This window comes from Pleurodeles waltl, chromosome 12, assembly GCF_031143425.1.
Source record: "Pleurodeles waltl isolate 20211129_DDA chromosome 12, aPleWal1.hap1.20221129, whole genome shotgun sequence".
NCBI classification, from domain to species: domain Eukaryota; kingdom Metazoa; phylum Chordata; class Amphibia; order Caudata; family Salamandridae; genus Pleurodeles; species Pleurodeles waltl.
Window position 1 is genome coordinate 695,780,192 of NC_090451.1, and position 72,089 is coordinate 695,852,280.

The 72,089-nt window shown below is 43.5% G+C and overlaps 1 protein-coding gene across 1 annotated transcript; it reads left to right on the forward strand.

The window, feature by feature from the left end:
• Window positions 1–5,098: 5,098 nt before the first annotated feature.
• On the forward strand, window positions 5,099–52,134 carry CD68 (CD68 molecule). Its single transcript, XM_069215581.1, has 6 exons — window positions 5,099–5,424; window positions 21,411–22,021; window positions 28,369–28,491; window positions 37,110–37,182; window positions 43,218–43,385; window positions 50,728–52,134. Exons 1-6 carry the CDS (start codon window positions 5,376–5,378, stop codon window positions 50,865–50,867), a joined length of 1,164 nt encoding a protein of 387 aa, XP_069071682.1. The 5' UTR covers window positions 5,099–5,375; the 3' UTR covers window positions 50,868–52,134.
• Window positions 52,135–72,089: the final 19,955 nt, after the last annotated feature.

Here is a 72,089-nt window from a genome sequence, read left to right on the forward strand (position 1 = left end):
AAACAGAAACTTCAGATAGACACAGTTGAGCAGATACCAGGCTCTTCTAATGGAAAGAATGTGACACGACCTCGAGAATGAAATACAACAAGATAAGGTGAAAATGCTGATTTCACTAAATCTGCAGTTCTCTCTTTGCTGTGCTGTCAATTTCGGAACGAGGCTGTGCTTAACAGTTATGTTAAATGTGCATTGTACAACATGGGACAAAAAGAGGGCAGTGCACCTAGATATGTGCAATAATGCAAAAGCAGGAGTACAAACAGCTGGGCGTATAAAATGTACATCCTCACTGTACTCGCCTCAGTGTTTCTGTTTGTGGTATACTGGTATATAATGACAACTTTAATACTCTGGGCCTGTTTTAGAGTTTGGCAGAAGGGTTACTCTGTCCCAAACAGCTGTAATGGATGTGTAATACGGCGAACAGGATATCCGTCACGTTTATGACGAAGGTAACCCCTTCCACCAAACTCTAAATCACAACCTATGTGGAGTCTGACATGTAGGATACAAAGAGAGATCTTCATCAAATTGATGGCATTTTTGTTTCTTTAAAACAGCTAGACATTTTTAAAGATCTCTGGACTCAGAAAGTAATTCACAAATTGTAACACAGATTCTGCTGTTCAACCAATGCCAGAAATAATAGGCCTGACCAGGGGTGGAGTACGAAGTTTGTGAATTTTGTGGAGGATATAAAAATGTTACGTTTTCATGTTTTCTGACATTGAGTACTCCCCTTCTCTCTTGGATACCCAGCCCCCATACCTTCCAGGACCAGCCTTTGTGTTTGCTCTTTAAATACTGTTTGGTCTTTGAGAACCTTGATAACTCTTTTTTGAACCTTTAACAGTCTTTTGCTTTCATCAGTATGATTTTGTACAAAAATCACGCTTCCTTTAGCAGCAGTTGTGGATTTTAATCATATTAGTGTTTGTTCTCCTACTATGAGAATATAAAAAGGTTCCTGTCTTTATTTTTATTTTCCACTTCTTACAATTCTTTCGCTGGTGTTCCATTGAATGTAAAAACCTCTTGTGGGATAGCGAGGCTGGGGGTGGACATAGATTTGTTAGTGAAGGCTACTGTCCTCTGGCAATCTTGGAGGGTTTGTGTCATAAAAAAACAGCCTAGTTTAATTTTTCTAAAGAGTTGATATAGTTATTCTCTTGTAGTAAAGTGCTCATTCTTGGTTGTGGGCTCAAGACCCGTTCCCTTATTCAGTAACTTGAGTTCAGTATGGAGACAAAATAGTATTCAAAATATCAACTACTAAACTCCCCTCCAGTTCTCTTCAGAAGCACTGGGTTCAAGGGCTGAAAGCAGGAGGGGGACTGATCCAAGGCGGGTGTGAACTTTGCAAAAATCTCAAAAACTCAGCACCCAAATGTGAACTGGAATGCCAGAGCCGTAAGGAATTGTGATTTTTGAGGTGCATTGAAAGACGCTCCAAGCTCAAATCTTGTAGATATCACTGGCAATCGGAAAAGGAGATTCTAGGGCTGAAGTTGTCAATACCGGCTGGTATTTCCTCCCAACCATTACCAGTCATAAGTGAAAGGGCCCAGAATTGGTGAAAACATGTGGGCCCTGGAATTAACTGGGTCTATTTCCCACAATGAGGTTCTATGATTCCAGACCCTTCACTGCACATATTGATGATAGAGGTAGGCAGAATTCACAGAGTTTCACTCTGGAATTCCACAGAGTTACATAAAAACTCCACGAGATTAAGCAGAATTCGACCAATGGGCTGAAAACATGCTGTTCGCGCTGCTTGAGCTGCAGTTTAGAACTGGTCGCACGAACAGCGCTGAAAAGTCAGTGAGAACGGCACCATGCGTTAAGCAAAAGCATGCAGCGATTCAGGCTGATTTTCCTGACGCTCGAGTAGAAAGTCTACTCGAGCAGCAGCAAATGTACTCAGGAGCCATTCATGACCGCCTCCGACTGCCCACATTACAATATCGCACTCTCCAGCTCGCATTATCTTGAACGTCGCAGGATACAAATTCCACCAAGAGGCGATTGGTGGAATTTGGCTTGAACTCAGCATTAAAGACTAATGAGGAGTGACCAAAATTTGGCCAATTTGGAGGGCAGAATGAAAATTCTGCCCAGCCCTAATTGATGAGTGCAGTAAAGTACTGGGTTTCACTTGGTTCGTCCCTGCACCCCGTAAAATGAGGAATAATGTAGAGTGGTATCTTCTGTGCTCTTAGCAGCCGTGAAAGAGATTCTTGGGTCTCAAAAGTGAAACTCTGTGTGCTGAGTTCCAGTGAGAAGAACTGCAGTATCTGTCCACACTTGACTGTCAAATAAAGTATGGTTTTTAGACAACACAGTTCTCCCATGAAGATCCCAAGCTAGTCAACATCAGCTGCTAGATCCAGAATCAGAATGAGATCTATCTCTGCATGTTTTCAGCTCAGCATCAATGAGCACCCAGAAAAGTCAACACTAATAACCAGTTGTGATTATATTAAACCTTGTAATCTGAGTGTGTGTAGCAGAGACTCAAGCCCACTCTGATGGATTCCACCTGTGCTATGCTAAGTTGTGAGCTAGATTTACAGGTCTCCTAAGATAGAGTCATTAGTGCTATGTCAGTTATGAGAGAGATTTGCAGGTATCCTAAGATGATTCCTCAGTGCTGTCTCAATTTTGAGATAGATTTGCAGGTTTGCTTAGACAGATTCTCCTAGTGTAATGGTCAGTTGTGTCATAGACCCTCAAGCCTCCTAAAATGCCCTCTGTGCCCTGGGCTGCTGCACAAAAATTATGTAGCCCTCCTAGATAGATTCCCTTGTGCCATAGCCATCTGTGAGACAAAGCCTCAGTCCTCCTTACATAGATTCTCCTGTGGCATGGGCAGTTGTCAGAGAGATTCCCTAAAATAATGTCCCCCTGTGATGTTGTCAGCTGCGCGTAGGAGTCTCAGCACTCATAAGATAGATTCCTGCCCTTTTACTGAACGTCTATGAGAGGGATTCTCGAGTCTCCTTTGATAGATTCACCATTTACTGTGGTCAGTTGTGATAAATTCTCACATCTCCTTAGAGACATTCCATTTGAAGGTCTCCAGCCAGGTGGAGCATGCGTATTGAAAGCAGATGATAAAAAGTAGGCAAAGACATTACCTAGCCTTCTTTGGGAGAACTCATTCTTTGCCTTGAAGTATGTAAGATATTTTGATACCTCCTTACAGAAATCTGCCCTGTGCAGCGAGTGGCCTAAGAGAGAATATCACGTCTCCTTAGATATCCTTGCTCTGGACTGTTGTGAAGCATTCTCATATCTCCTTAAATAGACAGGCTCTGAGCTCTCGATGGCAGTGATGGTTGCTCGGGTCTTCTTAAGTAGATGGCTGTGTGCTCTGGACAGCTGTGAGGGATTCTTATGTCTCCTTTGGTAGACAGGCTCTGTACGGCTGTGAGAGGCTCTCATGCTTCCTTAGTTGGGCAGGCTCTGTGCTCTTTACCACTGTGAGAGATTCTCAGATCTCCTTAGATAGACAGGCTCTGTACTCTGGGCGGCTGTGAGAGATTCTCAGATCTCCTTAGATAGACTGACTGTGCTCTGGACGGCTGTGAGAGATTCTCAGATCTCTCCTTAGATAGACTGACTGTGTGTTCTGGATGGCTGTGAGAGATTCTCAGGTCTCCTTAGATAGACTGACTGTGCTCTGGATGGCTGTGAGAGATTCTCAGGTCTCCTTAGATAGACTGACTGTGCTCTGGATGGCTGTGAGAGATTCTCAGGTCTCCTTTGATAGACTGACTGTGTGCTCTGGATGGCTGTGAGAGATTCTCAGATCTCTCCTTAGATAGACTGACTGTGCTCTGGACTGCTGTGGGAGATTCTCAGATCTCTTTAGATAGACTGACTGTACTCTGGACGGCTGTGAGAGATTCTCAGGTCTCCTTTGATAGGCTGACTGTGTGCTCTGGACGGCTGTGAAGGATTCTCAGGTCTCCTTTGATAGACTGAGTGTGTGCTCTGGACGGCTGTGAAGGATTCTCAGATCTTCTTAGATAGACTGGCTGTGCTCTGGGCGGCTCTGAGAGATTCTCAGATCTCTCCTTAGATAGACTGACTGTGTGTTCTGGATGGCTGTGAGAGATTCTCAGGTCTCCTTAGATAGACTGACTGTGCTCTGGATGGCTGTGAGAGATTCTCAGGTCTCATTTGATAGACTGACTGTGCTCTGGACGGCTGTGAGAGATTCTCAGGTCTCCTTAGATAGACTGACTGTGCTCTGGATGGCTGTGAGAGATTCTCAGGTCTCCTTTGATAGACTGACTGTGTGCTCTGGATGGCTGTGAGAGATTCTCAGATCTCTCCTTAGATAGACTGACTGTGCTCTGGACTGCTGTGGGAGATTCTCAGATCTCTTTAGATAGACTGACTGTACTCTGGACGGCTGTGAGAGATTCTCAGGTCTCCTTTGATAGGCTGACTGTGTGCTCTGGACGGCTGTGAAGGATTCTCAGGTCTCCTTTGATATACTGACTGTGCTCTGGACGGCTGTGAAGGATTCTCAGATCTTCTTAGATAGACTGGCTGTGCTCTGGACGGCTGTGTGAGATTCTCAGATCTCCTTAGACTGACTGTGCTCTGGGCGGCTCTGAGAGATTCTCAGATCTCCTTAGACTGACTGTGCTCTGGACGGCTGTGAGAGATTCTCAGGTCTCGATAGAGATTCCTCCTGCATAAGGGAGATTCTCACGTCTCCTTAGAGGCATTCACAGTGTGCTTTTGGATGCTGTTGAGGCAATCTTGGTTCTTAGATACTCTTTCCTGGATGGGCAGAAATTCTCAGGTCTGCTCCAACGCGCACAGGTGCACAACAGAAAGGACACAGGTTCTCTGGCATTTTAGGGGCGCCCCTCCTTGCAGTGCATGGGAGCGGGAGTCATCTGAGCCCCCATGACTTTTCGTCAGACCCTGGAGCTTGTGCAACTTCCTGGCACCTTCCTGTGGGCCAGGCCCGGGGAGGAGGCGGGAGAGCGGGGCCTGCAGTGCTGAGTGGATGCTTTCAGGTTGCATTTCCTCCTTTTATCGGAGTAGAGGAGGGACGGTGTCAGCTGCTCCAGGGCTTTTTGTCTCTGTTTGCAGGAGAGCCAGGGCCCCGGAGCGCCCTCTCTGTGGTCACACCTCAGTAATTTATATAGAGTTTGATACCAGTGCTGGGCTTGTCTCCGAGGGCTCACGGGTTTGGCAGATAAGGGGACTGAATCCCAGTGCGACAAAACGATTGTCCTAGGAGCACACGCCTGATCAAGTGGGGAGCCAGAATTGGACCCAAGTGGATTGGTTTCACAGCCAACAAGCAGTTCAGCCTTCCTGGGTCCCTGCTTCCCATCGCCGCCATGAAAGGCTCCCCGACCCTCTTCCTGGCACTCATCTTCCTTCTTGCAGGTATGTTTTCATCTCTAAATACAATCTGGCACTCGTTGCCTACAGGGACGTTTAATCATTGTCCTCGTTACCTCCCGCTTCTTCTCTGTTCTCCTCTCTTGTCCTTTCTTCCTTCTTCTGTCTCCCCTTCTCTCCCCTAAATGTCTCCAATATCTACTCAACTCCCCCCATCCCACTTCAGTTTTCTTCCCACTTCTCCTCCCTTCCCTTCTCGCCCCTTCTGCGCTGCTACCCTTGCCCTCTCCCTCTCTCCTTCTCACCCCCTCACCCCTCTGCCCAGTGCTTCACATGGAAATATTAAAGTGCAGGTGCTCACTCTTTAGAGTACCCGTTTGCTCCTGAGAAGCGATGGTACTCTCCCATTGAATGTATTGCAGCAGTGCTGAGGAGTGCAGGTACTCTCCCATTGAATGTATCGCAGCAGTGCTGAGAAGTGCAAGTACTCTCCCATTAAAGGTATTGTAGCACTGCTGAGAAGTGCAGGTACTCTCCCATTGAATGTATCTCAGCAGTGCTGAGAAGTGCAGGTACTCTCCCATTAAATGTATCTCAGCAGTGCTGAGGAGTGCAGGTACTCTCCCATTGAATGTATTGCAGCAGTGCTGAGAAGTGCAGGTACTCTCCCATTGAATGTATTGCAGCAGTGCTGAGAAGTGCAGGTACTCTCCCATTAAAGGTATTATAGCAATGCTGAGAAGTGCAGGTACTCTCCCATTAAATGTATTGCAGCAGTGCTGAGGAGTGCAGGTACTCTCCCATTGAATGTATTGCAGCAGTGCTGAGGAGTGCCAGTACTCTCCCATTGAATGCATTGCAGCAATGCTGAGAAGTGCAAGTACTCTCCCATTGAATGTATTGCAGCAGTGCTGAAAAGTGCTGGTACTCTCCCATTGAATGTATTGCAGCAGTGCTGAGAAGTGCTGGTACTCTCCCATTGAATGTATTGCAGCACTGCAGATAAGTGCCAGTAATCTCCCATTCGATTTGAAAAAAGTGCAGGTACTCAGTACCGGGCAGCACCTGCCCATTTAAAGCACTGCTTCTGCCTTTCGTTCCCTTCCCACCTTTTCCTTTGAAGTGCTGCAAGTGCAGTGGAAATCATGGGGTGCCCTCTAATTCACCAAAATGCCTGGGGTAGAGGAAGTCACATCATGCGCTGTTGACCTTCAGTTTCACTCACACACATGCTTACACATACATCCATATTCACACACTCTCTCTCAGTCATGTAAATACACATTCACCCGTAAGCACCCACACAACATACATTTAAAATCATCTTTTTTTACTTACCCCATCTGCCAGGGAAGGTCATATTCCAGCTATTCGTTTTCCAATTTTTATTACACTAATATTGAATAGTGAACCATTATTCACTGTTAGTGTACTAGAAATTGTGAGAACAGTAAGAGGCGGGAGCTCCAAACGACAAACGTAAGAACGAGCTGCCACTGTGTTGTGGCACTGAGTTTGCCATCTCTAAAGCCAGAGGTCACAAAAGCTTTGTGAGAGGTCACAAGGGGCAAGCCAGGGGTCGCAGCTGCGGCCCTGGTAACCACTAAATGACATCCATGTAAGAACTGCAGACTCAGACTTTCCACCCTCTAAGTACCTCCTGGTCCTGGATTTTTAAATCCAAGTATGGGAACCCCTTGGCATGTCTGACAAGTTTCTGTCTCCATGTTGACTGGTTGAATGTGCACAGGGAACAGTGTTGGCAAGCAGCCACAAACAACATATGAACAGGGACACCGGAATTATGCTGCAGGGTTGACTACATTATGCAGCAAGAGAAGGCAAATTATGTGGCATATTGTGCATATATTTCTGATATTATTGCCTCGTTTTTGTCATATTTAAACTCCAAGAATATCTAGGCAAAGGTTTCACCTCATTAGTCCCAGTTTAACACCCAGATACAGCATTAAGCAACAGAACCCGTCAGCCTTTTCGAAGGCTTTCCGGTGTTCCGCCATGTTTTTATTAACTTTTGATCCTTTTGAACTAGAAACAATTTTTTATTTAATTCTGCTGATCATGCAGCAAATGATGGCTCATGTAGTAAATGAGGCAAATCCATTAAAATGCGGAAAAGGCTGCAGCCACAAAATTGCGTTTGGCCCTCCATATGAGGAATGACTGAGGCAGTATTTACATCGGCTCTTCTATTACAAAGAGCATTTCAGGCTAGATAAAATTGTACTTTCGCCTGTTGCGCCACAGCCCAATTTTTAGTGCACTTACTGTCACTTTCATGGTGTGTAAAACTTTTAACAAGCAGAAAGAAACCCTGCTTCATAAAACAGATAATAAACAAGAATTGTTGTTTCTTCTGTTGTTGATGCTTGTTGTTTCTCTCTTTCTTTTTCTGCCTTTCTCTGTGTATTTCTCCCTCACTTTAAATTTGCTGGGACTCACTTAAAGCTGTGCTCCTCCTATTCTTTATCTCAGCAACTCTCATCTCTACTCTTTCTCTCCCATTTCTTCCTCCATTCTTCTTTAATCATTGACCTTTACCTTTGTCACTCCATCCCTTATGCTGCATCACCCCTTATTTCTCTCACTCCGTTGCTCCCTCTTTTGTCATCTGGCCTTCTCTTACCTACCCTTTCTCCTTTTTGTCCTCATACTTAGATTTATTTTCTCTCTCTTTCTTTCCAAAACTCTCTTTCTCTCCTTCCCATTTCTTCCAGATCATCTTCCTCCTCTCCCTTCTTGTTGTTCTTTTTGTACCTTTCTCCATAAGGTTCACTGCTTCTACCATCCTTTTTTGGTTTGCTAAAGACATCTTGGCAACTTTAAGAAAGTTGACATAGGAATGCATTCTGCCCATTGCATGCCATTTGCTCTGTGCTCTGTTCACATTGTCTTGCTTTCCATTTGCTAGCGCTGGCCAGCTTGAGTTAGGTCCTTCCCTTGCCAGACCTTATTCTCAGAAACCTTTTGAATGCTCCCTTTCTATAAACACGACTGAAAATCTTGTTCTTATCTTGTCACATTTGCTGTGCTTTTAAAGCCCCAGGTCAAATGTAGAGTGGTGTCTTCCAAGGGCGGCTTATTTACTTTTCTTTCTCAGACTTCTGAGAGGATTCATGTGACAATCTTTCTGGATAGTAGGGGTACAAAAGAGTTTTCTTCCAGCACACAACATTTAAATGAAATCTGTAAGTATTTGAGAATATGTTAGAATTCTGAACACACAACTGATGCACATTGTTTGTTATTTCTGAAGCGTGTTGGAAACAAATACTTTAATATAATCAAAATGAATCATTAAGCCAAGTGATGCAATTTCCACACATTTTTGTCTGTGAACTGTAGTTTTTTTAGTAAAACTGTATGTCTGCAAATGTAATAGTCATTTCAATTGAATCTACTCCACTCTGTACCACTCCACTTAATGCCACTGCTCTCTGCGCCTCTGTACTCTACACAACGGCACTGTCACTGCCCACAGCCGTCTGCATCACTCCACTCTGTGCCACTCTACTTTACGCCTCTAGACTCTACGCCACTATTCACTGCTGAATTTAATGCTACTGCGCTCTTTGCCACTATACTCTGGAACATTCTACGCAAATGCACTCTACATCAGTCCACTTTACCTACTGCAGTGTATGCCACTCTGTGACTCTACACAATGCCACTCTATGCCACTCCACTCTCCAACCCTCTACTCCACTCTGCACCATACCACTCTGCGACACTCGACACCACTCTTCTCCATGTCACTAACTTTTAGCCATGCTGAACAGCAGCCATGCGGGTGTACAACATGGCTAAAACACATTGTCAAAGCCAATAGCTCTTGCGTAGGCCACCTATTAGCTTTGCCAGTGCTTATTATCTACATAGCGTCTTGGCCTCCACCTTTCCAACGCATTTCTTTCTCTCCTTCCCACTTTGTGATTTATGACCTAAATAAAATACGGAGAGAGAACCGTCTGAAACGCTGCATACCATACCCCTAGTCAGGTGATGCATCACTGGCTTCTTCCTGTCCTATGGATAGAAGAGACTTCTCCTCCTAGCAGGCAGTGATAGACCAGGTAATTCTTCCCACACTTGGATGACCACTTTAGTCACCTTTCTGTGCCATCCCCTGAATCCTCAATGGCCGCAGAAACATTTTAATGTGTTTTGTAGAGTCATGTCCTTTGAATGCGTCTACTTCAGTGCGCTAGCTGGACGATGAAAGGGTGGGACAGACGACTTGGGTAGATGAATGAGTGTGGACCCTCAGCAGAGGAGGCGCTGTCACAGGCTATTCAGCTTTGCTGTATGCCCACCTCCCACAGTTAATAAAATAAAAAGCAATTAGAGGCCAGAAATCCCAAATCCTCATTTATCGTCCGATTGCATTAGATGGGCCTGTTGCTGACCAGCAAGAGTGCCTCTCACCATAGAACTAGAAACACTGAGGGCAAGATTGGCACCTCCCACTAGCCGTAGAGACATACACACTGATAGCAAGAGAAGTGTGTCTCACTCACAATAGAAACATCCGCTGATAGAGAGGGGCTCACAGATTCCATATAGGGCATATAGACAGCCAGCCAGAGAATGGCATCCCGGGCACCATAGAAATGTATACACTGGCAGAAAGAGAGGTGCTTGCACTGACCATAGAAATAGATACACACCAAAAGAGAGGTGCTCGCACTGACTGTAGAGATTTACACAGATGGAAAGTGAGGTGCTTGCACTGACCATAGATATATATACACTGATAGAGAGGTGCTCACACTGACTATAGCGATATATACACTGATAGAGAGATGCTTGCACTGACTATAGCGATATATACACTGATAGAGAGGTGCTTGCCCTGACTATAGAGATATATAAATACTAATAGAGAGGTGCTCACACTCACTATAGAGATATATACACACTAATGGGTGCTCGCACTGACTATAGAGGTTTATGCATATAGAAATTGAGTAGCTCGCACTGACTATAGAGATATATACAATGGTAGAAAGAGAGGTACCCGCACTGACCATAGAGATATATACACTGATAGAGAGGTGCTCGCACTGACTATTGCGAGATACACACACTAATAGAGAGGTGTTCGCACTGACTATAGAGATTTAAACAGATAAAAAGTGAGGCGCTCGCACTGACCATGGTGATATATATACTGATAGCGAGGTGCTCGCACTGACCATAGTGATATATACAATGTAAGAAAGAGAGGTACTCGCACTGACTATAGAGATATATACGTTGATAGAGAGGTGGTCGCACTGACTATAGAGATAAAGCCAATGATGGGGAGGTACTCGCACTGTCCATAGGGATATATACACTGATAGAAAAAGAGCTGCTCGCACTGACCTTAGAGATATATACACTGATAGTGGTGGTCGCACTGACCATAAAGATATATACACTGATAAAAAGAGAGGCCCTTGCACATACGTTAGAGATATATACACTGATTAAATGAGAGGTGCTCTCACTGACCATAGAGATATATATACACTGATAGAGAAGTGCTCGCACTGACCATAGAGATATATACATTGATGGAAAGATAGGAGCCTCTTACTGACCGTAGAGACATATCATCTACAGTACGAGCAGGGGAAAGACTTCTTATGGACCACAGAAACACATAAGCTAAATTAGAAAATCTAGAGAGGTCTCTTACTCTGACCATAGATAGTTATACAATGTTTGCAAGATTAGGAAAGGAATGGAGGGTCTATAAGGGAGAGGGAAGGCAGTCCTTATCCGCCTTTCATTTCTGTGTTACTATGGAAATAGAGCAACCAAGTCAAAGACTAACATTAAACGACTAAACAAAATGAATTTTCATGATCCATCCTCTTCAGCTAATTATTAAACACAGTCACTGAGGCAGTGAGTGGTACATCTTTCCCCACATATATCCGGCTCTCCATCCCATCATTCAATTTTGTAATACCGCAATCTCTCCAGAGCATTGGGAGACACTGTTCATGTTGTAACTGCATCAAATGTACACTACAGCAGGGTCCGAGTGGGACAGTAAATAGGCCTGGGCACCAAATCAAAAGTGGCCCCAATTAGTGAATCAGAGAGCTAAAAAAGTGGCCCACATTTCCAAATGAGGGCACTTTCGAACTTGAAAAGACACATTGTGCAGGTGATTCACAAGGTTGGGGGAACTGCAGGGATTTGAGCTTGCTGTGGGCAATGCTTATATTAATATCATGGAAATCAACAATAAAAACTGGCCACACCGACCTTAAAAGAGTCCCACGCATTGACCTGTCAGGTTAGCCCACCGGGCACTACCTGATGGCCCTAAAGGCCAGTCGACTCTGCCCTACCGAGTTGGTAACAATCACTATGTAGTTAAGTTGTACTTTCTATTCTAAAAAAGTTTTTATATCTTTTATATTTTGGGTAGTCTATTAGCCCATTTAGCTTAATTTTGCTTTTGTTCAAGAATGGTGGTAATAATTATAGTTGAGCGAATGGGGTTGAACGGGATGGATGAAGGGTAAAAACTTAAATTGAAAATGAAAAGTAAAACAGTTGACATAAGCGAGCCGGTTCAAAGTGCCACGACCGCCATGAGCGCAAAGGAGAGACACAAAAGGAAAAAGAAGTTCGCTTGCAGTCAAACGTATCAGCAAATGTGCGGTTATCCATGTAACTGGGTCGGTGTCAAAGGCGGTAACCAAACTTCCCCAAGGAGGGACAAACGTAAAGCATTTACCAATGATAATAAAAGATTTTTGAAAGGCAAGCCCACAAACAAATGATAGTGATGGGTGTGCGGTGGGTGAGGTTAAAAGCTTACAGATAGATTACAACAGGTCAGCGTGCTTGCACGCGCGACCTAAAAATAAACCTTTTTAAAGCCCATAGGAATTCCTTAAAGCAGATAGGAATTCTTGCTCTCTGCATCAAACACTACTGAATGGAGTTTCACCAAACTTGGCAGGAATATGGAACTTTATTCACAATGGATCTTTTTTATGGTATTGTGCAAGTGTGTTCAGATTTGCACAATATATATATAAAATGCCACAGCCGAAATGCGTTGCCAGACTCGCGCTGCTGCACCTAGAATAATGGAAAGATAAAATAAATGCTTGCACTGATTAACCTGGCTGTGCCTCTGATCCTTTGAGCCACCTGAACACACGGGAAGTCCATTGAGCAGAAGGGGAGCGCACAAAGTGAATACAAGAAAAAAAAAAATATATATATATATATATATATATAATAATTATCTGAGTCTTTTAGAAGCGTAAAATTTGCGAAGTATAGTCAAAATGCATTGGACAAGGGCGCTCTTTAATCCTGTCGGCCTTTGCAAGATCTGCAGATCCTCCAGGGATCCAAGGGCAAAACAACCTGATTGGCTGTTGCCACAGAAACACTCGGAAACAACAGGTATTTCTTGCTGCGAGTGTTTACCGACTATGCGTGAATCATTGAGTCAGAATTAAAAATGACTCCCATTCACGCAACGCAGCAACTTGCCGTGCTGCACTGCATTGCATGAATTCTTAATAAATTTGCCCCTGAGTGTAATGGTTTATAAGTTTGTAGGCAAATTTGAATACATAATATTTGTTTATTAACAAATGCCAATAAAAGATCTATGCGAAAAGTACAAACTCTACTAAAAATGCCCAGTTATGGTTACCACCATAAAACGCAGATGCGATTCAACTACCATACAAACATGTGTGTATTTTTGGAGAAAGGTGATAACCATAACTGGGCATATAATGCGTGAGGACTTACGGCTCCTTTGTAGTTGTGACTAAGTTAAACTTTAAATAGTTAATGCAATGTTTTGTTTCAGTGAGCTGTTTATTGAATTGACTGAAAACTTTACAAATGCATGCCCCATTGATCGCGGGGCCTTAGTCCCAGATTCTGTGCGGATTGATCGAGTGCAAAAATAATTTCAGCTGAACCTTTTGGATGAATCCATACAAAGTCACTATGTTAATTTTTTGCTTTCATTTATAGCCCAAACCAAGGCACATTTTTATACCTACTTTGCCATCAACGCAGAGGATTTACTGGAATTGGCCATTCATCCTGACTTACATATATCTGTAGCTTTAGGCTCTGAAACTATGTCCTTGGGCTCGATTTTTAGCAATTTCCAGCCAACTAACTTTAGTATACTATGCCATGATGTGTTGTTGTGGCATTGCTACTATTTCTGCCGTCGTCATGTGTCCGATGTGGCATCCTCTTCTGGCATCACAGAGGTATCCTGGTAAAATGTCAGTAGAGCCCTGGAAGCCAGCATAGGCAGTTGCCGTGACACAGGAAAATGCAGGGGGTAGTTCCGTTGCAGCGGTTGAACCTCCGCTCACACATTGTGGGAGGAGCTATCAACAGCGCGGCAGTCATGTAATCCAGAGCTGCAACGGAGCAGTGCACGATCCCACTTCTGCTAAGTATCCAGTTCATGGGTAGATTGCTCTTGCTGGGGATCTCATGTCTGTTGCTGCTCCAGAATGGTCTGGTGCACACTGTACAGCGGACTTTGAGTTCAAAAGCAGTCACTCCACTAAGATCAGTCTGCTACATTTCTCTCCTCCACCTGTACCAGTGTGAAGAGTTGCATAAGTTCATGGCCGGTAAGTTAGGGTAACGTTTAGGTCTGGTGCTAGCCAAAACATTTTGATTTTATTAAAATTGTACAACATGCATAAGTATAGTGAGATTTAAACCATACCTCTTCATCCATTGGTCAGTTGTTGTGCCACTCACATTTTTCTTACACCCATCACAGCATACAAGTGGTGCAATGGGTCAGCCCACTTCAGCCATTGGCTAACTTCACTGTGATTGACTGCATTCGGATGCTAGACCACCGACTTTGCCAATGCTTGTTAGAAATACACAGGAATCTACAGATAGGCCAAAGCTAGCTGTACCTTTCAGAAATACTTCAGGGCTGCTCAGGGCAATGAGGGGAGAGGGTCATCAGTTGGACAGAAGATCTGATACAACTTGGCGGCCTTCCATTCCTTGTTCTTCTGAAAGCCATGGAACCACCGGACAGGACTGGCGTCATCAGCGTCCCAGGTCCAAACCCTACTTAGGAGGTTCCAGCTGGAACTACAGTGTCAACAGGATTCTTGATACCCTGCCTAAGCCCCCACTCATCCTCCTGCACTGACCATGCGTGGGGTACAACGCTGCGATCTTCTCGCTTCCATGCTCTGCTCCAAAAAGTGGACCATCCACTCACCGATTCTGCCATTTACTCTGCAGAGGAAAGACCAAAAACGTAAACGATAACAGAGCAAAAAAATGAATGAACAAGGAGAAAAGTGAATAGGAAACAGTGACAGGAAAAAAGAAATGGGTGATGTGTATAAATGAAAATGTAGGAAAACGGATGTGGTAAAAAGGGAAGAAAGGCTGTTATGACAAAACGTAAAACACACACCTGTCCTCAACACCCCACTTGATACTTGGGTAGGTTATAAAGCTGACCAAAGCAAATACAACTTTGCTTTGAGTTTTTTGGTAAGCTTATTCAAAACTACTTAAACAAACTATGGAGACCTGCCCTCACAGCGATGGTGTTTGTTTGGGTTTTATGGGGTTATCAACACTGGTCAGGTCCCACTACAAATGTATTAGTTCCCATGAGAAGTGCTGGCACAGTCGATTTATTGATTAGCATCTATGTTGACAAGTGATGGTGCAGCCCATTACCAGAACTGCATCCCTTATTACAAGTGATGGTGCAGCCCATTACCAGAACAGCATCCCTGATTACAAGTGATGGTGTAGCCCATTACCAGAACAGCATCCCTGATTACAAGTGATGGTGTAGCCCATTACCAGAACTGCATCCCTTATTACAAGTGATGGTGCAGTCGACCACTAGCATAGCCTCTCTGTTTGCAAGTGATGGTGCAGCAGCCCTTCTAACAAGTGATGATACAGTCCATTACCAGAATAGCAGTCCTGATTACAAGTGATGGTATAGTCCATAAATAGAATAGCATCCTTGTTTATAAGTGCTGATTCAGCCCATTACCAGAACATCAGCCTTGATTACAATTGATTATACAGTCCACAACTAGAATAGCAGTCCTGATTACACATGATGGTGCAGCCCATACCTAGAATAGCAGCCTTGATTACAAGTGATGGTGCAGTAGCCCTTCTGAAAAGCGATGGTACTGCCCATTACCATAATATCAGCCCTGATTACAAGTGATGGTACAGTCCATAACTAGAATAGCAGCCCTGATTACATGTGATGGTGCTGCAGCCCTTCTGACAAGTGATGGTACAGTCCATAACTAGGACAGCAGCCCTGATTACAAGTGATAGTAGTCAGTAACCAGAACATCAGCCATGATTAGAAGTGATGGTACAGTCTATTAGCAGAGCAGAAGCATACTTACAGGTAGTGTTGCAGCCCCTGGCTGGAAGGTACAGCCCATTACCAGAATAGTAGCAACGTTGACAAGTTGTGCCACAGTCCATACCTAGAACAGCAGCCATGTTGATAAGTGCAAGTAAAGTTTAAGTAATGAACCATTAAATGTTTAACAGCTGTGTTTGGACGTACCATCAGTACTATAGAGGTCTCATGATGCTTTCCTGCCACCATTAAATATCAGCCCCCCACTACCCGTCTCCTTTGTTGATACCTGCTCCCACATCTCATCTGCCCCTCCCCCACCTCTCTGCTACAGGATGGTGAGACCCCATTGCACTTTCTTCTCACTTCCAGCACTGACATGTTGTCATGTGCTCGTCACGAGTGCGCACAGATTGCACCATCCATGCACACAAACCACAGCTTCTCTGCAGCTCAGTAACTCCCTCAGATTTTTCCAGTCCAGATAATCTTCAATGTCCTGCAAGTTTCACTTCCCTTGAAGGACCTTTTGGGTGTGTTCTTTCAGTTGCTTATCCTGTCAAAGAAATCTGCTCACAGCACATCAGTCTAAATTGTTTGCTGACAAAACAAAAACAAGTATTTGCAATGCAATAGGTCTCGCATTTGTGAGAGAGCTATTGGCGTTATAAATAACAATGTCTTTTACCTATGTGTTTTGGTTTGGAGTGTAGTGGATGTATGCCAGGTGCCACAGCAACCCTCCCAGGCCTGATGCTGCAGGAGGGAGGACACAAGGCTTCCATCTTGGGAGTGTTTTTGCCTCATTCCTACAGACTAGCTGTGATAACCGAGAGATGCATTCCTTTCTAGTATGTTTACCTAAACTTTTAAAGCACCAAACAAGCCACAAATAGGCACAGTCGTGGCATTTAACACAGAAAATGAGGGGATCAAAAGAGCAGCAAAGAAAAAGTGGCAGCTATATATTTCTTTGTTTTAAAACTTTTAAAGGAATTATTCCTCTACGTTGCCAATACCAGCCTAACTTTGAAATACATTGACTGTAAACAAAGAGACTAACAGAAGAGGCAGCTTAACTGAACAGGAGGCTTCAAATGTGTGCAGATTGGTGAAACAGCTTCAGTGGTAGATGGACTGACAGGATAGGTACCAGAGGTGCGACATCTGTGACCTTGAGTCAGTGTTTTAAATGGAAATACAGAAGGGCTGGTACTCTGTATTCATTTACAACACTGCCTTGGGTTAATAGTTTTATAACAGCCCTCGGCTGAGTACTGGACTCTGTAGAACAGATACGTGTACCTGAATCACCTGTGCCTTGACAGTGCCTTTTTGGTGCATACATTTGTGCACTGGCTGATAGTTTTGAATTCAGAATTATCTCTATTGGGGTGGCTACTCAAAATTTCATGTCTTGGCCTTGCCATCTGGACCACTCAGGGTAGAGCGGGAAACTCTGGTTTGGACAATATTTTTTCACCTAGACCAGGCTATGAAAGGGGTTCAAATGTATGTTTTTTGGGAAATCCAAGTTAGGTCCAGAACCTTGTCAGAGTTTCTTGATACTCACAAAAGATAAATTACATAAAAATAATGGAACCTATTACAACATTGTTAGCCTGCAAGCCTAGCATGGATCCTGCCCGTTTGTTGTCTTATACAAAAAAAGACTTTAGTCATAATGACACATATGGGTTACATAAGTGCAAGCAGTGGCTGGTCCTGGTGGCCACACTTTGTGAAACAACATCTCCTGTTTAAAACTTCTCCTGCCCGTGGAATCTTTACTGTTACTCTCCAGGATTGACTTTGAGATGTAGTCCTTTGGGTGTGTACCCATATAAACAAACACAAGTATATTCCTATAGACACGGGGAGGCGTGGTGAAGCACTGAGAGGAACACCAGTAGAAGCAGGAGTGCGAAATGGGCTACTTGATAGGGGCAGAAAGACATTTTCTTGACATTGATTTTCCATGTACTTGGTAACGATGGCAATCAGAAATAATGCATAGAGGTTACATCAAATGATACATGGGAACTTAGTGGAGTGGTAAAATGAAGCCTGGGGCTGGAAGGGAGGAGAACGGGTTAAACATTACTGGACTGTAAAACAATGCGTGGATCCTTATACGCAGGAGTCCAGAGGGTGATGGAGAAGTGCTCTGCATCTGTGACAGCGACTGTTGGGGTATTTGAGGTGATGCCTCTTCAAACAGGAATCAGTTCTATTCGAGCGTTGTTTTAGACAGCACTTCTAGAAGTGGCATCTGCAAGGTCGTAGTAGCTGTGAGGGGACTGTCATCAAAGCCATGACACCATTGAATTCTGAGTGGAGGAAGTGATGGAATTTGCTCCTCTTTTGTGCCCTATGAGACGCTGCTCCTTTCACTGTGGTACCCTTGTGTTAGCTTCTTTGCGTTACAGGATTAGGAAAATGGCTGCTTCTACTAACTGAACTCTATTTGAAGAGGCCCAATTTACATTCATAGGCTAGACTTTTTTTTTGCTCTCAAGACTGAGGCCATGAAGTGCTTGGTTCTGGAGTCACAACTCCTTTTCCACCATTTTGGAGACAACACCTTTCACCAGCTTCTTGCCTAGAACTAACCTATGTGGTTGGTTGGTGAACTTCCGGAGGTTATCAACAGCACGTGCTATCGCCTAGTGTTAAGCTCTACTCAAGTTAGTTGGTTAACGCACTAATTGCAGAGGTCTTGACAGAATGAGAATGTCACAGGTTACAATCCTGACATGGCTTTTTCACCGCTTCATCTCTGCAAGGTCAATGCAAATGAATTTTTGCCATTTTGGTAAGAAAGGCACCTGCTTTACAGCGCCATACAGCGGCAGCACCTGTGTTACCAAGCGCTATATAAACAAAACAGTTATCTCAGACTGCCCCAACACTCACCAGATAATGAACACTAGGGGAGAGGATGTGGCTTAAGGGCCAAAGCTGCTGACTTTGGAGCTTGCGAACACGGTTTGAGTCTCGGCATCGGCCTTGGGAGACAGGACAAGCAAGAATACGGCATGGGAGAGTGCGATGTAGGGTGCGTGTACAGTGCCGCAGAGCTCAGCATTGTAAGCACATTGACTCACAGGAGCAGGAAACCAAGAAAAAATGCACCCAAAGAACAGATAAACACAACAAAGCGTAAGTATACAGTAGTTAGTCCCTGCTCCCAAAGAGAAAAAGAAGGGACAAAGAGGCATGACTGGCCACTAGCAAACACGATTTTTAAATGACACTGAAATGAACAGATGAAATGGCTTTAAGACTACAGAAGTAAGTATACTAAAGGTATACAAGAGGCCCAAGGCTTACGCTCAATCTAATGAATATTCTGTAGCTCACAGAGCCAGTCAGCCAAGGGTTGCACCAGAAATGGTTAGTGGATGCTAGCTCATAGACAGAGGCCAGACTCAAATTTACACTTTATTGTTCATGCTTTAGGTAGTAGCCAGGACAAATTATTACAGGAAAGGATGGCCGTCAGATAGCTCTTCCCTTTTCTTCATATCTTGAGATCCAAGATGCAAATACGACCGATGTCAGAGACAGACACTTCCTGTGGTCAGTGTTAGCCTGAGCATGCAAACATGGCTGAAACAGTTAGATTAGCCTAATGGTAAATGTATTTCACAGTCCAAGTGCCAAAAAGATGCAACATTGCCTTTGTGAAGACAAACCATGAAACACTGAGCCTGAATGAACTAAGTCTTGGCAGCATAACCACAAATTTTGTTTTGGCTACGATGGAAGGAGGAGGGTGGGAACATTTCAGTGGTAGAATGAAAAGAAGGAAATGGTGAAATGATATATAGGAAAATAAGGGACTTTGCAATCTATCATTAAAGGAAGACAGACAAGCATTGGCATAGCCAATAGGTCTCGTCTTTGGGACAATATAAATGTTTAACCATGCAGCACATAATCCTGGGTGCTGTGCTGCCAGGGATTGAAGAGCTATACAATTGCTACACACAATCCTAAAAAAATGCCGATTGATTTGAAGAAAGGATGTGACATAATATTTAGAGCTACCAACTTTGGAACTGGGAAGCTTAAGTTTCAATCCAAGGAGCAGTTAATTGAAAAAGACCAATGATATGAAACATTAAGCATGGCGCCAAGCCGTGTGGGCTCTAAAAGCGTGTCAGGAATTAAAGTTTGTTTACACACGCATACAAAGCTACATTCTGAATGTGAAATGGCGACAGCTGAGCGTGTTTTGTGGACACGAGCCAAGTGCCCCAAAATGAACCATTGCGGATACGGAGCAAAGCACGAGCAGGAAACTAACAAACAAGCCAAAGCAAAGAAAAAAAAGTAGTGCGCCCACAGAAACATATATGGCCGATCTTGCAATAATCCATGCAACAGGGTCAGTCTCCAGGGCTGGAACAAAACAGCCAAAAGGCGGGACAAAAGTAAAGCATTTACCAAAGAAACCAAATACATTTTGAAAGTCAGGCCATGGAATGAATGAAAGTGATGGGCATAGTGGAAGCCCACAGCCTCGATCTAAAAAGGAGGGAAACTTAGAACTCACTCAACAGTTTGACGTTCGAAGTATAACAAATGATGAAGAGTGCATGTATTTTATGATAATTGCATTTAAGTTCTGCTTTGTACCCCTGATGAGACACTGACGTCTGTTAGTAGATAGATGCTATGCTTGGTTGTAAGATGCGGAGCTGCAAGTCGAGTTGTAGTGTGGCCTATAGATATAGGGGGTCATTCTGACCCCGGCCGGCGGCGGAAGCCGCCGGCCTGGCTGGGACCGCCAGAATACAGCTGCGCGGTCAAAAGACCGCCACGGGTATTCTGGGTTTCCCGCTGGGCTGGCGGGCGACCGCCAGAAGGCCGCCCGCCAGCCCAGCGGGAAACACCCTTCCATGAGGATGCCGGCTCCGAATGGAGCTGGCGGAGTGGAAGGGGTGCGACGGGTGCAGTTGCACCCATCGCGATTTTCAGTGTCTGCTTGGCAGACACTGAAAATCTTGGTGGGGCCCTGTTACGGGGGCCCCTGCAGTGCCCATGCCATTGGCATGGGCACTGCAGGGGCCCCCAGGGGCCCCACGACACCCCATACCGCCATCCTGTGCCTGGCGGCCAAAACCGCCAGGAACAGGACTGCGGTATGGGGGTCGGAATCCCCATGGCGGCGCAGCAAGCTGCGCCGCCATGGAGGATTCCCCAGGGCAGCGGAAAACCGGCGGTACACCGCCGGTTTTCCGTTTCTGACCGCGGCTGTACTGCCACGGTCAGAATGCCCAAGGGAGCACCGCCAGCCTGTTGGCGGTGCTCCCGCGGTCGTTGGCCCTGGCGGATTTTACCGCCAGGGTCAGAATGACCCCCATAATGTTTTTGCGTTGTGTTGTGTGTGATTAACCAGAGTTGTGCTGTACTCCTTACAATGGTCACTGTGTTTAGGAAAACATTTATTTTATATTTTTCTACAGCCCACCCTACCTAAGGGTGTCAGTACTCTTCAGAGTGTAACACAGTAACAAAACATTGATGCTTTTTCTTTTGAAATTAACTGACAAAACATCGTTAACTGTTTTAGTCTGGGTTTTTTTTGGTAATTTTTACATTTATCTCCATTTCTCAGCTTCCAGTTCTGCGCAGGAAAATGAATGCTGTCCGCCACACAAAAAAACTACAACCACCACACATCACACAACTACCCCTCAAACAACCACAAGGCAAACCACACATCCACTCACGACTCACACAAGTCACACAACAACCAATCATACCTCTGCACCGCATACAACAGCCAATCACACAACAGTGCACACTACAGCAAATTACACAACGGCACACACTACTGCCCATCACACAACAGCCAATCATACAACTGCACCACACACAACAGCCAATCATACCTCTCCACTGCACACAACAGCCAATCATACCTCTGCACCACACACAACAGCCAATCATACCTCTCCACTGCACACAACAGCCAATCATACCTCTGCACCACACACAACTAAACACACAACAGAAAATACAACAGGCACTCACACGACAGCCAATCACACCTCTGCACCACACACAACCAATCACACAGCAGCTCCGACTACCACAATGATCCCCACTAAGACTCCGGATATTCCGGTAGGAGACTACACTGTGAAGAATGGATCTGAGGTCTGTCTGCGCGCCAAGCTGGGCTTGAAGCTCTTGATTCAGTACAACATCACCAGTGGCCAGCAGGTAAGAGCTAGTAGATGAGTAGAATATGGCTGTGTGTGTGTGTGCACGCGTGTATGCATGCATTTGTGTTTGTGTATGTGTGTGCATAAACACAGCTCTTTTGAAAGAATGGTAAGAATATGTGAAGATATTTTATGTGGAACTACAAAAAAATGAAGAACGCTGTAATGAAGAAATAAAGCAGAGTGAAAAAGTCAGGATGACGAATATTTCATTATACATTGGTTGAAGATAATGATAAATGCATATAAAAAAGTAATAATGGCAAAAATATGGTATCAGCCATCGCTAACTCTAAACCATAACCCTTCCCCTTACTTTAACCTTGTGTGGTACCATCCAGTGATGTCCGATGTTCCATGGAACTATCTAGTCCCATCCAGTTATACTGGCTGTCCCATGCTCCCTGTGTGGCACTATCTATTGTTGTCCTATATCCATTACACTAGCTACTAAACCATCCAATAATATCCATTGCATCTAGTTTGCTACTATCCAGTAATATCGGATGTCCAATATAGATTGCTTGTTACCACCCAGTGATATAAGATGTCCAACGCACCTTGTTTGTTGCAATAAAATGATATTGGATATACATTGCACCTTATCTGGTATCATCCAATTATACTTGCTGTCCCATGCACCCTGTCTGGTACCATGCAGCAAAGGCTGAAGTCCCTTCCACCTTGTCAAGTATCATCCAATGATAATGGATGTTCAATGCACCCTGCCTAGTACCATCCAATAATGTTGGATGTCCAATGCATCTTGTCTGGTGCTATCCAGTAATACCGGGGTTTCACTGCACCTTGTCTTGTACTATCCAATAATGTATTTTCAACCTTGTCTGCCACCATCCAATGATATCGGACAGCCACTGCACCTTGTCTTGTGCCATCCAATGATATTTTGTATCTGATAGAGACTTCTAGTTGCAGATTCCTTACCTTAGAATTAAGAATTTCCCTCAGGAGTCAGACTGGATCCAGAGACTTTTCTTCGAGCAGTACCCTTGTGTAGTGTCAGGTGGTGTCGGTCGACTCCACGCCATTGGCATCGTAATGACGTTGCGGTCATACATAAACACCACCCGGCACGCTCTGTTCTTTTCTTTCCGCACCAGCCTACTCGCAGATCCGGGGAATAGCTACACTCAGTCATTTTTTAACTGACTTTTCAATCTGCTTGTCAAAGTTTTTGACCCACTTGGTGCATCAAGATGTCTTCTCGCAAGACAGGATTCAAACATGTGACTCATGTCATCGTATGATGTTGGTGACTTATCAGCACCTGCTGCCTCCAAACCTTCCTAGTCCGTCGTTCTATCAGAGACCGGTTGGAGGCAGGACTTTCCATCAAAAACCAACAAAGGAGGGGCAAAAGAAAGGGATATTCGGAGAAAAGACTCCTGGAGCCGGGTTTAGACACGTCGCGCTCAGATATTCTTTACTGGGTGTTTACAAACGCGCTGCTATGCACCACCCAGTGTTGACTTGTACCTAGCTGTTCTTTTGGATTTACGAGCACCTTTTTGGCTCGATTAATGTGGGGTTGTGATGGTGGTCACATCCATATACTTTGTTGTTATAAATCACTTTTATAGGCCCACGTGGCTATATTTTGTGAACCTTCATGTTTTGCAGTTTAAGATTAATTGTTCTGACTCAACCTTCTGGTCATAATCTCTGAATTTGTGTCTGATAAATGTCTTGATTACTAGATTATGATGTCCTCTTTATAATTTGTCTGTCTTCTCACTATGTGTCCATTTTCGATGTATATCTAGGGATAGCTTCAAGTTATTACTTTCCCTGATGAGGCCCTACATATAAATTATGAGGGTAAGCAGTGTGATATACGTTCTTGATTTATCCGTACTATTACACATCTGTTTGTTAAGCACATGGCACTTCTGGTATTTTTCACGAGTGGTTGTGGTGTTCCAACAAACAATGAGCACGAGTTATGTTTAATATTAATGATGTGCTTCGATCTCTTTTTTTCTTCTATTTCCTATAGGCTCTGTTCTCCCTAAATAAGGGTTTTCCAAATATCTAAAGGATTAGGTACGTTTATTAAGGTCCTGACGAATCGCACTAAGATCATTTTTGACTACCATTTAGCGAGAAACATGTTGACCTGTGATGTAGAGTAGCACAGGGGACCCTGTGTCTACTTGCTTCATTTATACTACTCCCCAATGTGAGAGTCAGTAATTGCTATTAATAATAATTTCTCTTTTTATGGGGAGCGTAGACATTATTTTACCATTTCCCTATTTATTGTTTTTAACCTTGTCAGAGGTATCTACACCAAATTAAAGACGTATTTATTTTCTACCTCTAGACAATTTTAACCACTACTATACCAATCCTCCACACTTCTTTTTGACCGGTTGTGCATTTCTCCTTAAACAAGATCTCCGGCAAAGAGCCCCCTCGTGGGGCCCGTCAGGCATTGCAGCGCCAGCCTGACGAGGAGCACAGCCCTATGATGAAGCATGTCACCGTAAGGTGAGTGAGGGCTTGTGCTTTAAAAGAAATAACTTTTTCTTTTCTGTGGTATGTAGAACCTATTGGTCTATGAAGAACCTTTCTTTTTGGAATCATGTGTGCAATTTTGATGTGCAGGACTTTCCATCACCTGCCCCACTGGGAATCCATCACAACAGACTGGTGGGTTTTGCAAATCATCCGAAGGGGCTACTCCCTCCCCTTCAAGACTACTTCTCTGGCCATGCCACCATCCTACGATCGGATGATGGAGGATCACTTGTCACTCCTCCACAAGGAAGTTACAGCTGTCATGGCCAAGGGAGCCATAGAGAAGGGTCCCTGTGCCAGAAAGTAGGTCGATGTTGTTATTCCCGCTACTTTCTGGTGCCCAAGAAGGGCAAGGGCCTCTGCCCTTTCCTAGACAACCAGTCCATCAATCTCGTCCTCAGAAAGGAGAAGTTCAGAATGCTCACTCTGGCTCAGGTCCTATTTGCCCTGGTCCCTGGAGACTGGATAGTAGAGTTGGACTTGCAGGATGCCTACTTTCACATTCCCGTCCTACCTGCCTACAGACATTAATTGCGGTTCATGGTAGGTCACAATCACTTTCAGTTTACCCTGATCCCCTTTGTCCTTACCAACGCCCCTTGGGTGTTCACGAAAGTGATGGAGATGGTCACAGCTCATCTGTGCAGGCTAGAGGTTTACGTCTTGCCTTACATCGTCGACTGGCTGTTGAAGGCAGGCTCGCCCCAGGTTGTTGTCTCCTACCGCCAAACTACAGCTGACCTCCTGCATTCGCTGGGATTCACTATAAACGTGCTGAAGTCACACCTGATTTTGTCTTGAGTGGAACTCAGGCCTCCTAAATGACTTTCCGCTAATACCACTTCTATCCAGAGTTCTCAAGAAGATCATGAACGAACGGGCCCAAGTAATCCTTGTGACTCCGGTATGGGCACGAAGAGTATGGTATCCCGAGCTTCTAAGCATTGCCACAGATCCGCCACTCTGACTGCCTCTTCGGGAGGATCTTCTGTTGCAGCAGCAGGGGATGGTTCTCCACCCGAGTCTGGCCAGTCTCCGCCTTCTTGTGTGGAGGTTGAGCGGTGGCAGTTGACAGCTTTCGACCTTCCGCCCGAAGTTTGTAATGTTATCTTGGCAGCCAGGCGTCCCTCCAGCAAAACGATATACCCCTGTCAAATTTGTGCCTTGGTGTACCAGCAAGTCTGTTGATCTTCTTTCTGCACCTCTGTCTGAGGTTCTTTTGTTTGTGCTCTCTCTTGCCCAGCAGGGCTCTGTTTAGGCACCTTTAAAGTTTATCTGTCTGCCATCTCTGCTTTCCTCAGACTACCAGATCAACCCTCCTTGTTTACATCTTCCATTATTGGGCGATCCCTCAAGGATCTTACCTACATGTTTTGTCCTACCCCGTTCATAATGCCCCAGTGGGATTTGAACTTGGTACTCACTTACCCCATGTGTGCTCCCTTTGAACCCCTTCATAATTGTCCTCTTCGGCTTGTCACTGTAGCCATCACCTCTGCTTGTAGATTGAGTGGGTTGCAAGCTCTTTCTTCGAAGCTATGCTTTATTTCTGTCCATCCTGACAAAGTGGTTTGTTGTACCAGGGCCTCTTTCCTCCCTAAAGTGGTCAGACCCTTTCATGTAGGCCAATCCATCTCCTTGTCTACTTTTTACGCACCCCATATCCTTCTTGTGAAAGGGAGAGACTCCACAGTCTCTGTCCAAAAAGAGCGTTGAAGTTCTACCTCAAATGCACAAAAGACTTCTGGGTGGACGATCCACTTTTTGTTGCTTATGTGGGTGCAAAGAAAGGTCGGGTGGTGCAGGAAAGAACCATCTCTAGATTGGTTGTTCACTGCGTCAAAACGTGCTACGCTTTGACTAAAAAGCAACCCCCTGAGGGTTTGCGTACTCAGTCTACCAGAGGAACTGCCGCGCACGTGGAGTTCCAGGCCAGGCAGCAGCATGGGCATCCCTGCACGTGTTCACTAAACATTACTGCCTGGACTGTCAGGTCTGTAGGGACGGCTACTTTGGCCGTTCGGTCCTGCAAGACTACTTAGTATGATCTTAGTTCGCAGACCCACCTCCAAGGACGGTATTGCTTGAGCATCTATTTTAAGGTAAGGAATCTGCAAATAGAAGCCTCTATCAGATGGACATGTTACTTACTAAATAAACTAATGATATTATATGCCATGTAGGAGGCTGGCCTGGTGTGTGGTGGACACCTATGGTGTTGGCACCTTATACAAGGTCCAGGCAACCCTTATTAGTAAGTGTTACAGTGTTCAGAAAGCCAGGGCTCTCTAGTGGTAGCTGTGGTGAGCAGCAAAGACTTATCTAGGAGGAATGTGACGCGCTGGCGATACCACAGCAGTCACACAGTAACTTGTCACGCCTAAAAGGAACCACACAGTATTGCAAAAATAAAAGTACTTTATTATAGGAACACTGAACTAGAATACTATAGACAATTCCCCCCTTGCTGGAGGTAAGTGCACACAAAATATACACAGGTAAGTACTGCGAATTAGCATAAAAACATTACAAATATCATTAAATAGCAAAGGCCCTGTAAGGGGGGGTAAACCATATACTAAAATAGTGGAATGCGAGAATGGGTCCCCCACCAGAGGTTATGGAGTTGTTAGCCAAGAGCTGGAAGAGTATAGAACTCCAAGAGGTAAGTATCTAGAAGATCCCCCAGCAGGAGAGCAGAGGTAAGTTACCTTGTCTTCCTGTAGGCTAACATGGGGGCTTGGAATTGGAATAATGCAGGAACAGGACCAGGCCAGTGGAACCCAAAGGTGGATTCTGGATGAAGAGGACCTGTAAAAGAAGGGGGCAGAGTCCAGTACACACAGGAGTGCCCAGGTGGTGCAGGGGGCAATGCCCACCCTTCTGTGGGTGAAGATCTTGGTCGACGGTGGTGGATGAAGGCCAGTTGCAGAGTCCAGCAGCTGCCGAGGAGTCAGTGGAGTCACCTAGAAGCTGTCTCTCCAAGGTCGACGGATTGCAGAGGGGTCAATGGTCAGGAGGACCAACAACAAGCACAAGCAAATGCAACTGGAGCTGTTGGAGATTTGCAGATCTGAAGAGGACCAGCATGGATCTTGGGACTTGACCCCTAGAGGGGAGTCTGGGCTGACCTTAAGAAGACAGGAAAGCCAGCAGAAGCGGTCTGAGCTGCCACGAGCAACCCACTGGTAGCAGGCACAGTACGTCGCAGTGAGGCTCAGAAAGCACACTTGAAAAGGAGTCCCACTTTGCTAGAGCAGCAGAGAGGAGACTGTCCTTGCAGAGGTAGAGTGCTGGGGGCTGGGGCTACTTGGAGCCTGATGATCCCTTGGAGGAGAGACCAACAAGCCTTGGTAGCTGCAAGAGACACAGTGCACGGTGGTACTGGCAAGGATTGTGATTGTTACTTGAGGGCGGCTCTCACCCCATTCAGCTAATCTCTTTTCCTTCTGAAGCCATCTCTGCTCCTTGAATGGTGCCTTCTTGCCACACAGGCCACAATAACCACCTTGTGGTGCCATGTTTCATTATTGGCTTTCAGTAATATTTATGATTGTTGGTTCCCGATGTCATTCCACTGTGTTGACTCTGTGTGATCTCTCCTTGCATTGATCTCATATCACCACATTGACTCCTTGTGCGATCTCTCCTTGGTGTCTTGATTTCATCTTTCGTCATTAACTCATGGTGCCAGGTCTCATTTTTCTGTGGCACCATACGACTTGTCATGATTTCACCACCTCATTGCATCCTGCAGGTATCTCTTTGTTGTTCACCAGTCCTTTGTCTCTTTCTTTGCGCCAGGAATGGGGGTCAGTCACAGTGCCAGGTCCTGCGTACACCACAGCATCCGGGCACTGCATCAATGAAACAGCCCTACTGAGGCTCACCTTCCCAGACGGCTTCATCCAGTTCACATTCCAGAAGGTAGGCTGTGGAATGCTCTGGTACGAGCTCACCTGAGACCTGTGTAATGTGTGCACCAGTGTATGTGCCCTTCTGTGTAACTGTATGCTGCCACTCTACGATAGAGTACAATATGCATCCTTCCACTTTGCTCCTCTGTGTTTTCTTGTTCTGTGCTTGCTGCTTATTCTATGCATTGCACCAATATACTATGCTATATTGTGCTCAATGACACTTTGTAGTTTCAAGCTAAGCCATTGATTAGTGTATGCTGAGATTCATAAAGCGCACTGTTACCAAAAACGAGTGTCTTAGCGCTATCTAAACATTGTTCAGAAGACAACAGAACAAGGTCTCCAGTTGCTGTCTGTAGGTTTATGAAGCTTCTGGTCTGAAGCCCCAAAGTGGGACGAACCTCAATCCAGAATGTGGGTGTGTCATGGACAGGAAAAGGGGCGTCCACCCACGTGGTCCACTTGCATGCTAAGAACTGGGAGCAGAGCCAGTGGAGAGCAACCCTGAGGGGTGCACTCCAGAAGTCATGGGAGTAGAGGCAGGTCTGGTGCCATACATGTTGGAGGACAGATGCACTGCGCTTTAAAAGTAACGTGCTTAATGACAAGGAGCTGGTGCAGTTTAGAAAGAAATGGGGGTCATGCTGTGTTATTATTATTGAATGCTGTTCTTTACTAGTCTATGCTAAGCTATATTGTTCTATGAAATGAAATGTGAGTCTATCCAATACTCTGCTGTGTTGTGCAACACTGTGCTATCCTGTCCTGGGTATGCTATGCTGTTCAGTGCTGTGCTATATTATGCCAAGCTAAGCTTTGTTATGCTAAGCTACATTGTTTATGCTATTGAATGCTGTGTTGTCATATTTAATGCGATATTGTGTTATGCTTAACTATGCTGACTTGTTCCCGGGTAAGCAGTGCAGTGCTCTGGTAGGTTTTGCCAAGCTTAGCTTTGTCCTCCTCTTCTAACTTGCATTGTTTTATGCTATGGAGTGCTGCGCTGTAGTATAATGTGCTGTGTTATTCAGTGTGATGTTGAACCATGCAGTCTTGTTCAGGCTTCGCTGTTATTCAGTGATATGCTATGGAAGTCTGCGCTGTAGAATATCATACTGCGTCGTTCCAAGGGATGCAATTATTTTTATGTTGTGCTATGTTAGACCATGCAGGTGGGGGTTTTTATTCTTCCCGGTTGTAAGATACTGTATACATTGATCAGGAAAATCCACAGCCAAAGGTCAGGCCTTGGTTGGCAATAATTATATAGCTCTCATTGGGGGTAGCTGAGCCGAGCACAAGGACAGAACCTTGACTCCTGGGAATCACGCCACCTACGTGAAATTCACCCTACCTGTTTTGGTGTCACGCATCCTGTGTGGGAGTCACTGTACCGGAAGCCGCTCAACCTACCTGCCTAAAGAAACGACCTACCTGCGAGTGAATCAACCCATCCCTATCTTGATGAATGTCCCATTTGCCTGCACAGAGCTCATTGGCTACTTGCTTAAGAGTCAAACCAACTGCATGGAAGTCTCTCTACCTGCTTGGGAGTCACTCTATCTGTGTGACAGTCACTCTACCTGTGTGACAGTCACTCTACCTGCAAGGATGTCAATCTGCCTGCATGAAAATCAACCCTACCTGGGTGGGAGTCAATTTATCTGCAGGAAAGTCAATCCTGCCTGCATGGGAATTCACCTTCTGGCTTAAAAGTCAGTACATCTCAGTGGGAGTCATTTTTTCTGCGTGCAATACACATGGATACACAGGTGGGGTCATTTGAACCCAATGACTAAAATTTGGCCTAATATGTAATTTGCTCAAAGTGTTTTAGCCCCAGATTACAGGTAAAGTATAATAAAGGGGATATTTGCACTTCAGTTTCTCTTGAGAATAATCCTCAGTCAGACTAAGCAATAACATAACACAACAGTATGTCAGTGTTGACGTAATACAACTAGTCCAAAATGTCTGTACATTCTTTTGTACATTCTTACCTCAAAAGGCCTTGCAAAAGCCCCTGGCGAACCAAGAGTGGGGCAAAACACATGTCGGCTGTGATCCTCTGGTCAAATCTAAAATTGCACTATGATTTCTTTCTGTTGTACATATTAATGTGTTACGTTATTACTTAATCTGAGTATTATTCTGGAAAGAAACTGTTTGAAGTGCACACATTCCCTTTACTGTACTTGCCATGTTAACTCTAATTGTGGGGAGTGGGCGGTACCCACGGGTGATGCATCCGCACACCTATATTGTATCTGCTGGTATCTGAAGCAGTTACCAGATCCGCTGCAGCCCGAGGCCCCACGCCACATCCATACGGTAAACCAGGCCACAAATCAATGGAAATAATGGAGAATAACATTAAATTACTGAACATCTTTCAATAATCGGATAGGGGAATCAGCACAGCCAGGTAAGCGCCATCTACAAAATCCACATTTGGTGAAGTAGAAATGTTGAGAACTGTAACCTGGTGCAAACGGATACATATGTGAGGATTCACCTAAGTTTGTCAAGGCGGAAGAAACAACTTTTAGAGAACTCTGTAGACCGACTAGCCGTGTATTCTGGGCTCTCCTGGTACCAAGGTCCACCCAGTCTTCCATTATATAAACTCCAGAGAAAGACTAGCCTTGTATCCTGGGATCTCCTGGTACCAAGGCCCACCCATATATAAAATCCAGAGACAGGCAACCCCTGTATCCTTGGATCTCCTGGGACCGAGGGCCACTCAGCCCTCCATGATGTGAACTCCAAAGACAGAATACCCTTGTATCCTGGGATCCCCTGGTACCCAGGGCCACCCAGTCTCCATGATATAAGCTCCAGAGACAAACTAGCCTTGTGTCCTGGGATCTCCTGGTACCAAGGTCCACCCAGTTTTCCATGTTATGAACTGTAAAGACAGACTGGCTTTGTGTCCTGAGATCTCCTGTTACCAAGGTCAACCCAGCCGTCCATTTTATGAATTCTAAGGACAGACTAGCCTTGTATCCTGGAATCTCCTGGTACCAAGGTCCACCCAGACTTGATTGTTACGAATCATGGAGACACTGGGCTAAATCTGAGTCCACGTTTGCTACGATGTCAGTAACTAGGCACATACCAGTTGAAGACACTGCATCCTCGTCTTCCAATAAAGGGTTCTGACCTACTTGTGCCATTGAGTTGGCTTTAGAGGTCATGAGAGGACCTGCTCACTGCCACAGACAGACACTAACCACATGTCCCAATCCTGATTGTCTGTGGAGTGTAAGGCACAGAAGGCCATCAGATAACTCTACAGGTGAGGATTCACGGAACGCAAGTTGATTGGTTCAAGGCCTTCTTCGCAGAGCCCAGCTAACTAGTTAGAACTGGATCTTCTGACTGCAGCAACAAGAAAGTGAGATGGGGGGTTCCCCAGACCGCCCTCTCACCCCGCTTCTGTTTAAGGCAAAGTTTCCTCAAAGTTGAAACAATCTCGGTCTTCCTTTGCTGAGCGGCATGAAGTGGGTAGACACTGAACTAAAATCACTGATATAGCTAGTGCCTGTTAAATACTTCAGTGAGTGAAGTATCATGTCATCGATTCAGTTCAAAGAGAACATTCAATGTGATCACTCTTTACTGACAGGGTCGATCCGTTCAATCTTTAGAATCCCAGGGTGGTGGATATTGACATCTACTCTATCAATACTGCATAGTAATGTCACAAATACATAACCTAACCGCCCAGCAAACAGTAGCATTGTATTGCACAACATAGCTAGAGACAGCCTTAAGTACAATAACATAGCAGAATGTGCAGTTACCTAGCATTGGCCCTATACACATAGTCACCCAAAGGTACTCCTGCCTCAGTAGACACACCTGTCCTCAAACTCAGTAACACATTCACTAAAACTCAACCCGCATCGCGAAGCTTATCTGGGGGTTAGCGGCAAGAAAAGAGGCAGGATCTTTGCTGCTAGCTCTCTAAGGATCAGGGGGCATGTTGTGATGTATAAGTTATGTGTAATAACTTCTGTATTTTTTTTCTGCTATGGGACGTGGTAGTTAAAAAAAGTTGTGGATAATGTTAGCCACGTCTTTGCTTTAAATTGCATAAAATACACTAACACAGTATTAAATGTGACCCCATAACAGAGGAGAGCGCAGGGTTAAATACCATGACACGAGACGTAAGTGCAGCATAACCCCAAAGAACATGGGGTCAAGGCGCTGCAGCAAGTTGAGAAGCTAGTCTGTACCCCCATTAGTCCCGGTTTGCACACCCCCACTTTCCAAGCCTCATGCTATTATAATACTACACTTCTCAGAGGATGGCCTCTGATCTGAACAGGCTCTCTTTGTGTCTTTTTCTAGACTTTTGGTTACAGTAATCGGATGCTGGTTTTGAGTTCTTATCCTCCTCATAAATGTGGAAACTTAATTTCCCCTCCCCCCCCCCACACCGCTCTGTCACAGCTTCCCCTTTTGAGGAACAGGCAGCTATGACTCCTGATTGTGTTATTCAGCCTAGAAAACATCTGCCAGACGACAGTGAGGGCCCAGCAAGGGCAGTATTCACAGCTCTGCCGAAGGGCCTCCTTTCTGGCAGTAGAGCCCATATCTAGGGAGCGGGGAGTGCTCGTGTGCTCACCTCATTCACTGCTTGGCTAGCGCTACCGCTGATGACGGCACACCTTTAGTATCTCAGTGATTTCCACTGCACACTGACTATCAGTGCACTCCAGATGCTTGCACTGCAGCCACGTGACCATCAGTGCACTCCAGATGCTTGCACTGCAGCCACGTGACCATCAGTGCACTCCAGATGCTTGCACTGCAGCCACGTGACCATCAGTGCACTCCAGATGCTTGCACTGCAGCCACGTGGCCATCAGTGCACTCCAGATGCTTTCACTGCAGCCACATAGCAATTAGTGCACTTCAGATTCTTTGACTGCAGCCGCATGACCATCAGTGCTCTCCAGATGTTTGGACTGCAGCCACATGACCAACAGTGCACTCTAGATGTTTGCACTGCTGGCACATGGCCATCAGTGCACTCCAGATGCTTACACTGCAGCCACGTGGCCATCAGTGCACTCCAGATGCTTACACTGCAGCCACGTGACCATCAGTGCACTCCAGATGCTTTCACTGCAGCCACGTGACCATCAGTGCACTCCAGATGCTTTCACTGCAGCCACGTGACCATCAGTGCACTCCAGATGCTTTCACTGCAGCCACATGGCAATTAGTGCACTTCAGATTCTTTGACTGCAGCCGCATGACCATCAGTGCTCTCCAGATGTTTGGACTGCAGCCACATGACCAACAGTGCACTCTAGATGTTTGCACTGCTGCCACATGGCCATCAGTGCACTCTAGATGCTTACACTGCAGCCACGTGGCCATCAGTGCACTCCAGATGCTTACACTGCAGCCACGTGGCCATCAGTGCACTCCAGATGCTTACACTGCAGCCACATAGCAATTAGTGCACTTCAGATTCTTTGACTGCAGCCACATGACCAACAGTGCACTCTAGATGTTTGCACTGCTGCCACGTGGCCATCAGTGCACTCCAGATGCTTACACTGCAGCTACATGGGCATCATTACACTCCAGGTGTTTGAACTGCATCCACATGACCATCAGTGCTCTCCAGATGTTTGGACTGCAGCCTCATGACCAACAGTGCACTCTAGATGTTTGCACTGCTGCCACATGGCCATCAGTGCACTCCAGATGCTTACACTGCAGCCACGTGGCCATCAGTGCACTCCAGATGCTTACACTGCAGCCACGTGGCCATCAGTGCACTTCAGATTCTTGGACTGCATCCACATGACCATCAGTGCACTCCAGATGCTTAGAATGTAGTCACATGGCTAACAGTGCGGTCCTTTCCCTTGGGAGGCTCTGTGAACAATGCATTGTGCCTTGGATATAGCCCTTCTAGCTATAGGTAGTCAGTAGAGCGATTGCAGGACTCGAGTCATGTGTTTTCTTGGTTGCAGCCAGAGAAGAAGTCTACCGGCAGCAGTTTGGATGAGTTGTATTTTGCGTATGATGAATTAGAGTGTGCCAGGGTAAATGCTGTTGGCATAGTCAACCTTGTGAATTACATAATGTTTTCATTGTATAGAAGGCACTCTTTGTCATGCTGTTAATTTGCCGTGTCAAGGACAGGTCTGAACCCATGGTTACTACTAGGGTTCTGACTTCTCTTGATATTGTTGGAGGTGATTCAAGTTCCTTAGGTCATATGCCAGAGGTCATAATCTCTGTCTTTGTATTATTGAGCTTTAGTTTTTTATTCATCACATATGTGATTATGGCACAGAGGCAGTCATCAAGTTGAATTGAAGAGGTGTTCGGGCTATCCATTTAAATAAGGATTTAGGTGTCATCTGCATGGTTGTAATAGGTGAGGTTTTATGATTTAATCAGATTTGGAACGGGGCTAGGTAGATGTTGAATACTAGAGATTAAATGATATACCCCTGAGAAACACCATACTATTGTGTGTGAGGAGGTGATGTGAAAGGTGGTTGGTAGGCTACACTTGGTCTGTCTGTGAGATAAGAAGCAATCTACTTTTAGAATGTTAGCATGGATTCCAAGATTGTGAAGTCTTTGTAGTAGCGTGGAGTGGTGGGCACTGTCAACTGCAGTGGTTAAATCCAGAAACAACAAGGAGTCGAGTCTGTTCCTGCCTACTTTGATTTTTAGATCATCCCAGATTGATAAGATTACTGACTATGTGCCTCTGCCTAGTCTGAAGCCGGACTTGTGGTCTGACATTAAGCCATAATGTTCTGTAAAGTTAGTGAGCTGAGTAAACACTTCTCTAAAACATTTTTCCTAAGAAAGGTCCATTTGAAATGGGCCAGTATTTTGCTGGGTCAGATGGGTCCAGGTGTTTATTTTCATGGAGCGGTCTAATGTCAAAACTTTTCAGCTCAGGTGGGAATAAACCTAGAGATTTGTCAGAACAAAGTAAAAATTGAGAAACTGAACTATTTCTTAATGAAAGGAACTGAATTAATCAACTAACACAGCAACTGTTATTCTCTCCTACTACCATCAACAAAATGGACGAATTCTTCTATTATACCATGGAAAGGCCACCTCATCTGTTTCCTAAGAACCCTTGAAATTAACTAAGGGCATTTCCTCCATCTGAAGAAGTAGTGATTGCAATTCTTTTAGGGGTCAGTATTGCTCTTCTTCATCTCAACTACTGTTGTTTACACGACCTCCTACTTTCTGATCCTCAAAGTCAACATTTGCAACATAAAATTACAGATTTCCTGCAACCCCCACCCATCGGGGAAAAATGAGACCGCTTTGTTGTCTCTGCAGCAATCAAGCACATCATGATGAGGCAGCTTCCAAACCTGTCAGTTGTCCCTCTTTAGAGAAAGCCGTCTCAGAAGAGCAATCTCTGGTGGAGATGTTGTCAGAAGGGTTACTCTTTCAACACCATGTCTGCTGGCTTTATTCCTGTTGCACACCAACATGTACCACATGCCTGTTCTGGACAGGATAATGCATGTGTTTTACCTACACACTGGAAGGAAACTCACAGCAGATAGGCCTAAGTGAGTCCTCCAATCTTCTGCGTTTCATGAGGATAGTCTACGTTTTGGGATAGGCCCCAAGGAAGGAAAATGGTGGTACCCCTCTTTAGTAACGCCAGATTTTTGCAACTACTGGCCACTGAGAGTTGTCCGTGGATGCAAAAGAGTGTTGACCAGTAGGTGCGAAATTCTGGTACGAACCTGTGAGGAATGTGCGACTACAGGGGTTAACCAGGGGTTAACCAGCATTTTACTTCTTAGGACTTACAAGAGTTATTGTAGGGTAACTACTGCGGCTAGAGTTTGATCAGATCTGCAAGTATTGTTACTTATTTGAATCATGCTTCCACTTATCACACATTACGCAATGGATTAATTTCAGACATGGAAGGGATAGGGTTAGGAATCCTTTGGTCCTGATAGTCCACTGACACGTTCTTGGCCTTCCAGTTGTGGCCGGAACATGATGACCATGAGATGCTGGGATTCATTATCTTCCCATAGCATCTAAGCTGTCTACTTTGTTTTGATCTTACTGGCAGCAACCACAACAAACTTGCTAAAGTTGACTATCAAGTAATTTTAGTCCCAGTTACTTTTGGTTCCATATACTAGAGAAGTAACATTGTTTAGGATAAGGATCTCCACGAGAGCTCCTTCCAACAGGAGCCTGTTCAGACAGGCATTTCACCTTCTCTGAATGTGGAGTGGACTCTATGATGAAGCATGCCACCTCAAGGTGGGTGAGAGTCCTCAATCCATAATAAAATATGCTCTTTAGGAGAGGCGAGCTTCCTTCTTTTCTTTCACAATACGGTCTGCTCTGTCTTGTGTTTGGCAGGGCATGTAGTGAACCTATAAGATGTCTCCTGCTCCCTCTGCGGGTAGATCATGTAAATCCACACAAATAAATTTAGCTGGAGACCTATAGTTAAAGGTAAGTAACTTTTTCTTGACTGAGAGCATGACCACTACTCACAAAGAGACACCTGTAGTTTGTGAAGAACCTTATTACTGTGCGGCCTAATAACAGTGGCTTTTCTGTCTTCATTTACAGAACACCTCCAAACAGTATGTCTACTTGAGGGATGTTCTTGTAAGCATCAACCATACTTTCCCGCACTCCCAAGGTGAGTTTTCAGCTTGTAAGCGAGCTGCCTGGTTGAAATTAGACTTTGCTGTCTTCTCTAAGTGTGGCGATGAGTAACTTCTAAACAAGGCCATGTTTCATGGTTTACATCACAGTTCCAGCACAGCACAGTAATTGGCAGGACAAGTGACAAAATGCCCTGTAACCTGCAGCCGCACTTAAAACAACACTGTGAGTTACCACACACTTGTGAGACGTACTAGATTTCTAAATCTGACGCAACCCTTGGCTGCAGTCCTCCAAAGCCCGGGTGTTTTATCAATGTTATGCCAGATTCCTGCCTCCCCTTGAAACTCCCACCCCTAAGCAGAGCCACACACCTCTCATTCTTTACCCTGGGATTGAATTAAATTGAATTGAACATTTATAAAGCGCGAACTGTCACTCCCTGAGGAGTATCCTGGTGCTAAGCGAAGGAGTGCCGGAGCTTGACCAATGTGCCTTGACATTTTATAGAGTCAAAGAATAGCAGAGAGAAACCGAGATTCCAAAAACCCATGTCTTAAGTTGCTTTCTGAATCTCCGATTTTTGAGTCGATAAGCCTCAGTTGCATAGGAAGGTTGTTCCATGCTTTGGTCCCTAAAACAGTAGAGGATTTACCCCCTGTGGTTCAACGTTTAAAAACTTCTGGTTTTAGCAGATAAGCGGAAGATGGCCTTAGAGTTCTGCTGGGGGTGTAATGGGCGAATCTGGTCACTAAAAAGTTTGGACCAATAGCATTAAAGGCTCTGTAGGTCATCAAAAGGATTTTAAACAAGATCCTCTTGTGGACTGGCAGCCATTGCAAAGTTTTGAAGGCTGCCGATGCAGATGACCTTCTAGGTAGCCTGAGGAACAGTCCCGCTGCTGCATGCTGGACAACTTGCAATTTGCTTACCATTTGTTTTGTGGATCCAGCATAAACACTCTTACAACAGTCTAGCCATGAAGAGATAAGTGCACATGCCATTGCCTTCCTGGCTGTAGAAGGTAAGCAATCAAAAAACGTCTATAATCCCTTTATTAGATTAAAACAGGTGCCTACTACGGCGAGTGCCTGAGGGCGAAAGGACAGCTGGGAATCAAATTTCACCCCCAAATTCCTTATTACTTCCACCATAGCAGGGGCTGCCTCAGGCCTCGAAAAAGTTGGTTTGAAGAGGTTATCCTTGCCCAACCACATGCTTTCTGTTTTTCCCGTGTTGCATTTCAAGTGATTGTCCTGCATCCACTGGATGACTGCGGTGAGGCAGTTTTTTAAATTCAACCCTGATCCCAGAGTTCTAAGAAAGAGATTGGTAGGCCCACCATAAATCCAAATAATATATTTGATACGTCATACAGTCAAGGTGTTTGCATATTAATGCATTGAGTCAAATCCATAAGTTCAGTTAAAAGTTTAACATGACATACTTGAAAAGCAACAGCCGACACGTGTTTCGCCCCCTGGGGTGTATATACCTGGGGCTTTCACAAGACTCTAAGTATTCAAGAGAAAATGTCAATTTTATGATGTTTATGCAGGAGATCAAGGATCAATTTGGATGATCAGAATAAGCTGATTGTAGACATAAGGACAGCTACGTGTCTTGGGTTAAATCCCTTATCCATTGATAGTATCAACTGGGTATCATCTGCATAAGATATTGTATTGATCCCAAACGACGCAATCAGAGAGATTAAAGGGGCCATATAGGCGTTAAAAAGAACGGGATTGAACTATGAACCTTGAGGGACTTCGGAAGTTAGTGTTACTTCTGGTGAGGCATAAGGACCTAACAGCACCTTTTGTTGATGATCTGTAAGATACAATCATATCCAAGAAAGTGCCAGCCCATTGACTCCGCAATCTTTAATTCTTTGAAGGAGGATACTGTGCAAGATGGTATTGAATGCAGAAAATAGATCTAACAAGATCAGTACTGTATTCATGCCTTCATCCAAGGTAAATTTGAGAGTGTCTGGAACTTCCAATAAAGCAGTCTCAGTGGAATGCTTAGGCTGAAATCCTGACTGCCGAGGATGAAACAGCTCTGCCTTTTCCAAAAATGCAGTTAGTTGAGTATTAATCATTTTTTCCATTATTTTACTCATAGCGGGCAGTAATGAGATTGGACGCAGATTTGAAAGAATAGTAGGGTGAGCAAGGGGTTTCTTTTTTAAAGGTTTAATAGAAGCCAACTTCCAGATTCCAACTTCCAGGACAGTTGCTGTGTCTATTGAAGTGTTCATAATCTCATTTAGCAAGGGGTTTATTATGTCCACCACCTTATGGAGGACCTGGGCAGGACAGGGGTCATCCAGGGACCCTGATCTGCAGGATACAATAGCCTGGCAAGATTGAATTAGGGATATTTTTTGGAAGGCAAGTAGGGTTCTGCTTTCTTCCATTTTTGGCCCATCATCACTGGGGTAATTTGAGGGGAAAAGGGGAGAGTTACAATCTCTTGTTCATAGCACCCACTGAGAGTCCCAGTAGCTCTCCCTAAGTCACATTGCTTTTGTAAAGATAATATAAGTGACATGCATTCCACTTAGGTCATTTCTTATCAGCTGACACCCTCTTTAATCCTCTCCATGTTCTTCGGCCATCATCTTTAAAGTTCTTATTCTGACTTGTAACATGGCAGGGAAAGGAACACAGTGACCCCATGCTTTTATCTGCCTCATTTCCTGTGGCACAGTGCTCCAGCAGGCACAGGGGGCATCCCTCCCATTGTTCAGAAACCCACTCCTTGGGTCAGAATACAATCAGAAATAGAAACACAAAACCAGGAGTTTTAGCTCATCAGAGAGAAAGGTCGAAGTCTAACCCAATTAAGATTTCAAGTTTTGCAAACCTTTCCTGATAATATTGAGCGAAAAGACAAAGCAACATGATTATCAGAAAGGGAAGAGAACTGTATTCTATAAGAAAATTGGATACTATAAGCCCAAATGGAATGAATGATAAAATAGATATAAGTTGTTACCTGTGACAGCATTGACTAAGGTTTGTATATTTGTATGGAATCTGTATTGGCTAACTACTTTCACAATGCATAATGTCGACTACATCTTGTGTATGCTTTGAACCTGATTTTGTAATGCATTATATCATCTCCTGGTGGTGGAAAAGTTCTAATGTGATTCTGTTTTTCCTAATTCCCATCTCTGTTCACGTTCAAGAGGTTAAGTTTAAGGCTTAATTTACCCTCATTTATAACCCTCCAATTTGGCGTAAGCCATTTGTCTTTCACTACCATGGAGTTTAAGTTTTGGAGATTTTCTTCGCCGTCACCCATCAGGCAACTTTCACAGGCTCTATGGTCTATAAGCTTTCTTTTTAGCCACGAGTCCCTGCTAACACTTATGTATGGATGAGCCGTGAACCTCTTGATTTCCTTGAGCTATTTGGACGGCTAACTAAAAGGCACATACGTTTTTTACACTTCAGTTCCTAGTAAGTCAGTGCCATTTGTTTGGTGCATTTTTCGCACAAGCGGACAGTGGTGGCCCACACTCACATGCCGGTGCTCAGTGTTAACTAATTTGTATTACTGGATTTGACTTAGGCATTGGCAAAGGAATTGTTGAACTAACTTACATGTATGAGTTCTGACTAGTTTTCGCGGAGAGTTTCTCCAACCTTACTAGAATCGTTTTACTGGTTACAAAATGATGCACTGTAGTCATACTGGGGTGGGCTTTCAGAACCTTGAAGTAGATTTATGAACCACATTGGGTTGTTGGAGAATAACATTTATTTTGTTGCTAAATCTAATTGGAGATTTATCTTCATATGTTGTGTTGAGAGAATTGGCCTTTTTGAATGGGCTCTGTAGCTTTGTTCTCGTATGGGTGTTTTGAAGTTACTCAGGGGTTCATGTTCCAGGCTTTTTGTTCAACATCCTAATTAATCTACGTGTCCTCCAAAGATTTGGACTAGATTTCTGTAACCCCTGATGAAGAGGATTTTAGCTCTAAAAGCAACGGGAACAACTTTGAGGCTGCGATTTATACATTCGAACATTGTTACATGGAAGTTGATCAACTTTATTTGAAGACGATTTTTTTCATTAATAAATTAAAGATTATTTTTAAAAATACAATAACTTATAAATTGACTAGAATTGAAAGGCTCATTAAGTGTATTCAGTGGTGCCTTGCCTCTGATACCCTGCAGGGCCTGAGTGGTATCAGACACACTGACTCTAGTGCAGATGTTACTTCCTAGGGGCCAGTCACTCTACATTGTGCTCATCTGTAGCAGCTGATGGGCATGTAGGCCATTCACAGTGGGTCATAGTTGGGCACAGGAAGGGCCTTCAGCATGCCTCCCATTCCTAAACATAATTTCTGTGCTTCTACTGTTAGAGGTATGGTGTGCATGAAGGATTTTATTAAAAGTTTAGCGCAAGTACCCAGCCTTTAATATTGTTATTCAGCTTCTTCTAAGTGTTCTCAGTCTTCGAAAGACTCTAGTGTTCAGTTGGCCTGATTTTGTTAGACCTCATGCCTGCCCTTGACACAGTCAGCCATACATGTATTCTTGCCATGTTGTCTGGGTTAGGTATTAAAAATCAAGCCCTGCCGTGGTTTACCGACTTTCTGTTGGATATAGCTCTTCAAATCTCTGTACTAGTTTTGTCTCATCGGTCAGGCACTGTATCTACGTGATGCCTCAGAGCTCTATTCTGTCGCCCTTACTGTTTAATTTCTACATGATTCTGTGTTCATGCCTTATTCAGTTGTTTGGGTTTTGTCTACTTTTACGCAGACGTTTCACAAATCATCGTCAGGTTTACAGGTGATGCTAGCCACACAGCATCAAAACTCCAGGGTTGTCTTCTGAAAATTCAGCAATGGATGCGACTGAATAAACTGAACCTTAATGATGACAAAACTGAGATTCTGTGCCCAATTAGGCTGCATTCTCTGTGGAAAAATCATTTTTGGGCTATGATCCTGGGTTCTCCTCCATTCCCAGCTCTGGGTTCTTCTCCAAAATCATTGTGGAAAGAACTTGGGAGACAGAATTGATTGAACATTGACTCCGGCTGATCAAAACATTTTTTGTGGTTGAATCCTGTGTTTTCCAGTTTGCTTTTTGTGTCATGTTTTTCCATTATTCTCATTTCCACATTAGATTCAGGCCCTAAATCAGTCTGTATCAACTCAGATTGATTTCTGTAGTTCTGAATTACCAGTTCATCGAATTCAGAGATTACAGATATTTCAGAAATTTGTTGCCATATTGGCTCTGTACCGCCATTCACAAGAACATATTTTTCCAGCCCTGGTTGCACTACCCTGGCTCCCTGGTAAGGAGAGGACCATTTTCCAGTCGGTCAACGTGTTTGGTGCTTAAAACTGTCTACTCTCTTCAGTCATCTCCTTTGCACCAGAAGTTCCAATAGTATTGTCGCAACTATTCGCTCGGGCCAAAAACAAAATTTCTTTTGGCTGCAGGCAGCTTCCATATTCTTCAGATTACAGTTGGTGGTAGGACTTTCTCAAATGCTGAAGCTTAAAAATGAAACTCTATGCCTTTACTTCCCCCTCAAGGCTCAAATCTACATATGTTTCATAAAAGATTGGCAGTTCCCATCTAGTTAAGAGTTAGTTTGTTGTTTTCGTGTCCAATGTTTACATAGAAGACTGTGTCTTTCTTGTGATATTCATCTTGGTTTTGTCAGTGCCAAGAACCCCTAGTTGAGTGGTTGTTGCGCCTTATAAATTCAAAATACTGATACAAAGAATGGAACCGAGGGGCATGGAGAGAAAGATTTGCCCGTGATCACACAGTTCGCTGAAGTGGGCTACAGAGATTCGAACCCAGGATCCTAGGTTCCACCCTCTGTCCCTTCATCACTGGAACACATCTCCCAGACTCAGTTCTTAATCCATCACTTTGGATACACAAGGCTCGAGGGTTACTCGACCTGCTAAGGAGATACTGACACAGGCACAAACTTTTTAGGGATTTTATTGGTTTCGACTTCTGCCACGGATCCACCCTGATTTAGGTTTTCTTTTCTATCCTCCCTTTACAGAAATGTCTTTCCACGCTCACAACTCCAGTCTGCACAAGCTTGAGACAGTGATCGGCAGGTCCTACGAGTGTAAAAACCTCACCATCGGCGTGTCCCACTCCGTCTCGCTGAACCTTGTGCAGGAGCAGGTGCAGGCCTTCCAGCTGCAGAATGGCCAGTTTGGTCAAGGTAGGCAACATAGAACTCCTGTAAAAAAATATATTTTGCATGTAACAACAGGAAACAGAAAATGTGAAATGTGTGCGTGCAATAAGTAAAACACGTCGAGACACAACACAACATTTAATATTACAAAGTCTGAATGGTACTGTAAGCAGGGTATGCAAATGAAGGCCTGTCTATCCTACTACGTGAGTGACGTGCGAGGAGAATCACTGCTTTTTCTGTATCTGCCAGTGATAACCTACCTCTGCTCCTTGCTCCAGTCAGTAGAACATACACGTTCACAGAAGATTTACTTATATTGTAGAGACATGGGACCATCTACACCAGTTCTTCCCAACTTTTGACTTCTGTGGACCCCCACTTTATCATTCCTGGAACCCGGTACCCCACCTGAAACATTATTGGAATCCGGGGACCCCCCACTGAGCCATTACTGAAAGCTAGGGACCTAATCTGTTAATATTATTTAATTTTCTAAGCAGTCATGGACCCCCTAAGGAGGCTTCGCTGACCCCTAGGGGTCGCCCGGACCACAGATTGGGAACCACTGATCTACATAATGTGCAAGGCAGCCGCTTGGGCACTACACATTCTTTCTGTAAGCATTAGCTCTGGTTACCAGATCCAGGTAGATATGCTTGTTAAACTGCAGGACTACAGAATCTCTTCACATGATTCATGTTGTTTGTTGCTAACCTCTGATTCATTTCCTGTATTGTCATTTTCTCAAATTTTTTAAAAGGAGAAGTTGAATGTAAGAGCAGAAATATGTTATGAAGCTGTGTTTGTAACATCTATACTCTTATTAATACAAGAAATCTCAATCACTGTGTATTTAGTTCCCACTACTGATGCCTTGTGAGATAATAATGTATTGGTGGCTGTAACTAAAATTGGGTGAGGTGGTCTGGGAACTTTACTTTTTGCTGGATACATGTTTGGACTTTGATGGGGCTGATTCTCAGAGCCGTTTGCACACAAGTTGAAGTGAGATGTGTGAAAGATTGCTTTGCATTCGCAAAATATGAAGTTTCCCTCAAAGTGATTTACTTGCACTCAAAATTACACCACAGTGGTTTAATTTGACATGCAATAAACTCTACTCACAGGGATGGTGAGTGACCATTCTAGAGTGAAAATGCCTTTGAAACGTGCAAGTTTGTGGGCATTCACAAACTTTCACAATGCACTTTCCCACATGATTGGAGATCTACACATATCAAGGTCAGGATATAATTACTAGGCGGAAATTTGGAGAGAACACCCCCCATATTGGAAGGGACTGGAAGGAAAGCAGTTCTTCCAAGGGGGAAAAACTATCATGTTCAGAAGAAAAAAAATCCAAATGATACTTTTTAAAATTCTAAATGTACTATTGCAATGTATGTGTGCATGCAGGCATACAGCTGTACCATCTGCACACCTGTGTCCGATTTACAAACTTCATTCTGTAATATGTCAAGCAGTACTAAAGTAGTCTTATTTACTACAAAATGCAATTCACAAACCTGTGTGGCCGTCTCAGCCCCGCCTCCCTTTTCTATACAGAGTTCTCTGCCACAAGAGGGGTTTAGGGAGTGATAAAGAGGGGTTTAGTAGGGGAAATGTGAAAACAAAACACTACCACTCAAAAGGCAGCCACTGCTATTCACAAACTGCACTTCTTAAGTAACTAAAGTTAAGAAAGTCCAAAAACAGTCCATAAATGTACTCCAGCCCCACACATGGCCACTCACAGGTACTGCAACACACTCCCATATAAAATAATGGAGACAGGGACTTAAAATGTAACACGCTATAGAATATTAGCACAGCATTATCTTGAATTCTAATAAACATTGAAATATTTGCTAAATAAGTATTCGAATTTATAATTAATTGTATACATCACTTTTAGTACATTCTAAAATTAAAAATTTAATGCAGGTGTGATTTTAAAAACACTATTCTTTAGTAATATTTTTTTAAAGAAATATGTGTTAAATAACTAGTTATTTAAAAATGTTTAAGTTAATGTGCTGTACATTTGTTTTTATTAATTTTATATTTTAAATATATAAAAGAATTTACATTAATGTTTTGATAATAAAATAGTTGTAATTTTATTTTTGAGTTCAGTACATTTAAAAAAACAATCTTATACATTACTTCAGGGCGATCTCTGCCGAGGAGGTTTAGAGATCCATCTATGTGTGAAACGTTATGAGAAGTATATTTACGTTTGTAAAGCCTTTTCTAGGAGGCTTCAGCAGGGTATGGAGACATGCAAGTCTGAAGTTCTGAGTAACTTTATACTCACAAATTGAGTAAATTTAGATTTGCAAATGGAGTAACTTTAGTCTCGCAAATGGTGAATCTCAAAAAAGAGTAAAGCTTCTCTTAGGCGTAGGAGTAGATTTACACGTGTACATTTACCTTTGGGAATAACGCCCCCTGCAAATTCACTAAAGGAGTGCAGAAGTATTCCTCGGAAATGGTGGCTGTCAAATCCAGTAATATTCAGATGCTCTGCTGTTCGTAGTACTGTCTACAACAACTAGGGCGCAGTGTTATTGGCAGGTTGTAGGATTAAGTGTTGAGGAATTCCTACAACTGTATGTAACTTATTTCTTTCATGGTCCCTGAGCAGAGGAGTAAACAGACATTCTCAAACATCCACATTCCACAGTTCCTTAGCTGAACTCCCAGAAGGTCCTTTGCTAGACATGCAGATGTTGCACACTGCCTTTGCACAGTGGCACATCCGTCTCAGTACACTGTTCACTACTAGAGGAGGTTAGGAAGTTACGAGTGCTTTTGAACTGGGTGCAGTTGCTGGCTTATGGGTCTTTGGACCAGTATTGAGCTGCTAAAGAGAACACACTAGTTAATTCCTTTTGCATCTGAGAACAGGTGATCAGTGTCTATTGTTACGCTGGATGTCTGTAAAGCACTTAAGACAGCTTTGCGGCTGCTTCAAAGCGCTGGAATGGAGGTGTTAGATGGGTAGTTTGTGAATAATGGGATCCACAGCGAATAATGAGGAGTCACAGAGAATAATAGGGAGCCACATTCAGGTGCTTGGGCGTCAGCTGGACTGAGAAGTGAGAGTCGAAAAGGCGCATCAGGGAGAGGGCCAACGATCTTGAAGCAAGGAGTGCCAGGCGGTGGACATAGCAATGGGGGGGAGGGGGCAGGGCCTGTGACATGAATTAAGGACTGTTCGGGAGCCTTATGGCGTTAGTCAAGGTCTGCATGTCTGTCTGGCCCTTGATGAGACTAGGACCAGCCAGGGAATGACGAAACATTGGTAGCCTGCTGCAGGGATACCAGGTCCAGGGGGATAGAAGAGGAGGGGGGACCACCTCTCCCACCCCGAACGAGTTTGGTTTATTTGGTATATTTTTTCTGTACAGCTGAATCGCCTTTGTTGTCTCATCAGGATTAGTGCTTAGTTTGAAGTCCAAAATTCCTGATGTTGCAAACACATTATGTAGAAACCATTTGGAACCGGTCAGCTGGAAGAAGCACCGACAATCTCAGTGCGACCTTTTGCAAAACATGTCAGTTTTAGGAGGCACATAACCCCCTCCCCCACCACCCCAAGAGCTCAGATGTGCAAGTTGTATTGTGTTTATTGAAAACAACACACTCTCCAGGCAGAGGGGTAGGGTCACCGCAAGGCTTGCATTTAATATGGTGTCCATTCCATCAGCCTCCCACTACATTGTAAATTAAGGATGTAATTCCTGCTCTTAATTCTACTCATACTCACACTCAAGGTAGTTCAGAATAGCATACAATAAGTAAAATTACAATCTAGTGGAATTTGATGCAATGGGCACATAGTAACGTTTAAAGCTGATGTGGTCAACCTCGATAAAGTGACAACAACCAGCATTCTCTTGTCATAAAGTTAGAAAGTCACAACGTCGAAAGAGCAGTGTGTGAAATGGAGGCAACCTAGTTCTAAACAATCTTTAAAATTACATCAGAGCCTCACTGAAGGGGGGCGCCTGTGTCCACGACCATAACAAATTCACATGCAATCCTACCTTCGGTGGCATTATCCTGCAAATGACAACTTATTTCAGACAAAAGGAATTGAAATGTCTACAAACCTCGCTGAAATAAGCAAACGACTACCAACCAGTCGAACTCGAAATGATAACAATTGATTCAAATCTACAATAAATGGATTTGTCCTGTGTATTAACTTACTGGTCTGCTGCAGACAAGCTGCCGCCTTTGTTTCAGTTTCACAGATACAGGACCAGGGTTGCTAAACAGTCACACACACTATGATGACAAGTTTTTGTGCAATCTGCCAAGGTGTGTCAGGCTACTCGTGGTGCATCTGACACCACAGTACACGCATGATAGATCAAGCTTGTATCAGTTTGCACGTGCCACCAGTGCAGGACCTGCTGGCAGCTGACGTGGCAACCAGTGGATAATGCACGGTCAGTTCACATGTGCAATCAGTTATATGACATCAGTGGTTAATCTCTTGTCAAGTTACATCTGCAGTCCGTTGTGAGCACTGTGTGGGGTTACATGGGCAATCAGTGCTTACTCTTGTGTCAGGTTACATGTGCATCACTAGTGAAACTGGTTTATTTGCACTGTTCACTTGCCAGTAACTCTAAGGTCAGGTTGTATGTATATTAATTGGTGATTTGGTGCTGAGTTGCATGTGCAATTGATGGTAATTGTGTTGAGTTACATGAGCAATCGGTGGTAAATCTAGTGTCGAACTCCATGTGCAAGGACTGCTGAATCTGGTGTGAGCCTGTCCTGGAATCAGGAATCAGGAATTTTACCTGTGCCATTTACTAAGAATGGCGTGTTGTTTCTTGTGCCATTTATCAGGACTAGTGTCAAGTTACTTGTGCCTTTTATCAAGACTGGTTTCAAATTACTAGTGCCATTTGTCAAAACCGGTTTGAGGTTAATTGTGCCATTTATCAAGACTGGTTTCAAGTTACTTGTGCCATTTACCAATAATTATCTCATTTTCTTGTGCTATTTATCAGGACTAGTGTCAGGTTACTTGTGCCATTTATTAGGACTGATCTCAAGTTACTTGTGCCGTTTATCAGGATTTTTTTCAAGTTACTTGTGCCATTTGTCAAAACTGGTGTCAAGTTACTTGTGCCATTTATCAGGACTAGTGTCATGTTACGTGTGCCATTTATCAAGACTGATGTCAAGATACTTGTGCCAATTATCATGACTGGTTTCAAGTTACTTCTGCCATTTATCAAGACTAGTGTCAAGTTTCTTGAGCCATTTGTCAAAACTGGTGTCATTACTTGTACCATTTATCAAGACTGGTTTCAAGTTACTTGTGCCATTTGTCAAAACTGGTGTCAAGTTACTTGTACCATTTAACAAGACTGGTTTTAAGTTACTTGTGCCAGTTATCAAGACTGGTGCCAAGTTACTTGTGCCATTTGTCAAAACTGGTGTCAAGTTACTTGTGCCATTTGTCAAGACTGCTTTCAATTTACCTATGCCTTTTATCAAGACTTGTGTTAATGCACTTTTGCTATTTATCAGGACTGGTGTAAGGTTTCTTGTGCCATTTATCAAGATTGGTGTCAGGTTACTTGTGCAATATATCAATATTTGTGTCAATCAGTTATTTATAGAGTGCAGTACTGTCACCCCTGGAGATATCTGGGCGATGGGGTGCGAGGTCTCCATCGACAAGCCATGTCTAGAGTTTCTTCATGAAGTCCGTAAGGGAAGGTGCGGTTCGGAGGGTGAGGGGTAGATCATTCCAGGCCTTAGTGGCGAGGTAGGAGAAAGAGGGGCCACTGCTGCGGCTGAGACAGATTCCGTGTGTGTGTGCGAGGGCCAGAGAGGAGGAGCGGCGGTGTCTGGTGGGCAGGTGGAAGTGTAGATGGTGGTTGATGTAGTCTGGTCCTTGATCGTTTAGGGCTTTGTAGGCGGGCTTGAGGAGCTTGGCACCTGTTCTGGACAGGAAACCAGTAGAGGTTCCTGAGGTCAGAGGTGATGCGGGTGTGTTTGGGGAGGTCCAGGATGAGTCTGGCTGTGGTGTTCTGTATGGTCTGAAGTTTCTTTAGGAGGTGGGAGGAGATGCCGGCGTAGACAGAATTTCTGTAGTCGAGGCAGCTGGTGACTAGGGTCGGGTGATGGTTTTCCTGGTGTTAGCTGTGATGCATTGCAAGATTCTGCAGAGCATGCAGAGGGTGTGGAAGCAGGAGGAGGCAACTGTGTTGATCTGCTGCTTCTTCGTCAGTTTGCTGTTGAGGAGGATGCCAAAGTTGTCCGTGTGGTCTGTGGAAGTGGGTCTGAGTTCAGCTGGCCACCTACTATGGTCCTATATGGAAGTGTTTTTTTCTAAATATCAGAACTCCTATCTTGTTGGAGTTGAGTTTGAGGCAGTTTGTTTTCATCCAATCAGCTAGGTCGGCCATGGCATTGCAGACGTTTGTTCTGGTGGTGGAAGGGTCTTCCGTGAGCGAGAGGAAGAGTTGAGTATCGTCTGCGTATGAGATGATGTCGAGTCTGTGGAATCTGACAATGTCAGCCAGGGGGGTAATGTAGGAGTTGAACAATGTGGGGCTGAAGGATGAGCATAGGGGTACGCCGCAAATTATGATCTTGGGTGAAGAGGTGAAGGGAGGTAGTTGGATGCTCTGAGTGCATCCTGTCAGGAAGGAGACGATCTATTTGAGGGTGTCGTCTTATATGCTGATGAGTCTGTTGATGAGGGTTTGGTGGGAGAAGGTTTTGAAGGCAGATGATAAGCCGAGGAGGATCAGGGCGGCAGTTTCCCCACTAACGAGCAGTGCTCTGATGTCGTCTTTGGCGGCGATGAGAGCGGTTTTGGTGCTCTGGTTACATTGGTTTGAAGTTACTTGTGCCGTTTATCAAGACTGGTGTCAAGTTATGTGTGCCATTTATCAGGACTGGTGTCAGGTTACCAGTACCATTTATCAGGACTGATGTCAAGTTACTTGTGCCATTTATCAAGACTGCTTTCAAGTTACTTGTGCCATTTATCAAGACTGGTGTCAGGTTACTTGTGGTGTTTGTTAGGTGTACAGACATCTCTTGCCCCTTTTCATGGGTAGATGTAAACCAGGATGCCACACCCGCTGCTTGAGGCCGATGTCAGTGGCAGGCATCACCTGTGTAGCAGAGGTGAGCAGGCTTGCATTTGTCCACTTCTGTGGGCAGCTTCATGTTACACTCTTGGTTGTGTTCCATTCTTATGTTTTGCAGGTGAGTTTGTACTAGGATACCGGAGTGGGTAGGGACGAAGTTTTGTAATCTCATAGACTGTCCACTGCACTGATAGGTAATTCTGACAGCTCTCCTTCTTCTTCCACAGCGGAACACTGCCTCACTGACCAGCCCAGTATGGCCGTGCCCATCATTGTTGGGGTGATCTTGGCCGTGCTCATCATTATCGTAGTGGTGGCGTACCTCATCGGACGAAGCAGATCCCACAGTGGGTATCAATCTATCTAACATCTGCCCTTCCAAAGGATCCACCACATGGGAGAGACACCTCCCCTCTTGTTTGAAAAATATAATTTCACTATCAGGGATGAAACAAGCGGATAAGCCACAATTACTTACCCTTCTATCCAACTGTTGCTAAAGAAACACTTGTAAGACCTTTTTTTTCATAATTTTGTGGCCTGGACCAAAGAGGGTTAGACATCCCACCTGCTGTATTTTTAATAACAGCATACGTCCAAGGGATGAGTGATATTTACATTTTTTCTGTGGAGTTTTTTGAAGTTTACGAGGTTCGCATTCCTGAAGACTTCCAGGTTTTGTAAACTTCAGAATCTGAGAAGAATTTTCTCACAAAAATATCTTTGGCAGATAATTACTTTTTCCATCTGATGTGACCGCCGAGAAGCCAGCAAACGTTTGAAGAAAGAGGAAAAACTTTTCAACTTCACACATCTCTCATATGTGCATGATGAGAATGCACTGTTGGCCCTTCGACTCTCATATTTACTTCCACTGCTGAGCAAGTCATGATTGCACATAGCAAACTTCTGGAAGTGGGTTGGTAACATTGTGATGCATTGGACAAAAACTTTGTAAAGAGAGACATTGTAACTAGGCTTGGGAGTAATGTTCATTATTCCAACATTTTCTCACGTAATCTCGAAAATTTCTTGTTGTGCTTGTTAAGCAAAATTCCTGTAATTATGCCATTATGCCACATGTTGGCAAATGTTTAGCACTGGAGCCGGAAAACAACCACAATGTGTGCTGGTGTTCACCGCAATTGTGTTTTTTTGTGTTATATATGTTTTAGCTCGAGTCTTTGTGTCCAAGATAAACATGAGGACGCATTTTTCGCTACTGATTTTGCATTTCACATCATTTTTGCAAAATTTCATACAATTACACAAAAGCAAATTGTGATATTTTTCACACCTTTTTAACACATAATGCAATGATTATATACCAATAAAGTGACTGAACCTACCGACAGATACACTTAGGAAGCATGTGCTTCTGAAGCCACGCAAAACTGGGGAAATATTGCCTACCTAGCAGGCAAAATTGTGCCTACATTTTCTAACATTTTTGTAAAACGATGAAATTGTTATTACATTTGCATCAGAAAAATCTGAAATAACAGCTTTTGTTGTGAAATAAAGTCTGGAGTGGAAGGGAAAAAGTGCTCTATTTAGATTTTCCCTTTTTAACCTTAGACTTCTTAAATTTATTCTTCATCAGAATAAAGACGGTTAATGATTATCCGCTAAAACTGTATTTGCCAAGTTTTTTTCTCGATACATTTACATTTAGTCAGAAAACTACACTGGGATGAATGTGTGGCACTGGATTAATTAAGTACAACATTTTAAAATCCTCCAAAGTGTAATGATGAAATCAACAATATTTTGCTGAACGAAATTAAACTGTACACATCTTATTTATTAACCTTTTCTTTATTTCTGTCTTGGAATAGATATCAGTAAATTGCTTTTATTTTAGAAGGCAGTTGCATCTAGTCTAGAGAAAAGATACCCACCATAATCTCAAACACATCTTTATAGGTTTGAGTCCAACTATGTACCGCACGTCCCAATACGTACCGCACGTGGTGGAGTGGGTGTAATGCCCCAGTCCCCCACAAGACTGCTCCACCTTTGAAGGTTTAAGCACACTACTCAGGGCATGAAGAGCCCTGGGACCACTATGCCAGAGGGTGAAAAGCAGAGGACGGTTAATCGAGGATATAATCATTCTATAAAAGATTATGGGAAAGAACGTAAATGTTGGAGTAAGTCCCAAGGGCAATACCCACCGAAGGTTTTGGTGGTGGACTCTACAAAGAAGGGAAGACAGGGAGTGCATTGCCTCAACGGATGTTATTTGCTATTGGTGACGTCCTTTCAGACTTAGGTGCATGTCTAGTGGTAGGGAAGGAAAAAAGAGGGCGTGCAATCAGGGGGTTGCGAGATAGAAAAGTAATCTGGTAAAAAGGATCTGACCGGTCGAACCCCTCATTGCAAAGAATTTCATGGGATATACGCAGATGCATCAAAAGTCAGCACAGCCAGTTAATAAAAATAAGAACTCTACGGGCGCATCAGGTTTGGCATTCGTCCGTAACCTCATTCTTTGGACTAACATGTTTTGTTGCCTATGATGTTCATTGTGCCTCATCCTGCACTTCATGCTGCCAAACCCCACAGTCACACCGAGACCGAGACAATGTAACCAATACTATAGCATCCTCAGAACACATACACCCAACTCTCTACACATCCCAGTACTACACACTCTCAAACTGCAGAACACACATCCCAAATCATGCTCATTATTGCTCACTTCGCAGTACTCCATAAACCAGACATCGCAAACCTCATCATCTACCACAAGCTTGACACCTTCATCATTAAAGAAATGTGGTTCACCCGTACATCCTCAAGCATCCTAAACATCCTTTCTCCCGCAGGCTGCAGAACCCATCAAGTGGACCATGCACATAAGACATGAGGAGGCCTCGTTAGCATCTATAAGTCCTCCTCGTACTGCAGCCCAGGTAAGCAAGTAACACAACTCCATAGAGCAGCTGACGAACCATTTTCCAGTCTTTGTAACTTAGACTACCACCTTCCATCTCATCTCCATGCCTCCCTGGCAGATCAAAGACTCATTGGGGAATTCTCAGATCTCCTTGCAACCTTGTACATCCCACATACCACCACAACCCCCTTAGGTGACTTCAACCTCCCTGACAGCACAACTCAAACAAAAAAAAAGAGACACCCCCCTCAGCCTTACTGACACACTCAGCTTGGTAACGCATGCCACCCAGCCTGGATAACTTCTGAATGAGACTACCTAACTGAGTACTGCAGGGTATCAAATTATTTGTGTCATTAGTGCAACTTGATGGTCGTCAATATTTATGTCACTTTTAAAGTTAAACAACTTTTAGAAAGTTGCCACTCTATGACCCAGCTAGTCCAGTGGCCTCACAAAGCCCATGGCACACAGACAGCTTTCTGTCCACCTGGGGAGACATATAAATGACTCCCAGGCTTAGGAACAAAGGCAGTTGCCACAGAGCGAGATGTTAACTCCTCTCCCAGAAAGGCTACTCGGGGTGTTATCCCAAAAGGTGTGCTTCAAAGGGGAAGCAGCCTTTGAAAGAGCAAATTGTGATAACACTCCCAAGCAGGCTTCCTTTTATTCATGTATACAAGTTGGAGACAGGGTCAGAAAAGGGAAACCTGTTCAAAAACTAATTTCCCCTGGGCATGTAGCCCTCAGGTAGCCACACCTCTGGGGTGGGCTACCAAGATCCTCACAGTTGAGGGAAGGGCCTGACATCTTGAGAGAGCCAAGAATGTTGCACTCTGGGATATCCAAATGCCGCACATCACTGGAACCTTGTCACCAAAGAGGAGGGGACGTACTAGCCCATTGGCTAGTGACTGCATTGTCCCCTCTGTGTACTTTCCTGGGATAAAAAGTGCACCCCTGACACCCTGGACCTCAGTGTACCTTGGATTTGGAGAAAGGATGGAAGGAGGACTATCCTGCTGGCGTTGAAATTGTACAAAGAAAATCTGCACTGTTGCAAGGACTGCACCTGCACTGTCAGAAATATATAGGACTCAATGCATACCAACCGCAACCTATAGAGGTGGGGTTTGGGGGTAGGCCAATGCCTCTTCTTTACAAATGGAAGAGAATCGCTTCCGCTGGTGTTGTCTTTCTCTCCTTCATTGTCCTTCACATTTTTTTTGTCATGAAGAACTTGGACTACCTTACTTAGAGGATCTTATTAAACTCACACCCTTTAACTCCTAACCATTTCTTCATTTAAGATTGCTTAGCCTGTGGTCAAGGATTAAAGATTCCTTGGCTACATATGTCAGTGTTTGGAAATCCCAACTTCTATATGTAAGAAAGACAAAATATTGGCTAAATGTGTTTTTTTTAAGGGTACAGAAGTTTTGTCTGGGAAGGCTATGAACTGAAGAAAACCATCAGCAAGATAAAATGTTACTGTTTTTGGTTCCAGGTCACAGGGAAAAGGTTATACTATTTAGATTTAGATCCAGAACTATTTGTAGTTTATTCTGTTTCCCTCTCGGGCAGTAAACTAATTCTAGTATTTGTACCCAGACAGTGTTTCTTTTCAGTCACTTTTACACTTTATTTTCCTTTGTAAATGTTTATGAACTTTTACTAGGCAGTTAACTACCTTTACTAAGGAACTATAATATTAAAAACTGTAGAGTTACACAGTATATATATATATATATTTTTTACAAATGCTAAACAATGATATTCTTTGCTTTATGGTTGGATCTTTCGTAAAACCTATTGAATGTTGCAGAAACTTTTTAAAGTGTATTTGTATGTTTTAAATTTTTAAAAAAAAACTTTTTGTACTTTTGACTATTGTCTCTGACAGTAAAAAAAAATAGTTTCTTTTTAAGTGAAGTCGATCAGGTAATACTTGTTTTCGGCCAGCTCCCAGACGCGACAGCTCTCCACGAGTCAGATGATTGATATGTGCCATGGTGTTCCTGCCTACCTCGTGCACAGGGTGACTCTTTTCTTTGCTCCTGGTCACATGATGTAATATGCACACAGGAAACATTTACACTGAGTCACAATCTTCCTTTTTTTAACTGCCAGCACCACAGACCTCAGATTTCCCAGTATGTGCTGTGCTTAGTTTACAAATAAATACATACATTAAAAACCATAAATGCCCAAAATGTTCCTTAGGGGCCTCTGCCCTCTTCGACCACTAGGACCACCCATCCCTATACTGGTGCCACACATTTCCATACTGAAACCGCCTACTTCCACACAATGGATTCTGCCTACTACATGCATGGACCTGACCCCCCTCCCTCCCACCCTCACCCTTAGCCTTCAGTGCTCTCACTATCCCTGTGGAAAGTTGTTCAGTTTGGAGGAGAGTCCAGGGGGTGGGGATTGGGGGTGTGTGTGTGGCTTGCGTGGCACCCTTCTATAGAGCCTTGTATTTTCATTTCTGTTCCTTTATTTGGGGGCAGGGTCCAAGCATTGATTGAGCCACCCTAATCAGTATCCATCCACTGCTTCTTTTATTGATTGAGGTAGTATTTTGTTCTTTTTAACTTTCAGTGCCATACAAACAGAAGGTGTGTAACTGGCAAAAACGTGCCCAGCAGGACAAACAAAACTGCAAAGATTTATTTTATATCGTTACCTTTTTTTTATTTTGCCAGGTCTTCTTTTCTCACTTTGCACTCATGTTTTCTTATGTTTTTGCTCGTGGGCGCTGTTCTCTAAACAGGAAGATTATCTTGTTCCAAATATTTCAAAGCAACATTTTTTCTTTCTTACGTGTCATTTTTTAAATGATTCTTTAACAAATAATTATGCAGTACACCCCAATCCACCCCACTCTAATCCAGTTCACCCCACCTCACCCCACTGCAATCTTCCCACTCAATCCAGTCCACCCTAGACCAATCCAATCCACCTCACTGGAATCCACCCCACTCATCTCAATCCAGTCCACTTCAATCTGCCTCACTGCAATCCTCCCTATCCACCCCACCCTACTCCAATCCTCCCACCCCACCCCACTCCAAAATACTCTGCTCCAGTGCAGTCCTCACAACCCACCCCATTCCAATCCTCACAACCTGCCCCCTCTAATCCAAAACACTCTGTACCACTCCAATCTGTCCTACTCCAATCCAAAACAGTCTGCCCCAAAATACAGTCGTTTGCAGTCTCTTAAGCTGTGACATCTTGTGCATTCTCCTGGAGTTTTACATCCCCTGCATTCTGCAAGGCTTGCACATCTGCATGCTTAGGCTTTTACATTCTCCACACTCTCCCACCTGTTCACATACAGTGATCTCCCTTAAACTGTCACATACTCTGCGCTTTCCTACGCTGTCTCTCACTGTGTAGAACTCTCTCAGGCTTTCACATCCTCTACTAACGTATCCTTTCACACTCTGCACTCTCTCTCACAGCACTCTTTTATCCTTTTTCATCTCTTCCTTATGCAGTCACATTCTCTACACTCTGGCGTTCACTCACTGTGCACTCCCTCAGGCTTTCACCTGCATTGCACTCGCTTAAACAGTTTCAGCATGTGAGCTGTCACCTCCTGTTCACTCTCTTAGGATTTCAAATCCTCCACTCACTCCCAAGCCTTCCTGTGCTCTCCACTACCCTCAGCGGTTACGTACTGCGCACTCTCTTAGACTGTTTTCTCATCTGTCTCTTATGCTGCCACACCTTCTGCACCTTCTTCACACACTCTGCACTCTTTCAGGCTTTCCTAATACTCTGCACCTTTTTCAAGTGGCGCTCTGACTCCTGCGATTTCCCCACCTGTGTTTTTTGAGTAAGTCACTTCTTTTGCACCTTAGCTCTCTGAGCCTGTTACTCTCACTGCAGCTGCACTCTCTTGCACTTTTATCTTCTTCTCACCAGCTCTCTCTTTCACATGGTCAATCCTCTGTTTCTGCGCTCGTACGCGGTCGCATGTTCTTCACCTGTGTTGTTTTGGTCTGTGATATTGTCTCCTCCTGCACTCTCTCTGACACATATATCTGTCACATGCTTGGTCACTGCACTTTCTCACTGCACTTTCTCACTCAGTCACTCTTTTAAACTTTCACACCCTCTGTCACTGCACTCTCCACTGCAACTTCCTTTACTCCTGCATGTTTTGCCCCCTCCTCTGTCCTTGGGTTTGTAAGGAGTTACTTCCTCTGTGCCTGCAATGTTTGCTGTCGTGTCCTCTGCCCCTTGCTCACATGGGCGGTCACGCCGTCTTCCCATGATCTCTGTTAAACTTTCACTTCCTCTGCCCCTACATCCCTTTTCGCTGTCACTACCAGGCTAGGTCTAGGCTTTGGCTTGAGGCCACATCATGTGAGTCTCTTTCCTGATACAGATATCAACACCCTTTTCTCATGATAAAAATATATCATAATCAGTGGAGTCACCAGGGTGGGGCAACAGGGGACCGTGGGTCAGCTCTATTCCTCTTGGCCCCCATCTTTTGGGCAAAACAAAGAACAGTTTAGAAGAAAAACTGAAAGCAGACTCCAGCTGTTTATCTGAGGCTGGAGAAGGAGGTAGTGCTGTAGGGCAAGAAACAGAAAAAAGATGTAACACTTAACATTATAGTTACTTTGTGTGGCCTCATAGATATGGGCCTGACTTGTACATATGCCACTTAGTGTTAGAAATGTTGTTAACAATTTTCACATAATTTGCATGACAGTAAATTAACAAAGGTACTCACATAATAATGTTGCCTGTCATACTATATAACATAGACTTGTGATACCTTCAGTGCAATTCCCTAAGAGCGACGTGTATCCCCAGACATGGGTCCCATGCTCACTGTGCCCTTGGAACCATAGCTACACCCGACTGAAAGCAGCTGTGGGTTGCTTGTGTTCCAGGTCAGGGAGGGCCTGGTTTAGTAGTTTGGACTGGACTGTTCCTATTGGAGCAGTGTCAATACTGATTTGCATATATCCTGGTCCAATCCGAGGTGGCTCGGTGTTTAAAATAATGATGGACTGGGATGCAGTCTGAGTAAATATGAGTGATTTAGGTTAATTCTAGCATTCCACCTGTCACTTTTTTGTATATTTCAAAGGGACACTCTTAGGTCCAATGGGTACACCGAGGCATGGGTCCCCTACTCACTGTGCCTCTAGAACTAAGCTACATCTCACAGAAAAGCCCCAATCAGGGTGAAACCGGTCCTGGGTTGCTTGCATTCTGGTTCAAGGGGGACCTGGCCTGGCAGCTCTATTGGCAAAGAGTCACACCTGATTTGTATGTGTTTGGGTCCAAACTGCGGCAGCACAGTGCGCAAAATAATGACATCTCAAGTGATTAGCAGTGGCTGAGGTTAATTAAAAATTTACATTCATCTCTTTTTGTAAACTTCAATAAAGCAAACTTGAGCAATATAACTAAAGTACATTTCATTATCAATAAAATCAAAATATTGTCTGAGATATCAGGTGTAAAACCCGTTCTGACCACCCAGTTAAGCATAGATTGTGTTTTAAAATTCCATAATATTGTCTAACAACTGTTGTTTACTGGGTTGAACGCACAAAGCTCTATATAAAAAACATTTAGGTATATTACTAAAGTAAATTTGAAAACCTTGATCAAACTGTATCAGATATGTTGAATTTAGAATATGTTTTTTGTGAAACATTCTGCATTAGCACAGTTTTTAAAACTTATTCCAAAATGGACCACCACAGCACCCTTCACCCCCTCCCACCAGAGACCAGTCAGGATTCTACCCCAAATCACTGAAGGCATCTCCCCACTAATTCCAAGGGACATAAACGAAATGCTAAAATTCAAGGTCACTGGTAAATGTATGTAGTTCGAAAATACAGAGATTAAAAAAAATGCATACGGAAATTGTATAAAACCCAGCATTAATAAGTATCCACCACACGAGCCACCTTACAACTCGTGAAATAATAGAGCTGGAAATTCAGATACCATAAAGCAGTAAAATTCCAGATATTGACTAAATATACATGCTTTTTCATAAAATGTCTTCAAAGTGTTTAACGTGGTAATACATATTTTACAATTCTTGCATGGGCACTTAGGAACTGTAGTGCATTTTAAGAATTTATCATTCTTTCATAAGCAGTTTTACTGGTTCAGTGCAGATGTTAATTACCGTAATAATGTGGCAAACTGTTTTTTTTAAATTTCTTTACATTTATAAGTAACAAGAATAAAGTTATCCATTAGATTAAATAAAACCTTTATGGCACAGTAACAATTTCTTCTCCTTAGTTGTCTGCAAAGCACATCAATGTTTCATTATATTAATTTCTACTTTTATGTCCCCGTGACATAAAGATAGTTACTTTGGTGCCCGCGTTTAACTTGCGCAGTGTGCAATAATGCTTAAATGTACTCTCCAAACTCCCCTAAGTATGCTTCCCTGGATTGCATGCTCGTGGTATCTTCATTGACCCCTCAGTAAATACAAATATAAAAAAAGAAAATCCAGAGACCCATATGATCTCTCCTGTCACTTTGAAGGCCCTCAACCCCTAAAAAGAGGATGATGGAAAAAAATACCTTTACATTTTGTTTGCTCTGTTGGAGGTATTTCAGGGTTCTGTATTTTTTGTAGGAGTCCGTGATAAAACATCAGCAAAGGAGGTCAGTTTGAAAGAAGAGTAGGCATTTCACACAAGGTCAGGGAGCCATGTTTGAGGACAAGTAGACTGGGCTGGTAGTTCTTGGCTTGGAGGGACTACTTTCTGTGGAGGCGGGATAACGGAATGAAAACGTTATTTGGTTAATCGTATGGATAAGCCATGCTAAGTCTGCTGGGGTTACTAAAGCCTACAACGGTGTGTGTTCCTTCTGGCTTGGGGTTGAGTAGTGTGAGTCCTCAGCCTGCGGTGTGCTGTCACGGAAGGTTGTCAGGTGGCGGAAGTCGCTTTTACGCTGTACTAGGGTAGTGACAGGGGGCCGCTGAATTCTCCATTACTCTCTGACGACAGCGAGGTGGACGTGGTAAGTGAGTGGTGCCTTCAGGGGGCAATGCGTCTTGATACCCTCACACATGATTTGCCGCGCTTTATACATCCTGATTGATGTGTGTCGTGGGCACTGTTGCTTCGTAAGGAAAATGTGAGACCTCGAGGCTTGGAACCATTCTGCTGTTGTTTCTCATCAGCAAAATAAGGAAGTTAAGATGCAAGGGACGCTCGTGATGATGTGTCATGCTTCAGTCAGTCGACGTCTGTATGTGTGATGTGTGCAGTTTGTGTGTGAGCATTTGTTTTACAAAAGCATCATCTGTGTCAGAGGGGCCTTTGCTGATGAGTTAGTGTAGAACATTTACTTTATCACATTATAAGGGGGCTTAGCGTCTGGAGCGGGAGCACGCACTTAATGGATGTCACTGGCTGAGACAGACAGAGAGAGCGAGAATGAGGAAGAATGTCCATGTGTGGGTACAAAAAAGTGCCTTGTCATGTGACTGAGTGCAGCTGGCCAAGTGCCTGAAATATCAGATGTTGTGAGTGGCTGCTTCTGCAGTGAGAAAAGGAGACAGAAAATTGGAGTACCCTATAAGATTGGAATGCGATGCTGATCCGCCGAATGAAATAACTTCAGTTTAGTGTCTGTTGCTCCTGTGTTTAAATTGCCACCACAACAATATCTGTGTGTGGTGTCCTGTGGCAGCTAAGATTAGGAATGAAGATAATGTAGCCTTATATCCTGCCGTAGCCAGCTATACCGGCCATTAAAGGCCCGCTCCAGCGTTAAAGTTCTGAGCCGAAAAGGCTATTAAAATATTTCGTCCCAAGAGGGTAGAATTTTCCAAATAATAAATCAACTCACGGACACCGAGGGGGTTGAAATCCCCTTTGTTCACAGCAACAGCTGTGACCGAAAAACATGGAATGTTGGAGCTCCAGGCTGTTCCGGCCATCAGAAGCCCGGAGCACTCCATGGTCTTCAATGGAGCTCCCAAAATTCCAGTGTTCTAATGGTAAGCAGAAAAAAAAGCCTCCTACAGGAACCGAATGGTGAATATAGACAGACCAAAGTTTAAGAGAAGATCCAAGAGAAGTTCCTGGCATTGAACACAAAACAATCACGAACCAAGATGGAAGCAAGTGGAAGAACAACGCAATGAAAACCAAGGGATAAAAATCTGTTGATAGGCATCCTTGACTTAGAATCCTTTTCCTATAGGATTTAACAGGAATTTACGTCACAGAAAAAAAGGTCTTACTTCATCTTCAGCTGAGATCTTCTCACAACAATCCTGTAGACTGACCACTTTCTTGAAAAGCTGATGTTATAAGGCGCACCCAATCCCTCTTCCCGGAAATCATGGTGTTGACTTGGAAACAGAGTAGATATCCAACTTTGACCCCCTTTTTCCCACACTGAATGCTGCGAACCTGCTGCTGCCATTCGCACCCTGATCTCCGAAGATCTCGCGGAATGCTCCTAATGGCGGTCCCGAGCCTGTGTACAACAGGGTGGTTCTGGCCCATTGGGTGTTCATCCATGCACTGAGAGTCGGGTCTCGGACCATGACACCTGGCTGGCAACCCGGGCTTTGCTTCTCCCTCTTCAGCCCATGCAGCTCCTCTGATAAGCTCCCAGCTCTCTTCACTGCAAGAACGCACGGTGTGCAGTCTGCAGTCAGCCCATCATCCCGGGCAAGCATCCAAAGAACATTCAAAGAGAGGTCTGCTCTCAGCACAGCCTCCATTGCTTCACACTACCAAGTTAATTATGACTTGTGGTTATTATTAATCAGCTACAACATGGACCACCCACTCCCCAGGCCAACCCCACAACCTTCTGCAATCACCAGCCAGGAAACAGGGAAGCAAAGAGTAGAGAAACTGGTCCCCTATTGCTCCAAGCACAACTCACTCTATTTTATGATACATTTGATACACTAGCTTGTGGGCTGCCTCAAAGAACTTGGACGTTCTGCAGTGGCAGGAGCAAGCAGGAACAGCTTCAAGGTGTGCACATACATAAGGTGGTCGGTGGTCCAGGGGAGAGATGCACTGGTGATCTACTCCTGCACACACCTCCAGGATCTGAAATCACTCATGTTGCACAGATACCTCCAAGTGTTGTCCCATGAAGCTTATCCTGATGCTTGCACCGAGTCTAAATGCTGATCTAGAATATCTCCATTGTATTCCCAATGTCTATACGAAGTGACCAACTTCCATTCTCCAGCATGTTGCATCTGTCAGTGCTCCTATCTTATGTAAAGGGGTCTGATACCCCTGGAAATCTGATACATGCTATATTAAACACCAGCGATGGATGGATGATGGATGGATGGACGGATGGATGGATAGATTGCTTTTCCTGGTGGATTAACAGCTCCTGCTTCTTTTGCTTTCTTACAGGTCCTGCTTCCCTTACTTTTATATTTGGTCTCTAACTTTGTAATTGCCAAAGTCTTGATTTCACTTTCCCCAATAGCATAATTTCATATATTTAGTACTGTTGTGTCTTTCTGCACTTTTTTATACTCTTGATCCTTCTACTCTTCCCTCCTTTCTATAGATATTTCGACTTCTCTTATTTTTTCTGGTCTCTTTTTGTATCTTTTTGGCCGCTCATTTTCCGAGTCCTGAGAAGTGTTGGTGTCCTGTTACATTATTAAATTCTGATGACGTGACCTATTTTTTTCCCTCTGCAGTTTTATATAGCTCGCCCCCGAGGTACTGGAAGCTTTACACGAGCACCAGTTATATTACACAAGGCCACATTCATTTTTTAGGCAGTATTAAGTGATCTGCCGAGAATCACAGGATGATGAGACGACGCCGGGACTTAAGCCTGGTTTCCCAGCTCCAAAGTCGGCAGCTCCGGCCTCAAAGCCGCACTCTCTCCTTGTAGCTAAGTTGGATTCATGACTCTGGGCACCGAAGCCTTCCTCCCCTTCATTCTCCTTGCTTCCCTTTATTTTTCTCTGCTTATGTTTCCCTTCCACTCATCCCCTTTGTCTATCATGCCTGTTTTCTTCCCTTTCCTAAGCAGGACCATTTTTACCTCAGTTGATTTACAAACAAACCATGGGGCTTTATGGCCTTTCTGATACTCTCCTGCCATCTCGTGGTTTTTTAAAGAATTGCAATACAACCTTTCACGAAATCAATTTTGCATTCTGTTAGACTAGAGCAAAGGTTCTTCCTTCAAGATCAAGGGCCAGATGTACAAAGCCATTTTGCAGTCCAAACGGCGACCTTTGCTTTTTGCGACGGCAAAATGGCCTTGTAGGATGTACCATCCCTATTTTGTGAGTTCGATAACCAGTTACCGACTCGCAAAATAGGGATTGAGACTCACAATTAGAAAGGGGTGTCCAAGGGAGTCCCTTCCTAATTGCGATTCGCAGGCTGATGTATGATTGCTTTCTGGCCCTGAATGCGGTCGCAAAACAATCGCAATTACCACCAATTTCAAATTCGTGATAAACCATTTTCAAATGGGAAGGGGTACCCAAGGGTCCCCTTCCCGCTTGTGAATGGGGGCCAACATTTTTTCAGAGCAGGCAGGGGTCCCTGGGATCACTGCCTACTCTGAAAAAATGAAACTGAAACATTTCCCTTTCATTTTTTAAATGCATCCTGTTTTCCTTTAAGGAAAACAGGATGCATTTTATTTTAAAAAACTACTTTATCTCAACAGCTGTCACAGACATGGTGGTCTGCTGACCCCAGCAGGGCACCATCTCAAATGGGTTGCACATTGTGACCTACTTCATGAATATTATTGAGGCAGACCCCTTGCGACCCATTTGAGGATCGCTAACAGTGTCTCAGACACTGTTGTAAATTTTCTTTTGCTACTTGCAAAAAATCGCACTTTGCGAGTCGCAAAAAATGGACGTACATCTGGCCCCAAGAGACACTTCTTTGCTCCAACTGTTTGTGGTTTCTCAAAAACATCGATTTATACGGTACGCCCACATTAGGGTGTTTACCTTTTCTCTTGTCATCATGGACACCCTTTCCATACGTGAATTTTAGTGTGCTAGCATAATACATTCTGGATGCTATAGGCATGATGTGCTTTAGTTGATCTATGTAGACTGAGGGCCTGATTTAGAGTTTGACGGATGGGTTACTCATTCACAAACGTGACTGAAATCCCGTCCGCTGTATTAGGGTCTCTATAGACTATAATGGAATCATAATACGGCATGCAGGATATCTATCACGCTTGTGACAGAGTAAACCCTTCCGCCAAACACTCCTGAAAGCAATTATTTGCAGGTGAAACGTTCAGGACTGGAGACAGTGTCCGTCATAACCTGGACTGAAGTAGTCACCCAACTCCACATTCTGCCTGTAAAAGCTTCACCAGACGAATCGTACTGCTGCTCCCAACAACTTCCATCCTGTACTCATATGACCTCAGTCTCCCACCTTAAAAGTGATGTAAACTGGTGCAAAGTGTTGAATATGGATTTACTTTCTGGTGAAAAGCAAAAGTAGGACTGCAGTAACAAAAAGCAGCGCTAAGTGCTACCCTCCTCTAATTTGCATCACGGAGACACCATGGGTGGTACGTGGGCGTTCCCATGCAACTACCATTGTTTATTTGACAAAAAGCTGTATATACTAAAAAAGGTAGCCAGAACTTGGTGGGGACAATATATGCCTCCTTGAGGCAATCGTTGCACTGAAGTGTTTTATTTTACAAATTTCCATACATCTTGTACTGTACAGCACAAGTACAAAGCTATAAGAGTTTTAGAATATGTCTAAGCATAGTCTTTTGTGCTGTAAGGATACCTTTCAAATACAGAACCTATGTTAAGCTATCATGCATGCACCCTTGAAGAATGGTGCACAGGAGGTTTATGTTGTGCAAGTTAGCTTAACATGCTCCAGCGCATGGGGAGAGAGCTACAGCGCCATATCCTAGTAGATATCGACCTGTTCTGATTTTTGTATTGTATTGTATTGTAATCATATTTATATAGCGCTTACTACCCCTGACGAGGCGTCAAAGCGCTTTTCGATGAGTAGCACGCTACTCCGGAACCCAACAAGAATTAGTGATGGATTAGTATAGTTTAATAATGAGTACAGTTTTAGTATTATTATGAGTTAATTTGAGCCGCAGATATGAGAGTTTGTTAGTTAGATTGACTGGAGTAATGGAGGGGTGGAGGAGAAAAGAAATCCAGAAGTGTTAATTGGGAGTATATTCTTCATTTCCTCAGCCCAAAGGCTTGGGATGAATAAAGGGAGGCGGAGGGGGAAGAGTATGTGGAAGGGTTAGGGAGAGCATAGTAGGGTGAGATGAATGCAGGAGAATTTAGTAGGGTTGTGTGGGAGGTCACAGAGGTAGAGTGAGGTTTGGTGAGTTAGATGTGGAGGTGGAGGGAAGAGCTTAGGCAGAGATATTTAGGAGATGAAAGTGGTAGAGGGGATGAGTCAGAGTGAGAATGGAGGATAGTTTGATAGAGACATGATATAAGAGTGATGAGTAGATAAGTGTGATAAGATGAGAGCAGGAATTCATAGATATCTAGTATAACAACCCAAAAACCAGGAGCCATGCAATGATCCACGAACATGCCAAGCACAGAAACAACATATACACATACATACACACATATATATATATACACACACACACACATGATTACACACACATATGCACATACAATACATAATTAGAATCATGGGTAAAAAAATACTTAGTCAGACAGGTTTAAAGAGTGTGTGTGTATTTTATTGTTATGACAGTAGCAAAACATATTTTCCAAAGAAACTATAAATAAATAGAAATATACATATAATCTGAAAAAAAATATTTATCCACATAGACATATGCAGTTCATAGTTGTTTGAAAAAAGTGGTTATGAAGGAAAGAGCCAACTCTTGAGTAGTGTTCTGAAGACAAGAAAGTTATCTGTGGCTCTTATAGTTGGGGGTAATGAATTCCATAGTTTGGCTGCTTGGACGGAGAAGGATGTACCACCTATAGTCTTTTTCTTGTATGGTGGTGTTCTAAGGCGGGGTGCCAGTCTTGAGCGGAGGGTTCTTTGTTGGATGTATTTGGTAATTTTCTTTCTGATAAAAAGCGGTCCTGTTCCATGTATAGCTTTGTGGGTGATACAAAGCAGCTTGAAAGTGCATCGTCTGGCAATGGGTAACCAGTGTAGTGCTCTCAAGGCAGGGGAGATGTGGGCTTGCAGCTTTATATGTAGTTGTAGCCTGGCTGTGGAATTCTGGATACGTTGTAATTTTTTCATAACAGATAGAGATGATCCATGGTAGAGGCTATTGGCATAACCCAGTTTGGATAGTACAAGCGAGATAGTAGCTTGCACCTTGTGTGGAAATCCGAGGTGGGGGAAGATGCGTCGTAAAGTCTTTAAGGTGATGAAGCTTGTGCGTGCTAATTTGTCTACTTGGGCATTCATAGTTAGCTTGGAATCCATGGTGATTCCTAGGTTTTTCACTTCCTTGGATAATTGAGGATGTGGTCCGAGATCGTCAGACCAGACGCACAGAGGGTCATAATTTTTCCAGTCACCACATATGAGTATTTCTGTTTTGGAGGTATTTAGTTTGAGATGGCTCCAGGTCATCCACTGATCAACGGCTCTGAGGCAACTGAAGATTTGTGAGTTTTCAATGTTTTTGGGGTCTTCTAATTTAAGTAGTATTTGTGTGTCATCTGCATAGTTGTAGCATGTGAGATGGAAATCATTGATCAGTTCTGGTAAAGATATCATGTAGATGTTGAAAAGCAAAGGTGAGATGATTGACCCTTGGGGGACCCCTGCTTTTGTGAGGTAGGGTTCGGACGAGAAGGGGGGCGAGTGGATGACATTCGATCTTTTTTGGAGATAGGAAGTAATCCAGTCGAGAGCAATCCCTTGTATGCCGGCTTCGTGGAGTCTTTGAGTTAGGGTGTCATGGTCAACCGTATCAAAGGCAGCCGAGCGGTCCAAGAGAAGTAGTGCAGCAACTCCATTTCGGTCGACTGTGTTTTTTAGATCGTCCCAGATTGCCATGAGTGCTGATTCAGTGCTTCTTCCTGGGCGGAATCCAGTTTGGAAGTCTGAAAGTATAGAATTGTCTTCAATGAATTGTGACATCTGGGCGAATGCTGCTCTTTCTATCAAGTTGCCCAGGAAAGGTCCATTTGTGATTGGTCTGTAGTTGTTGGGGTCTTGCGGGTCTAGGTTTGTTTTCTTTAATAATGGTCGTATGTATGCCTTTTTCAGGTCTTCAGGAAAAGTTCCTGAAGTTAAAGAGTTGTTGATGATTCTTCTTACAGGTGTGGCAGCAGAAGTAGATAGCAGGATGTTCTTGAAGATTTGTGGTGGGCAAGGGTCAGAAGGGCAAACAGAAGGTCTGCTTGCTTTGTCCAAATCCATAAATTCATCCTGGGATATTTGTTTGAAGGACTGTAGAGGTTGGGATGGTTTATTCTTAGAGGGTATTTTAGTAAAGGGGTTGGTGCTGATGGTTTTCTTCTGTTTTAAATAGGAGTCCAGTGTGTCTGCCTTGGTTGTGTAGTGAGTTGCCAATTTGTTTGTGAAATCTTGAGTGGTGGGATGACTTCCTTCCATGCATGTAGGTTTTCGAAAAAATTCATCGAGAATTTTATAAAATTCCCTGGTTGTAGATTGAGCATTTTGAATTCTGTCTGAGTAGTATCTTTTTTTAGCTTTTTTGATTGATGATTTGTATATCCTGTTAATTTTGTGTAGCTGCAGTTTGTCTTGACTGTTGTTTGTTTTGAGCCAGGTCCGCTGCAACTTTCTGATTTGTTGCTTTATCTTTTTAAGTTCTGTTTTTTTCCAAGGTGTTTGTTTTCTTTTGTCGTGTTTAGTTTTTCTGAGTGGTATTAGGACATCAAAAACTTCCTATTTCTTTCTCTTTCATGCAACGCTGCATTAAAAAAACACAACGCAGTGTGAAAAATTTGTAAATTGTGGCCCCTTTTTTATGTAGTGCTTCAAACCACACTTTGTAAGTGATGTAATAGGTGTTACTATTACCCAAATACATTATATTCAATGTACTGACCGTAGAAGAATGGAAGTCAGAGTTGGCCTTCAGGAATTCTGAGTTTGTGGCCTGTGAGTTCCTCATAGATCAGTAACAAGCTCTGCCTGTGCACTTTAGTCCACGTTATTGGCCTTGGTCCCACCTTGGTCCACCTTCTCTAGCTAAATTCTGCTCTATTTCTCAAAACTACTGGACTGCTATGCCTATTCTAAGCTTTCAAGGTAACTTCCTTCTAATTCTCTTGCCTCCCGCCCTGTTATAGCATCTGTCCCTATCATTCTACATTCCCCTAACTCCACCATCACTCAATATTATCTCTCTTTAGACCTTATTAAAAGGCACGTAGTGTTATCCCGGGGACGGATGCCACTCTCCCTCATCACAAGTGGGCAGGGGTTCCTGCACCAGTGACTACCAAGTGTGGAAGCAGTGGGCCAGCTTTTGTTGGGTGAAAATCTACATGGTACAATCAAGTGTGCGTCCTGACAGAAGCAGTGGACAAAAGTACAACCTATCCCCCATATAAACCACTCCATTCTTGGACCTCTTCTCCTGCCTGCCAACAGCCTCCCCAACCCACTATACCATCCCCACCCACCACCTTCCACTTCGGCTTGCAGAAGATGTCCTCTTCCATTCACCACCTGCTCAAACACAGTGAAATAGAGCCTATTATGCAGCCCAGAACTGGGATCCCCTGTGGTTCATGTTCTCATAAAACTGGGACCGCGTGTTATTCCCTATACTAAACTGGCACATTCATCATAGCTGTATTTAAGTGATGGTATACGGGCCAGAAACAATATTTCTGGTTATCTGATATTGCTGCATCTAAATCTGCCTGATTTGTGATTAGACCCTTAGACTTCTCCCTTCAGAAGTGTTCTATAGGGTCAAGTCATCTTTTTATCTTTTTGCGTTGTCTTCTTGTGGGATTACAAGTTTTCCTCTTACTCCAAATCACTCAGCACAATCTCATTGTCTTTCTTGTATGGTGTACCCCAGGTCTCTGTTATTGGGTCCCAGCATGGCAGACCTATCGGCAGTTTGTTTACTCACCGAAGACAGACCACAAATGCAGGAAACTAATGTCCTTGACACGCAATGAGTTTCCTACTCACACATGGGGACATTTGAGCACTTTCCCTGTCCAGGACCACCATAGCTCATAAGGCTGTACAGAATTGGAATAAAGGTAGCAGATATAGCTTTGGAAGAGCCACCCTGAATAGGGAGATGCTCTTCTGTGGCCTTGTCCACTAATGGTTTCCTAGCACAGAAAGGTGTGCTCCAGCGTAGCTGACTCCGCTGTTGGGAAAATTACCATCCCAGACATCTAAATGAAGCAGGAGAGGCGAGATGTAGGTGGATGATGGGGCAGCCCCTATTTTTTGGAGGTTGACCCATTACCACCCAACCCTCTAAATGAGGACCAAGGTCTATTGATTGTTATTATGGGAACAAGATGAGTAAAGGCTAAGTCTTTAATGTTCAGGTTTCTCTGAAAGTAATGTTTATGTGACCACTCAATTGTTGTCTTGCAGTGTGTGGGACAGGAACTTGATACCCAGCAGTAATCATGGAACATAAACAGAAGGTTGAAACAAGGTATTGTGAGTCATTGGAAGAGGAAGGAGTTAGGCACACAAAAAGGTAAGATTAAGTTCTTTCCTGTATCACCTTAGACCCCAGTGTACATCCCCAACTAAAGTTAAGTTGCATGTGTACCAAAATCAACTGAAACCGTAGGAGAGTTTCGTGTTTTCAACAAGCACATGGATAACATCATGCTTCTCGCAAATTTTGTAAAGCTCAAAATGTTCAGAAAAGGCTTTGCTTTTGAACCATTGTTAGTCCTGATCCGTAACTGTGATCTTAATAGTGGAATAGTTATTGAAGATGTGGTGTTTACAATTTCTGCATATGAGTATAGTTTACTACTGCACATTAATAATCCAATTGACACCGTTACAGTTAGACTTGCTATTGTAAAATTACATGCATGTGTATCTGCATATATTCTAAATGTTAACTAATTTCACTTTTTCCCACTGAATGTTCATTCGAGCACTGATTTGATTAAAAACAAGTGTTTTTTGGTGTAATCCTACCGTAAAGTGCCATAAATTGCATATATATAATAAAGGAAGAAGGTGCGCTTTCAACTCACCTTGATCCCCATTTTTTTAATGATTTTTTTTTAAAGAATTCTACTCTCACATGTCTGGGTATCCTCTTTTCTAATTCCATAAAAAAGACAATTGAACTAAAATGTAATTCAATCCTACTAATAAAAAATAATCAATAGGTGAGTTTCACAATTTTTAAATTGGTGGGGTAGAATTAAAGCGATTTAAGACGATAATATTTCCCAAAACATTATATTTGTTCTCAGTGCTACCAGTACACATTAATTGTATAGTCTCTAACAAAATAATAGTTCAATTTCCATTCCATTTGGAACAATAATCTGCCTAAATTACCTTACCTTGATCTTAAATTGCGTAAAGTTCCGTTAAGCTTACCAGATTTTCATAAATATCAATTGACTTTTTTAATCAGACAATGATAATTTTGGTGCCAACCTAACCCTTCTAATTCCCTTAAATTAATTGTATTTAGACAACATTTTGTAAAACGGTTTACATTGTCTGCTGTTCTGTCTATGAATAACCCCAAAAATACCATTGCCCCTTATTAGAGCTACGAAAACAGTCCTGTTAGAATTTGACTCTCTATTACCAACAAATATTTATTTAAAAAAAACTCTCTTTGGTATAATCCACATTCAAAATGTAGTGATAATTTTATGTTTTGAAAACGCTTATAGGAAATATTTTCTTTTTGCAAGACATTTCAAGGTAACATGTTTTAACCTTTACTGAACTACAAAAGAAATTAAATTTAAATCAATCAAGGTATACAATTTAACAGGACATGATGCTTCTAAAATGAATACAAAATGTATTTCTGTAAACATATGGATTATTCATGCGTTTTTCAAATAATGAATTCAGCTTAACGTTTTCTTTTAATCAATGGGGAAAAATATGGCTTTGTACTATTTCTGATTGGCTCTTTATTTTTCTATATCATACAAAGGTGTTTATTTTACAAAACTGCTTAGGAACTCCTTGTAAATCTTTGTAAAACTAAATTAATTGATTCTTCAATCTGCTGGTATAGTAAAGCTAAAGAGTGGCCTTTCACACATTTGTTGTTTGAATACACTCCTACAGTGCAGACAAATCCTATACTTTTTTTTTGTAAATCAAATGCTTTGTCATCTGGGTTAAGCCCATTACAATGAAATGATCTGATTTCTATATATTTTCGGTTGTCAAATCTATTACTTGCAATTGGAAAAATGGCAGGTTGTTATTGGAGTTCATACATGGTCATTTGGACTACCTTTATGAGAAAAAGGTGCTAAACTGTCTCATGTTTGCAATCCTAATTTTCATAAAGCAACTATTCATTTTTGAACCTTTAGATGACAACATTACAAAGCTACTAGTAAAGAAGATTTAATTTTACTCATTGAGTAAAATTATCATAGCAACTCATCCCTCTAATTTTAGTTTAACTTACGTCAATTCTCATATCAGTAGTTCAAAGTATATAGTA

Excerpts from the sequence above, each read along its gene's own strand:
- CD68 (XM_069215581.1), top strand. The coding sequence starts at position 5,376 with ATGAAAGGCTCCCCGACCCTCTTCCTGGCACTCATCTTCCTTCTTGCA. Across the intron at positions 5,425-21,410 it reads ACTCATCTTCCTTCTTGCAG|CTTCCAGTTCTGCGCAGGAA; the intron begins GTATGTTTTCAT and ends TCCATTTCTCAG. Across the intron at positions 37,183-43,217 it reads TACTTTCCCGCACTCCCAAG|AAATGTCTTTCCACGCTCAC; the intron begins GTGAGTTTTCAG and ends CTCCCTTTACAG.